A 72,089-nucleotide genomic window follows, 5' to 3' on the forward strand; every position below is an offset into this window, starting at 1 on the left:
TCCCTTGGAAAGAGAAGCACCAAACAGGCTTCCCACTTTCTTGATGTCACTCAATTCACCATCTCTACTCGGCTTGACTTTTGCATTTGATATTCTTTTTAATTTAGCTTTTTAGTCAGTGTGTCTCCACTCCTCTCTTCTATCAGCTATTTGCTAGATTATAATCAGTCTCAAAAGTACACTAAAAATACCATCAGAGGTTTTCGTTCCATGTTCAGGGCTGTGGTGTCGCCATCCATTTTCCCAGAGGTAATGTCATGTGAACACCCTCTGCTTCCGTTGGTTTCTTTGTTTCTGTTCTGAGTGACCTGCTGCAGGAATTGCACTGCCCTCGCTATGGAAAGTGCTAATCCCCCACTGCTTATGATTACTGAGGTTCTTTGAGGCAAGGCTCACAATCTCAGATAAACTGTGCCCCACAATTACAAGGGCTAGTTGAATATGATCCTTGCCTTACAAGTACCTTATTTTCCAATATGCAGTGTCTACATTCAATTATCAGGCATTATTGGAAACACAGGGGTCACTACTTACATCTCAAAAGCTCTCAAAGCAAACATGTTATTGCCTCCTGTACACTTTGTGCTTTAAAACCTTAGAATTTACTTCAGCAGACTATTACCATTGTCTCTCTTCTTTTTGAACACCATAGCATAATGGAAAATGCCCTGGTTCAGATACTGAACAAGCCAACAAAGCAATTCAAGAGGAAAATGCTGAGTTTAAAAAAATTGCAATACAAAATGATTGCTTTCATTCTCCATCTTCTCTGTCCCCACCCCTCACTCCAATGTCAAATGCCAGGACCTCTCTTCACAAGCATGAAAATTCGAGCACAGACTAAGAAGCCAGTCATTATTTTATCATTTAATATTAATTATGATGGTATTAGTCATGATGAACTAACGTTGCATTATGTAGCTTTCAAATGTATTCCCGAAGGACTTTGATTATAATTTGCCATTTTATTCATGTTCAATTATTTTAAAGTGTTGCTGAATTAACAAGATTCACTTAGCCTTAATCACTACTTACCTCATCAGTTTATAGCACTGACATGCCTGGCTTATAAAGATGATCTGTGACAGAATGAGACTGGAGCCATCACGGCCACAGCTGCCATCCACACTCGGTTCTGTGAGGCGACGGTTCTATCAGAGAAGGCATTGCTCCGTCATTCATGATTAAATGTGAGCCAGCACACAGGAGGAGGGAGTGGATAGAAGGATGTGGCTACTGAAAACCCTCTCAGTTGCTTAGTTCAATGCTTTGTCGACCTCTGGAAGTCTATCATAGAACATTCCACATGTTTTTCTTTCTGTTGCACACTAATAGTCCTGGCTCTATTTACCTATGTCTTGAGAAAATAGGTATGTTTAGTTTTTTGTTGTTGGCATTGCTTTTAATAGATATACTCTGCCAAACTGCCAAGTGGCTCTGGTTCACTCTGGATAACATTATGATATATTACGTCTATGAGGTCCTTTGTCTCTTATTCTCAAGTTTTGTTTTCTTTTCCACACTCTCCTTGGGCTCTCTTCCAGATCCTACTGATAATCTTCATTTCTTCGTTTGACATTTATAAGATCCCTTATAATTCATATCAAGTTTTCTCGTCTTATTTTATTGTCTTATATACTTGGTGCGAAGTCCGCCAAGTAATTAAAAATTATCCAAGACCCCTGGAGTGGCTGTTTACCTTGAGATCCTGACAATAGCAAGGTTTAGTGTCATGAGTGTATTAAATCCCTACTGTGTGTGTCTAACACCAATGTCAGATATTATTGTAGATCCAGAAAATTCACAGACACGGGGCCTGCCAGTTCAACTGAATAGGCTGTATAGTCACTGGGAAAGTAGTGATGTTCACAATATAATAGATGCTACCCAGCAAAACCCCTGGATTTTATCAAACATCACCTCGGAGAGTGACATAACATTAATCAGAATTCTAGTCACCAGTTTTGGGTGGCATCCATAAAGATTTCTACAGTTTCATGCAGGAATTCTATATGTGGGCCTTTTAACTGGTTGACATTATAACTAAGAGTTTCCCAACCATTCCACCTTCTACTTTCTGACTCAAGGGTTTAATTCAAAGGAAAAAGTGAGTTAAGATGGCCTGTGGCCATGTTCTCCCTTTTATCTGTCCTATCCATATTGTGCTATTTAAATTTACTATTCTCCTACCAAGACCTTGCTTAGCAACTGGGACTACGGCCTTTAATATTGCTCTGAAAACTGGTAATGAATGATTTGAGCAAGGGATTTTTAGTATTTTAGTAATCAAAAGAAAAAGATGGTATGTGCAATCATGACATGAAAATGCACATAGAAGTCCCACTCAAAGGAATGGTATTTTCAGAATAACAGAATAAGAGTTTCATGAGTAAACATTATATATTTTGTTGTATGTACGTGTATGTATATGTTTATATATACACACACACACACTAAGTGTGTTCATTACTGGTGATGATAGGAAATAGAATTGATGCTAAATCACATGGTTTAGATTGTAAGGTTGTTAATGACTAATAGATATTCAAGTGTTACTAAGAGCAGACTGTAGTTCCAAGCACTTTATTGGTACTAACTTATTTGGTTTTCACAATGACTAAATGATGCATATTATTATCCTCATTTTACATTTGAGTAACTGAAACAGCAAGTGGTTTAATTGGTTTAATGTCACACAACTAGAAATTGATGAGGCCAAGACTGGATTCTAACTACAGGGTGGCCCATGTTCTGAACCTCTGTACTATACTGTTCTGGATCTCCCTCCAAAAATTATAAGTTGAATTGGCTTTTATGTAACCACAGCCATGTGCTTTGTTTTGTTTTCTTTTCTCCTTTAGTCAGAACTTTCTTATAAAATACTTTATTAAAATTATTTTCCCAGAAACGCTAAAGGAAAAATATATTTCTATGATCTTTTTTTCATAGTTCTAAAGCTGGTAAAGGTGTTCCTTTGAAATATCCTGCTAATGAATTTGCAATGCATTTACTATGTGGGTTAAACTTACTGCCAAAGCTCATGATAAAATTTGCATTCAGGGGCCGGCCCAGTGGTGTAGCAGTTAAGTTTGCATCATCTGCTTCAGTGGCCCAGGTTCGCAGGTTTGGATCCCGGGCCCGGACCGATGCACAGCTTGTTAAGCCATGCCGTGGTGGCGTCCCATATAAAGTAGAGGAAGATGGGCACGGATGTTAGCCCAGGGCCAATATTCCTCAGCAAAAAGAGGAGGGTTGGCAATGCATGTTAGCTCAAGGCTGATCTTCCTCACAAAAATAAAAAAAAACAAAAACAAAAACTGTGCATTCCTCCAGAAGGAATTTGGAACTACTCTTCAAATAAAAAGAAATCACGAAATTGCTGGGCTCTGCTTGCACAACCTGTGTTGCTTTGACTTGGTGAGTTCTTCCTTATAAAAGTTACTGAATGGCAACTGGATACCTGCGTCTGCTCCCTGGCTACTCCTTCCATCATCTTGCTCCAAGATGTGGCAGCCGGGTTGATTTCCCTCTCTCACTTCCCTGACGACGCCTTTCCGCCTCCTTGAACCTCTTCATTGCCTGCCCTTTTTGATGACTTTCTTGTACCTTGAAACGTCTCCGCTGGTTCAAAAACCTCCATCAATTCCATTTCCCCTTGCTCTAACCAGACTGCCAGTTGGATTCTCTTTTTCCTTTCCCTCACGGTAGGGTCTTCTCTCTCACTGGCCTTCTCCTTGAACAGCATATGCCTCATAGCAAGTACGAAGCTCCTCACTTCATTAAAAAACAAAACCTAGGGGTGTGTTTTAAGGAGTGTTCTTGTGTCACTGTGATGAAGTAGCATGAATGGGATCCTAATTAATTTTACCTCTGAATGTGGTAGCCCTCTTAGTAGCGTTCATATTGATCCAACATGTCCTACCCACTTACCACAACAACTTGACCTTAGGAAAATTGCACTAAAAGTATTTTAAACAAGACTCTGACTGGGGTTATAATTACAATTTTATGAAAGACAAATGCCAATGGTAAAAAGATTACAAGCAGGAGGGAGAAAAGCCTAGTAAGGAAAGTCATCATATTTTCCCACATCAAGTCTGGTGCAGACATGAGTGGATGGGAGTCAGCCGCTGTAAGAGTATGTAGGCTTTTTTTTTTTGCTAACGAAGATTCGCCATGAGCTAACATCTGTTGCCAATCTTCCTCTTTTTGCTTGTGGAAGATTTGCCCTGAGCTAACATCTGTGGCAATCTTCCTCTATTTTGTATGTGGGTCACTGCCACAGCATTGCTGCCGATGAGTGGTGTGGGTCCGTGCCTGGGATCCAAACCAGGGCCGTGAAGTAGAGTGTGCTGAACTTAACCACTAGGCCATGGGGCCCGCATCCAGAGCACGTAGTCTTTTTTTTTTTTTTTTTTTTGGTGAGGAAGATCAGCCCTGAGCTAACATCCATGCCAATCCTCCTCTTTCTTTTTTGCTGAGGAAAACTGGCTCTGAGCTAACATCTATTGCCAATCCTCCTCCTTTTTTTCCTTTTTTCTCCCCAAAGCCCCAGTAGATACTTATATGTCTTAGTTGCACATCCTTCTAGTTGCTGTATGTGGGACACCGCCTCAGCAGGGCTGGACAAGCGATGCATTGGTGCGCGCCCAGGATCCAAACCCAGGCCGCCAGTAGCGGAGCATGAGCAATTAACTGTTAAGCCACGGGGCCAGCCTCAGAGAATGTAGCCTTTTAAATGAGCCATATGCTAACCAAATTAGTGAATCAACATCACTCATGGAAATATTATTATTATTACTCCTCAATATTATTATTATTATTCCTCAAACATCAAATTCCTAAGATTTCACGGGGTAAGAATCATAAAGGTTATCACTTGCAGTGATCAGGATTATTCTTTTTTGGCACTTAACATATTTAGTTTGTTTTCAGATCTTTGAAATTTAACTGACATTTTTTGATGACTGGAACAAAAGAAATTTTACAATGTTTCATTTAAAAATAAACTTTAAGAAATACATCTGTAGGGCCGGCCCTGTGGCTTAGCGGTTAAGTGCGTGCGCTCCGCTACTGGCGGCCCGGGTTCAGATCCCAGGCGCGCACTGACGCACCGCTTCTCCTGCCATGCTGAGGCCGCGTCCCACATACGGCAACTAGAAGGATGTGCAACTATGACATGCAATTATCTACTGGGGCTTTGGGGAAAAGAAAAAAAGGAGGAGGATTGGCAATAGATGTTAGCTCAGAGCCGGTCTTCCTCAGCAAAAAAAAAAGAAGAGGATTAGCATGGATGTTAGCTCAGGCTGATCTTCCTCACAAAAAAAATAAATAAATAAGAAATATATCTGTAATTTGGAAATCTCTAACGTAGCTCTTAAGCTATTTACATTTTCATCAGTGCAATTGCAAAAGGATTCCTGGACCCAATTCCAACGTGTGTGTGTGTGGAGGGTTCCCCACACCAACAAGCAATTCTCTGATGCCAGCAGGGTGTCTGAGAATTCAGCTCAATTCTGACGCTATCTACCCAGAGATAGAATCAGATTCCACAGGGAAAGGGCTGAGTCCCACAAGACTGCCCTCCACTTCAGGTGCCAGTTGTAAACCCAGGTTGTTACCTGTGCTTCTGACCAACTGGCTATAAATCAGAGGTTCTCATGACCGCTCCTCGGGTTTAATTAATATCCTAGAACAGCACACACAACTCAAGAAAACCTGACTACTCACTAGATTACCAATTTATTACAAACGATATTAAAGGATACTAGTCAACACCCAGACGAAGAGATACATAGGGTGAGGTCCTGAACAAAGCGGCTTCTGTCCTCCTGGAGCTGGGGGACTGGAAGGGTGGCATGTGGAAGCATGCCGGTTCCCCAATGTGGAAGCTCTCGAAGAAGAAGGATCCACGAGCTATCCTTTTGGGTTTTTATGGAGGCTTCACTACATAGTCATGATTGACTAAGTCATTGGCCATTGGCAATTGATTCAACCTCAAGCCCCCTCCCCTCCTCAGAAATCAGGGGGTGGGATTGAAAGTTCTCATCCTCTGATCACATGGCTGATTCTCTTGGCGACTAGCCCCCACCCTTGGGTGGGATATGGCCCTGAAGTGTTTTCAGGGACGGAGGACAAGAGACCAAATATTAATTCCAATGGTTTTGAAAGCTGTGAGCCAAGAACTGTGGATGAAGACCAAATATATCTGAGAAATATATTTGAGTCATCTGAATGACTAAATACATCAATTTCTTACAAATCCTAATATCACAGCAATGATATAGTCTTCCCTGTACAGTTTCAATGATAGGTACATCTGGCTCACTTCCCATATCAATACAATCTCTGAAGGGGCTAGTTTTGAAGATCATGTATTAAAAACATCATTTAACGATTTCAGATATGGAAATTTTTAAAGGTGCAATTATGTCATTAACAAATTATCCAGTTATCAAGTTGACTCATTGAGATAATAAGAAGGAAAACCTGATGCTGATTATTTTTTAGAGAAAGAAGCTAATATTATGTGAAGACTATTTTCATAATTTAAGTGAATCTTATAAATATAACCTTTGCAACTATAGTACTTTAGGTGCTGAATATAATTTGTATTTCTAATCCTGTAACGTAAATGAAAGAAAATGAGAAGCAGTGGAATTAATGTATAGGATTAAAATGATTCCGACACAAGTGGAGATTATACTTAAGAAAGCCTATATTGCATAGCCAGTGATGTAAACTTTTCAGATTATTAGCATTTTTAGTGAAAGCAATGTCATTGTCATGCTGTTAATATTAACTGTGGTTACTTTCAGGGCGATATACTTTATCCAGCTTTCTCTGCAAACCCTATTCCCCTACCATCTGGAATCTCTTAGCAAGGGATGATTTGCTGCTATATTAAGCTTCTCTGATCTTTCAGATTTAGAAATTTTTTGTTTTCTCTTGTTCTGGTATAAACACAAATAATAATTATCTGACTCAATGTGAAGATTTTGGACTCATTTGTACGCGGTTGAAAAATAAGGTTAATTTCTGCCTCTCCCGAAGTATAAAGTTTAGACTATAGGATAAAAGGACTCAGATGCTACCTGCTTTCCAATCCATATTTCAATATGACAAAAGAGCATATTCAAGTAAGAATCAGAAGTTAAATTTTACTTTTAACCCCAATGTCCTTCTGGCTTAGCAATCATCTTGTTTTCTTGTGTTTGCTGCTGACCTCAAGTTGAAGTCTTAATGAATTACTATAAAATGTTTCAAAGCATGCAAAATCATGCAATAAAAATTTAATATGGTACTCCTTTCTGGTCACAGTTTTCATAGGTGAAGACAATACACACACACATACACACGTGCACACACATACACACATTTTCATACTCTTGCATTAAATCTTCATAGCAATATGCATAGCGATCTGAGCTCCAAGATAAAGCTCCTTGAAGAAGCATGACATGCACACAGTGGCATAAACACGGAGCAAGGAATAAGGGACAACGAGTTCTCATCCTGATACCACTTATCAGCTCTGGATCTTAGGGTAATTCACTGAACCTCAATTTTTCATTCATAAAATGAGAGTCCCCTATCCTGCTTCCTACCTCAAAAGATGTCGCCAAGATTAAATACAATAATGCCTGAGAAAGCACTCTGTAAACTTAAAAATAGTATAGCAGAATAAAATATTATTCCTACATTTATTGTATTAGTCAGCTGAAAAACTTTTACAAGTGTAGGATTAACACAAAAATACATGCAAATCAAGTTCAGGCTGACATATTTTGTGGAGAATTTAATTTTGGTTAACATTCATATGGAGATACTGGTGATTTTCAGGTCTCATGCTTTTTTTTTTTTCTTTTTTTGGTGAGGAAGATTGGCCTTGAGCTAACATCTGTGCCAATCTTCCTCTGTTGTGTATGTGGGACGTTGCCACAGCATGGCTTGACAAGCGCTGTGTAGGTACATGCCCGGGATCTGAACCCACAAACCCCAGGCCACCAAAGCGGAGCATGCAAACTTAACCATTACACCACCAGGCCGGCCCCTCATGTTTATTTCTTATTGAACACAGAGCAATACATTAAAAACTTACTCTAAAAGTTATTTTAAAAATTATGTCTAAACTAAGTAGGCTTAAGGAAGGAAAGCTGTAATCACATTGAATAACTAAAGTGATAATAATATTGATCCACACTTCCTCTAATGGTAACGTCATCAAACATTTTGTAAAAATTAATTGTCTCACACTTTCCTTATTTGAAAGTGAATTAATAATTCATGGGATAATGAGACCTGCACAATCAACACCATTAGCTGGCTCTTAGGGTGAGTTTAATCCCTTAGCCTTTTAATTAAATCGCTAGAAAATTCTTTCATCTTTTATTGACGTGTATTTCAATTGTCCTCATTTCAATTTCTAATAAACACATCTTGCTTATTATTTAACAACTTATAAGCTTTAAAAATAATCTGACTGCTCTGAACCTATGAAATGAAAAGGGAGCTGTTTGTATAGAGAGTCTTTCATTCTACGAGAAATCACATAAGCAAGGAAAATTTATTTGATTTATTTTGAAGTGGAAAGAATTATTTCTAAAAACTTAAAAAAAAGTTAAAAATGCCTTTCAGAGGACATAAAATCAGAATGTAAAATCTTTAGTACTTTCATTAACACTTTCAGGTCCCATCTCTCACTATGTAAAACTCTAACTGGGTTAACCATTTCTGTTGGAAGATATGAAATGGATCTATGAATAGAAAGTTTTATTCCATGGCAGAATGGTAGAATGTGCTGTTACTTTTCTAGAAAGCTAGCAGATTCTTTTTGAATTAGCTAACAATGAAGATGAAGGTGGAAAAGATAATGAAAATATTACCTGTTTTCAGATTTCCATATTTCTTTATAAATAAAATACTCTTGCCAGGTTAATTTGCAATAGTTGCTTTTAATAAATAACCAGTTCCTAAACTCCCTGTATTACCTCTGAAGCCTCAACCAAAAATAATACTCAAATGAGCAATTCTTCTCAATGGGCAAAGCAGGAGACTGTCTGCCTCTTGTGATATTAGGGATAACAGGACAGTACTCCATCCTACAACACATCTTCTACTAACATCAAAGTATATCAATGTCACTATTATGAAGAGTGATAAGAATAATAATAACAATAATAATGGTCTCATTTATTAGTGTCTACTATGTATCAGGCAGTGTACTAAGCATTCGGTACATACATCATTGCTTTTAATTCCCATATCAACACCACCATACAATATCGTTGTTTTCATTGTACAGATGAGGGCATTGCGGTGTAGGGTGACTGAGCAACTTGTCAAAAGTCACACAGTTAGTAAGTGGCAGAATATTTTTTAAAAAACCAAGTCTGCTTAAATTCACATCTCTGAAAATGTATTTCTCAGGATTTTTGAAGGCTTCTTTATTCTATTACACCCCATCATACTGCAAATATCCTATCACCATGAAGTCACTGTTGGAAAAATAAAAGCAGCAGTTCATTTCTTAGTCATCTTCCTATCCAATGGTTATAGCTGGGAAAATTTAGTGCTTTTTGGAGAGTGGATCTTAGGATAGATTTGTTTTGTTTGCTTTGCTTTTGGGTGGTGGGTGAGGAGATAAATCCAGAGGATAAAATCTTGTCTGTATAATGCAGTCCTATAAGGCCTTTCCTTGGGACCTGAAAACATAGAGGCAAAGAGTGACTGAGGGAAGTAGAAGGATGAGAGCACGGCCAAAAAACTTCACCCACTTTACAGTTTTGCTCAGAGGGAACCCTGGTGGAAGGCCAATTCCCTTCTTATTTTCTGATCCAATATCATGACATTCAATGTGTATATACATTCTTCTGCTCATAGTCCCTTGGGCAAAGCAAATCACATGGGCATACCTAGCTCCAAAGAGACTGGAGGAGAGCACTCCTTCCAAGAGTCCAGAAATAAGACAACTAGAATATTGGCAAACACCTATGCTAACTACCATAGCCACAAATATGGAAAACTAAAATAAAGCTAGCCCCTTCCCTCAAATACAAAAATATATTCCAGATGAATTAAAAACAGGAACATGAAAAATTAGATTTTAAAACATTTATAAAATATAGCAGAATGTCTTTATGGCATTGGGTAAGTGATGACTTCCTTAAAAAGGGAGAAATAACACACACCTGTCAAAAACAATGTTAGTAAACATTATTATCTTAAAATAAAATACTTTCACAAGACAAAAGTGTATTTTGAAAAAGTGAAAAATGTAAGCCACACACTGGGACAAAAACAACCCACCTGGCCAACAATAAATTTATTTACAGAGTCCGTCGACACTCCTGAAAATCAATAAGAAAAAGACAACCCAATGCACAAACAGATAATAAATATGAACAGATGATCCATGAGAGAGAAATGAAGAGTGGCCCATACTCAATATAAGATGTTCAACCTCATGTGTAATCAGGAAAATGCAAATACAAATAAAGTACCATTACATATCCATCCTGAGGGAAAAGTTAAGAAGTTTGACAAGACCAGTGTAGTGAGACTATGGATAGGGGAGAGCTGCTTGTAGCCACTTGTGGATGTATAAAGTTAGCATAACATAACAATTTGAATCTACGTAACAATTTGGATGATGTAGTAAAAGTGAAGCAGTGCTCAAAATTGAAGGCGTGTAAAATGGATATTCCACCTCTTTTCTTTCTCCTCTCAAACAGATACGCAAGAAGTAATGTCTAAGGTTGTTCATTGTGGCACTGTTTGTGACAATGAAAACCTGAAAACATCTCTAAAAGAAAGGATGCATCCATTGGAACCTCTTCCCTAGGAAGTAAGCTTCACGATAGCAGCCGTTGTGTCTGTTCAGTTGACTGCTGTGTCCTTATCACCAAGATGGCTGCCTGGAATGCAGTAGATGCTCAATAAATACTTGATTAACCAAATAAATGAATAATGAATGTTTGGGATACTATAAAGAATCTAAAATGAATGAGCCAGAATTAAATAGATCGATATTGACAATCGCAAATTGAACATTGAATGAAAAAAGCAAGTTGCAAGACATGTAACTGAAATTATAAAACACGTAAAATACTGTATATTGTTTATGGAGAATACAAAAATATATTCAAGTACCAAAATATGGATAAGAAGGACAAGTGAATTCAGAAAAGCAGTTACCCCTTGAGGAGAGGGATGAAGTAACCAGAGAACACTGGGCAACTATCATTGCATCTGTATTGTTTTATTAAAAAAAAAGCAAATATGGCAAAATGTTAGTATTTTTAAAACCTGGATATTGCACTTTAACCTGAGTTTTTGAAATATCAATTTCTGTGCTCTCTTTGTATGAAATATTTTCTGATGAAATTATTTAATGAACTACTCAACATACCTATATTAAATTCATGGAGCAACTCAGTAGGCAAATTTGTTTCAAAAGTATGATAATTTATTATACTTTGATTTTCAATTGCTTAGTACCATATTTTAATAATTTAGTAATTTATCTATACCATTCAAATTCTACCAATTTAAATTAATAGTTTAATTTTGTGGTTAAAGAGCACTGAACTATATGTAGAAGTTCACTGCTGTCCTCTAGAATCTCATACCGGTTGTCACATTTACATCAGGCAGTAATTAATGAGCACCCGTAGGACAATGACACTGTACTGGCTACAGAACAAAACTCGTCTAGTCCTGTCCCTGCCTTTTAGGAGCTTATTGTTTAAAGAGTCTTTAAATGTAGAAAAGCCTTTGTAATAGACCAAAGGAAAGAGCTACATTAGCTCAAGACATTATTTCTCACGGTTACTATGGTTTAATATGTGTTTTTTGTTCTGTTGCGTTTACAGCTCAATTCATCTGGGCAAAGATGGAAGCTTCTTCATTATTTTCTGCCCTCCCAAGCATACTGTTCACACTTCATAAATAATAAAAAATAATGACGATATTTAACCTTTCATTATAGTTGCTCTTAGCTATTACATTCATCTCTTTATGTTTTGCCTCTAATTCATCTTAATATCTTTAATGATGATTTTAATTAAATAAAACAATTCTGCATGGCTATGGTTATGGATTATGCTAAGTGGAATATACGTATATAACAAAATTGCACATATTTGTGACTTTAAGACAATCAAGGCTGTTTAATCCTTATCAGTGTCATCAGTGCAGACCCAATTAGCACAGTTTGCAGCCACTTCATAATTCAAAAGAATGTGCTCATTCAGCTGGAAGCACATTTGACAGAAACTCCATAGTCATGAAGGTAAAAGCTTGCAAGATCACCCACTAGGATGGAGAAGCTGTCATTCTTTCATCAGTGCTGTTGAATACTGATGTCAAGGTCAGAATGGTGTAATTTTAGGCTGCCAAAATATTGCTGAAATTGATATACCGGAAGATGTTTAAGAAAGTAAAGAAATAGAACTTTGGAAAACTTTTGTAAGGTATAGTCTGATGACTCTTTACTGCCTGGAGACAATTCTCCATTTTATTATTGCTTCACAATAAATCTGCTAGTTCTCCTGCATAATGATTCAAATATTCTTCCTCTCTTTTGTCCCCTATATTATTAAATTTATATCTTGGCTAAGAATTCTAACTATTGTAAAAATCTATTCCTTTGAGATTCTAATTTTAAAAGAAAGCCTGCTTTTGTTAAGCTTAACATTCACCCCCTTCTGCTACAAGTGGAGGGAGTATATAAGATACATGTAACTCTAGCACAATTTTCAAAAAATGTCATTTCAGACACATATTTCTCTTCTCCTCAGAGTATAGAGAATAAGAATATAATAGAGAAAACAAGTTCAAGTTATATTGAATTTCCAAGACAATAGCTTGTTCTAATTAAATAATGATAATTGTTACTAAATAACATTCTTCTATGAAATTTTTTTAAAAGTACTTTTATGTGTGCTATTTATGATATTTGATCTTTATAACCATTCTGGGGAGCAGAGAGCTGTATTTGTTGCTATTGTTTTAGAAGAGTGAGGTTCTAGCAGCTTTTGACTTCTGAAAGTTCACAGCACGTAGGGCGAGAATCTGGCCCTGGAACCCAGCTTCCCGAATATGTATCCATATCCTTATATTGTAACACATCAGCCACTTATTCCAGTCTTTCTGAACATGATACCCTAAATTATTCTCCAGATTTCTCTCATTTTTTTTGTTTTAATTTTAAGGGCAAAATAATAGGCAAAATGCGTTACATATTTCTTTTACTTTTGTTTTTACTAAAAATTTCCAGACTCCACTCCCTTGAACAAGGGCAAAACAAAAACAGTCCTCGTAGTTGCCCTGATCTGATTGATTTTACACACATAAATATGTCAATGAGCTATGCCAAACAATAGCTCGGTAGGATTGCTTTCCATATTCCAGATATATTTTGAAAGATGTCTAAAATGACATGTTTGCAGTAAAATATACATGACCAGGTGAACTTTCCTAGTCTTATCTTGCTCCTCAATAACTCTAAAGAAAAAGTGAAATCTCTTCTTCTACATCAGAGATATTTTTAAAATATTTAAATATTGCTTTCAAATATTCCTTAGCCTTTGTAAGCATACAACTTACTTTTAACAATTTCTGACGTTAACTTACTACTAAGGGCAGCTACTCAGGGCTTAGGGACAGAAAGCAATCACCTTTTTAAGTGTTTCATGGTGGATGTTTTAACTAAATCGATTGTGTCTACATTAGACCTTGCCTATGCTTAGCTTTAAAAACAATTTATCACCTTCCTATGGTGCTTTAAATCTTCTGAGATGATTATATAAACAGCACTACATGCTTGCTCAAAGTTAGGCAATCTTTTTATGATTTGGGTGGAAAATAAAAATTGATGCCAGACTTCAAATGACTAAGAACTCTGCCTTCAAATCATGGAATAAAGGCCACACTGAGCCGTGCTAACCATTGGAATACCCAATGTCAAAGTGTCAAGGACAGATATAACTCAAAGGTCACCCTCTCACAGTCAGAGTTTCAGGAGTAGGAAGAAGCATCAGAGAGGTGGGGAGGAAGGTAAGTGGAAGGTTCAACCTAAGGTGTGAACCAGGATGTATGAAGAAAGAGTATTTTTTCCAGCATATCTTGTCTCTTACTCTAATAGCTATTCGCTGTGTGTCTTTTCGTCTAGTATTTGGGATAAACCTGAATAGTGTTAATTAGATAATCCAACAAACGTTTAGAGGAGTCAACCAGGCCCTGTGAAGAATCCTGGGGATTCATCAATAAATAAAATAAGTTCCTGCCCTCAAGACACTCAAAGTCCAAGGAGAGCAGTTAAGCCAAATAGCCAAGGACACTGTGATAAATTTATATTCCATAATTCTCTTCACCTTCCACTTACCAGTCTCATTTTCCTTAAAGGAAAATAAAGTCATCTTAAATGTTTAGATGGATACAAAAATAACAATATTAAAATAAACACAGCAAATGGACGCAAAGGAAAAGGAGATGACAATTACATCATGTACAAGAATCAACATGGTGGGGCCGGCCGCGTGGGGTAGTGGTTAAGTTCAGCATGTTCTGCTTCAATGGCTGGGTTCGCGGTTCGGATCCCGGGCTCGGACCTACACCACTCATCAGCCATGCTGTGGCAGCAACCCACATACAAAATAGAGGAAGACTGGCACAGATGTTAGCTCAGGGCTAATCTTCCTCAAGCAATAAAAAAAAAAAAAAAAGGAATCAATATGGTAATATGGTACTCACCCTCTCTTGTGCTTGGAAAATTGAGCTAATTACCAAAGCTGTGCAAACCAATGGATTGGTTCTTGCACAATCAGTTGCTGTATGGTGTACAGCTACCCCCTCCCAAGAATGCTGTGCCCCACTGGGCAAAAGTGGTTTCTACATTAAAAGGTTCATCTTCTCCTTGTTGCTCCTCCCCAATGTAGGGTCTTGTGGAACCAGCTGTGCTTCTTGTCTTCTAGCAAGGTCCATGGCTCACCTGTTTCCACAGGTGTTGGGCAATGGCAGCACGGGTCTGCCGGGCATGTGAACTCGGGGATTTGAACACGGGGTTCCAATGATTGGACAAGTCACTTGCAGGCAATATTGACTTGCCAGAATTATTTAACCTTGGCAAGCTTCAATTTTCTCATTTTTAACATGTACCCTTAAAGGTTACAGTGAGAATTAAGAGAAATAAAGCCTGGGTCCTCCCACCTGGTAGGCAAGTCGCTAAATTATTTTTTCTTCATTCTTTTTTCTCCACTTACTTACCTCCTCCTTTTATTTCTGCTTTGTCTCCTCCTTAGCCATCTCATTTTCAAGTTGCAGCCCAGTGGGAACCAGATTTACATGAAGTAGAGAAAAGAATACAAGTGACCAGGGTCTCCCAGTAAGTCACAATGAATTAAAATAATCTATGATTACACGACCATAGGGTTGGTGTGAAGATTAGATGAGATAATGCAAGTAAGGCACTTAGCACATAGTAAGTTCTCAATAAATATCAGCTGCTGATAGCTGTAGTACAGCCTAGTTTCTCTGTGGAAGTGGACTGGAATTGCTAATTGTGCAAGGATTGGATGAAATAATACAAACAAAGCACTTAGCGTACAGTAAGTGCTCAATTAGTATTAGCTGCGATTAGCTGCTCCTAGCTGAGTTTTTACTGTGTGAATGGGAAGGAATTGGCAACATGATCTTAAAGTGAGGCTTCTGCTGTTATTCCACACCCTGCAGACAGCCGTTGATGGTGGCTGAGGAAATTGCTTTATCTTGTACTTTCGATGAAGCTGGCTACTGGCATGATCATAATACGGGCCGAGAACTGGGGGCTGGAAGAGGAAAAAGGATGAACTGCTCCTTTTCTCTTAGCTAACAGAGTGATTATTGCATTCACCAGAACCAGAGAGAGAACATAAGGCAGAACAGTATTTGAATTTTATACTGGATCTGAATCTTAACGACCATGATTTCACCCTGAATGTTCTTCTAATCCACTGGTTTAGCCAGAGGTTCACAAGATCGCATTAACGAACATTAAAAGTAATATTTGAAAACTTCCTAGTGCATTCCAAAATATTTTTGCGCATATCATCTTAGTTTTACAGTAAGTAGACGTTTATTTGGTATGTAACTTATGTCACATTATAGCTTTAAAAAACTGTATAAGAAATTACAAGGAAAATGTCAAATATAATGGGATGCTGATGGCTTTATTTAAAATATTTGCTACCAGGGCTGTGACTTAAATTCTAAAGGCCAAGGTTCATATCAAGTGTTCAGGAAACACATAAAAATTGTCACTGTGAATAACAATAAACTAAACATCACTTTGAGTTTTGGCTTTTGTATTCAACTTGAAACCCCAAGCACACATTTCAAGGTTGCTTATGTATGTTAAAATATTCCATAGAAAATTTGCAGAAAGCTGGTGTGTGAGCCTAAACGTCCTGGTTATCTTCTTAACAAAGAAATTCAGTTGAACAGCTCAGCACAAAAGCAAGCTTTTCCAAAGCCACAAAAAACGGCTAAGTCCAAAAAAAAGTCTTTAATACTACATAATTTGATTTGGGGTCCAAATACGTTAAGAACAAGGCCCTCTTTCGTTAAAGCAGTGACCCATTTTATGGCAGCGGATTGTAGCTTGTTCCCCTCTTCATTCGAATGTGACTTATGCTAACGAATGGAGTCGAGCCTCCACCATTTTTAATGGGGACACCAGAGTGGCAGTTGGGAAACCGAGCTGGTTTTTTCCATTCAAGCCTGATGTTTCCTCCTTGAATCATAAAACTTGAGAAATACATGTTGACGTTCTGTATTCGCACTGTGGGCATTGGCTGGGCATCACCATAATTGTCAGTGACAGACATTCTTTTACAAAGATAAGTTCTCACCTAATTTGTGTGAAGCAGTCCCCAAAGAATGTCACGGTAACAGCCAGCACATGTGCAATATTGCTTTCAGATAGCACTCGTGTGCCAAATGCCAAAGTGGAAATTTGTGGAAATGACATCCGCAATTGAAAAAAATACGCCTCATCAAAACCGTGGGGGATTCTGCTTCTCTGGGAGTTGTTTTGGTCAATGCTCTTTTAATTTAAAATGACTACTTTATCGCTTTTCTTGTGAGGTGCATGCACACTTGAGCGGTGAGGCAGGAGAAAGGCTGGGTCATACTGGGGGCACCACCCAAAGCAGCAAATTCACTGCTACAATTACCATCCCGTGCAAAGGGTGGATGCAGAAACTCTTGGTGTCTCAAAACTTCCCACACCTAATTTGATTCCCTTATTTTATGCCGAGCAAGGTTTAGCAAATTCACTGACAGGCTTCTATTAAGGAATAATGGCAACAGCTACCCCTTTTAAGGTGCTTGGGTGCTAGGCACTGTTCTAAGTGCTTTACGTATATTAACTCATTTAATCCTCACGAGAACCCTATGAGGTGTGTATAATTGTTATTCCCATTGTACAGATGCGGAAGTTGAGGCGTGGAGATTACGTAATGTTGGAGCTAGAATCAGAACACAACAAACTGGTTGCAGAATCTGTGTGCTTGACCAGTATATTATACAGCAAAATAATATTTATTTAATTCATATATATATTCAATTTGACATAGTGAGCACTCAAGCAATGAAATCTATTATTATTGTTCTTGTTGCTATTATCGTTATCAATATTTGCACTGTGGACTCTGCAGTCAATGCTCTCATAAAGCAATTATCTGGATATTTTGATCAGTGTGCACAGCAGCTTTGGTAATCAGAGCACCCCACCCGAAATCACTCTCCTCAGTTGCAAGCGATTCAGAGATAAATTATACAGATAATTTCTTTCATAACCAACTTATCTTTCCCCAGGCATATTATTATTCAGTAAAAATATTTGTAATTGTGTAATTGTATTAATGACACACAGAGTTGTTTATTGTGAAGCTTCCACACAAAAACACTGCCTCCCTTTTCCCACTATGCTTAATTCATTCTGACAGCTTTACTGAAAATGTGAAACTTACAAGTGCCCCCTTTTCCGACTTTGCCCTTCAGGGAATCGGAGGTGTTGAGGCTGCCTCCGACACTCCGCGAAACTCCCCTTGACCTGTCTCTGCATCTGTGCATGTGATGAAAATTCATGAGCTGCCTCTTTCTGTGAAAGTGAGCAGGATCTTCCACCTCCTTTATGTGAATAACAGTGAGAGGAAGCCTTCCGCGAGTCTAGGGGCAAAAGGCAGAATGCAAGGAGAGACGAGGGCTCTGCTCGCATGAGGGGCAGCAGCTGACTGCCGCAGACCCTGCTCAGGCCCTCTTCTGGGTACTGATCACACTGTCTACCCAAGGCGATCTCCATGAGAGGGACCACAAATGTCCATTGGCTCTACCTTATTCGGCTACCTCTCAGTGGGACCTGAAATGGTTCTTTTCTTCAATCTCACACTTTAAGCAACAATATTTTCATTGAGGAAAGCTGTGCCTAGACTTTGAAATTCCCTGATTATTGTCACTTTCAGAGAAATATATTCAGGAAACATAATAACATACAGGAAGAATGGTAGACTTACTGTAACGCTGATGAAAACATTCTTCAAAATCGATCGATGATACTGTAAGGCATAGGTTATTTTTTTTGAAATAATTTATTGAGATGAAATTCACATAACGTAACATTAGCCATTTTGAAATGAACAACTGAGTGTCATTTAATACAGTCACAATGCTGTTCAACCACCATGCCTATCTAGTTCCAAAATGTTTCCATCACTCTAAGTAAAACCCGTTACCTGTTAAGCGGTTTATCTCTGTTCCTGGAATGAAGCCCTTAGCAACCACCAATTTGCATTATTTTCCTATGGATTTATCAATTTTTGAATTTTTTATGTAAGAGGAATCATACAATATATAACTTTTTGTGTCTGGCTTATTTCACTTAGTGTTATGTTTTTAAGGTCCAGCCATGTTGTAGCATGCATCGGTACTTTATTTCTTCCTACAGCTAAATAATATTTCATTGTATGTGTATGGAATGTGCCACATGTTTATACCCTGATTTGTTTATCCACTCATCCATTCGTGGACATTTGGGTTGTTTCCACTTTTTGGCTGTTGTGAATAATGCTGCTATGAACACACATGTCCTTGTACTTGTTTGGGCACCTGTTTTCAGTTTTGGGAGATATATACCTAAGAATGGAATTGTGGGGTCACTCAATTATCTTTTTATTTAATTACACAGATTCTATATCTTCCTAGGGTCAACTAGTCTGATCCTTGCTGGTCCACATCCCATGCATACATGATTTTTCATGTGCTATTTCAGCGGCAGAACTGTCTTCTTTCCTCTCTCCTCCTACTCATTCTTTCAAATTCAGCTCAGGCATCATTGTTTAAGCCTCAGAATGTTTTGGATATGCTTCTCTACTCTCATATTCTCTTTTGATGCCAATCTGCTGAGCAAAGAGAGACAGGATGGATTTCAACATGAAACATTGCATTAAAAATGCGGTATTAATTCATTCATTCCACAAACATTACTAAGTCCCTTTGACCTAACTGTATTAAGGACTGGGAATACAGAGGTACTTGAAATAGACCTAGTCTTTGCCCTCATAGAGTTTTTAATCTTAAAAGCAAATAAGGGGAGTGAATTTTTATTATCTAGATTATAATTTGATTTCCAAAACCTATAAATTGTAACATTTTTCAAATGTGATTTGTTTATGTTTACTTTTGGATCAGGATCACATTTCTTCTTGTTCAATCTTGTTTCTTCTCTGATTAGTTCTAACTTTTCAGTTGTGGCTCTGTAGTAACCAGAGGAGCCCTTTGAGATGACTCAGGGTTGCACAACTGTTCTATGATGATCTGGCAAACCAAATGTCAAAAACACCCTCTTGAAAAGCTAAATTTCATTCATACAATGGAACTATAAGTGTACTTCTAGCATGTCCATATTTTCTCCAAACCACCTAGCCAAGAGTGCATTTCAACTTTAAAACAATAGAGCATTCATTTGTATTCGAGGTGCAGAAATCTCTAAAAAATACAACAAATTTAACAATTTATATAAGTGCTTCAAAATTAATTCCCGATCAAAGGGATCATTTCATAAATTATAAAATAAAGAGTGAGATTTTTGAAGTTGGGAAACACTAGAAAGAGTTAAATGGATGATGATGATACAGAGGCAGGTACTAGGTTATAGACTGAGCAGATTCCAAAAGAGTGATTTAAACAAGATAAGAGTTCATCTGTCTCTCATATAACAACCAAGGGCCAACAGGAAGACAGGATTTTTGCCTCTGGGTTCAACATGGCTGTCACAGCTCCAGACAAGACATCTGCATCCCAGCCAGTAGGAATGAGCCACTTCAGGGCAAGCTCATTCTGTGCAGGAGTGCAAACTCTGAGTGGTACACATTACTTCCACTCATACCCTGTTAACCACAACTTTGTTATGTGTCCACATTTTCAAGGCACGTTTAGAAATGTGGCCATGTAGTCTAAAACTCGGGAGCTCTAATAGAAAGAAAAAAGAAAGAATATGTATGAACAGGAGCAGTAAGCTCTGTCATGGGGTGAATTCCAAATTCTAGAATGAATTCTTAACTATTTTTTTAATAATGGAGTCAGTACGATTTAGAGTAGCAGTCTAGAAATAAGAATTTAGTACCCATATTTTTATTCAGTACCTGTTTATTTATTGGCTTTGGTTGCATTTCAACAATGTGAAAAATAATAGCAAAGTTTGGGTAAAACTCAACATCTCTTCAATAATAAGCTCTTCTTTTTTTACTTTATGGATTATTGTAGATAGAAAATGCCACATATATATGTACATCTATTCATTTTTGTTTGTGTATATAAATAAATTATTTTAAAAATTTTGATTCAACAGACATGTAATTTAATATGAAAGGACAGAATCCGTTTCTTTGAGAAATCTGCCATAAAGATACGTTTTACACTTGAAGTTAAACTTTTCAATAATTTATTCCCTCTCTAGGCTGCCTGGAATTCTAAATTGCTCCAATTAGTGCTGGGGCGCACCAGTGAACTTGTACCAGGGCACACCTGATGGCAATTGTTTATATATAGAACACAATCCTGATCAATCTCTGACACTTACCACTGACTTCCTGCTGCTCAAAAATGTGTACTCTAATAGCATTTGTATGTTTTCTTTTTCCCTCAAGGCCTCAGATTCTTTCTCTACAAGAACATGGAAAATTAGAATGAACATCACAGACACTGTAATAGAAGTAGCCCAAGCAATTTGATTGCATTCTAAGATACTATATGGTATTTACTGAATAAAAATGTCTTATCTATATATATAAAGATATGTCTATACAGATAGAGGTGTATAGAAAGACTTATGCATCTATCTTTTGCAGATTTCAAACTTACAAGAATTCTAATCATTATTAACCCCCAGTACGCAACATGTCTTCAAGATTTCAACTTAGAATAACTTTAAAAAAAGTTTCAAATGCATAACTCAAAACAAATTACTAAAAATTGACAGAACTGTTATTTAAAAACTATAACTAACCCTTTAGAGAATGACTTCCCCAGACATCTGGTATTTCCATAAATAACAACTCTAATATTATTAATTTCAAGGTGTTCAAATCATTGTATTAATCAGCAGTTAAATGTAGGCCAAACTGTTTTTCAATTTTTTATAAAAAGGAAATAGATAATGAAACGAGATAGTTTTAAACCTGGATCTTGTTTAAACAAATAGCTTTTAGAAAGGATTTGTGTCATGGGAGTGAGAATTATTTAGTTTGTTTTTCTTTTTGATTTTTTTTTTTTTTTTTTAAGGCTAGGAAGAGTCTCTTCTGTCCCTGAGGCAAAAGATAGCAAAACACCCTATGAGGAACCACTGAGCCTAGTAGTTTCACTGCTATGTCACCGAGGGGTTAAAACGTAGATAGAGATTCTTGAGAAGATACACAAGTGCTTAAAATAAAAACTTTTGAGGGCCAGCCCAGCAGCCGAGTGGTGAAGTTTGGCGTGCTCCAGGCGTGGAACCACACCACTTGTCTGCAAATAGCCATGCTGTGGTGGCGGCTCACACAGAAGAACTAGAAGGACTTACAGCTAAAATATGCTATGTACTGGGGCTTTGGGAAGGAGGAAAAAGAAAGAGAGGAAGATTGGCAACAGATGTTAGCTCAGGGCGAATCTTTCCCATCAAAAAAAAAAAAAGCGAGATTTTCTTGGAGGGCCTACATCTCCATGCCTGATCATGGTAACCATGGCAGAGAAACTCCAGCTAAGAACCCCTATGAGTTGTATGCAATCAGCCACAATTATGCCCTCTTCTTACCCCTAAATGCTCATACTTTGAGACATGACAGAGTAGTAAAACTGTAGCCAAGTCTTCAAACATTTATTCATTTGCCCATACAGTCATTCATTCAAAAATATTTATTGGAGCTGAATGTGTGCCAGAGATTGAGCCTTGAACTTTTATGAACCCTTGTTCACGCTGCTCCTTCTACTTGTTATATACTTTTCCTCTTTTCCTTCTGTCTCTTCAATATCCTTAAGTCCCTGGTGAAGTCCTACTCTTCTTTCAAGGCCCAGCTGAAATGTGACCTCTTATCTGAAGCTTCCCTGAACTCCTTCAGGCTGAATTAATTGCTCCTTTATCTGTGCTCCCAAAGGAGTTAGTTCATACATTTGTAAAAGCACTTATCACATTGCATTGTAACTATTTGCATATCTGTGTCCTTTCTGGAATTTTTTCTTTGTGGCAGGGACCATATCTTACTCACACTTAAATCCCTTACTCTCATCTCATACTTACATCCCTGGCTCTTGTCACAGTGCTTGCTGCATGACAGGCACGATTTAAAATATTAGTTGTTGCTTAAATGCCTAGGGTTCCTCAAACATCCATGGACACTGCCTTGAATGGTGAGATGGAAACAGTCATAGGATATATATTATGATCTTTTCTGGATGATTTGTTAAATAAATCCTCATGGCATTGTTGCTTTATAAGGGAAACTTCTACTAGAGCCAAAATTCCCAATGCATAAAAAAGACTAGAACAATAGAAAAATACAAACTTTGCAAAAATCAGGGCAATAAGAAATCTGAAAAGCAAGTGGGAATGCAACTATCCTTGGAAATTAGGCTAGGTCACCGAGGAAAGATCCAAAAAAATAGCACAAGAGTGTAGGGACATATTTATGGGCACAAAATACAAAAGAAACAGAAATATGTTATTGTAGAAAGGCAACGTAAAAATATTCTTAAATGATAAATATCAAGTTGATGTTTTTCCACAAAAAATAAAACAGGAGTCTGTGAAGGCAATGTTTAAGAGGAAGGATTTGGACCCCACCCCCAACCTCACTGTGTCATTGTGCCTCCCTTGAGGTGAGTCACATTACCTCTGAGGTTCATTTAGATTCATGGCTTGCGCATACCTGAGGGATATTTAAGAATAGACAGGTTTAAGTGTACTAAACCTGTCTTAGGGGAACATTGCAATTATCTAGCTTGATCTGAGACCCCTAAATGATAAGAAGCCTGTATGTAACTCTCAGATTCAGACAACCTGCTGAACTCCTGGAAAAATTAAGCCAACCTGACCTGGAACCATCTACACGTCTCAAATCAGTTGTCGGGGGAAGAGGGAGAATCTCCCTCTGCCCTTTCCCTTAAGGTTCTTCTGGCTGGCCAAATAATCAACAAGACAGGTTAGCAGGAGAAAATAATACCAAGTTTAATAACATGTATACATGGGAGAAAGCAGGGACACTGCGTTTCTCAACACAATAGCAGAAATTCTCGTCTTAAATACCATGTTCAGCTAATGACAAAGGAGGATATTGGGGGGGGGGAGTCAGTTACAGGAGATTACCACTAAAGCACTGTAAACAAGGGTAAGGTTATTATGCAGATTTAAGACCTCACCTTCCACATTGATAAGTTTCTAGAAATGAGGTCATCCCCCCTCTTCCCAAGACAGAGAGGGAGATACTTTTACAAATGGAGATTTCCCTTATAAATGTAAATGTTTGTCTGGCAACTCCTCGCAGGGCCATCCAGAGAATGTGGCCAGAGAGACAGAATTTCTGATAAGATGGGCTTGTTGGTGCCTTTCCTATTGTAACATCTATTTTACATTATATTACAGCCATCAGATGGAAGATCTGTTCCAGGAAGGAGCCACCATGTCAAATTCTTTAGGCAGTTAGTGGGGGAGGTCAAATGTCCTTCAGAGAAAACAATCAAGGTAAAGAGATATATTTCAGGGTGGCCAAATTTTGATCTCCCACACAGTTTTGGACTGGATCATGATTACTGGTTTTGAGTTATGCAACGGAGGCAGCTTTGATTGCCCTCTGCAGACCCCATGATGTTTCTGTCTCAGGACAGTCCTTGGCATACATGCATGCTGCTGGTGTCTGGGGTTGCCTGAAATGTCCCCATACCTTGGCTTTGTAATTAAGGGCAGTAGTTTGTTGATAGTTGGTTGTTGATGATCTGAAAGGATGATCCTAGGCTGACCACATCCTGCTCCCCATTCTCCCTGTTACTTCCGCTTTTGATTGACTTTACATACTCCTCACCCAGACTGGAGAATGTTGACTCTTTGGGTAAAAAACAAATAAAAATAAATTGCATCCAATCCATATGGCCTGATGGAAGGTTTAGAACTCAAAGTAGGCCACTGAAGGAGGTGGTTACTTTGTAAATAGTGTATGCAAATCAGCAGGACCTGATGATGGAAATCCTTGTTGATTTAAAGAGGCAGCAGATTGTATTTCAATGCTATTTGTAATTACAGTATTCAGTTCTTGTGAATGATGAAAAGATATTTGAACTCTAAACAAGAGAAAATATTGTATTCATTTTTAAAGAGAAAGAAAAGAATGAACCTTTTGAGTAGATCGGCTAGTTGAACCTTAGTCTTTAGCTAGTTAGGGAAATATGATATTAATCTGTGAATATCTCCAAGAGAGTAGCAGATGCTGGTTTTGAACACAATGCACAAGGACTGGGAATATCAGAGCAGTGTTCTCATGTGGCAGGTTGTATATTTAATGAGGAAGCAATGAATGAAAGACTTTTGACTCTGTTTTGTACAGGGATCTCTGCCTGAACTCCATTCTCCCTCCTTCCCTAGTATATTCACTACCTCTCTGGAAATCTCCTACTCATCCTGCAAGACTCTACCAACATCATCTCATGTGAAATCTTCTCAGGTCACCTTAATTTCCTTTGATACTGTGGTCAGCCGAATAATGCCTCAGCCCCAAAGATGTCTACATCCTAGTCCCCAGAACTTGTGACTATGTTACCTTATATGGCAAAAGGAACTTTGCAGGTGGGATTAAATTAAGGATCTTGCGATGGGGAGATTATCTTGGATTATCTGCTTGGGCCAAGTGCAATCACAAGGTTCTTTATAAGGGAAAGAGGGAGGCAGGGATGTCTCAGTCGGAGGGATATGATATGAGAGAGACTCTAATAGCTGTGGCTGGCTTTGATGGTGGAAGGGGACCACAAATCAAGGAACCTGAGCAGCCTCTATAAACTGGAAAAAGCATGGGAAAGGATTTATCTTAGAGCTTTTAGAAGGAATACAGCCCTGTCAACACCTTGATTGTAGCACAGTAAGACCCATCTCTGACTTCTAACCTCCTGAACTGTAAGATAATAAATTTGTGTTGTTTTAAGCTCCTAAATTGGTAATTTGTTACAGCAGCAATAAGAAACTAATATAGACCCCTTGGCACAATTTTTCCCTCCTGTTCTATGTATCCATATTATTGTATATACATCTACTAGCACTTATACCTCAGTGGATTACAATCATTTGTTTGTAGATTATCTGCCCACATGTTCTGCCTCAGTCACTAAACAATAATCAGTGTCTTCCCTAGTGGCCCACTCAAAGCTCTTAAATGGATCCATTGCCCCACCACCCTGCCCCAGGAACATGAACATGATTTACCACGGGTTCATTTGTCTTAAAGATTTGCTCAGATAGCCTTCTATTCCCTGTTAGAAGCCACTCTTCCACTGACTTTCAACCCCTTGTTTCCTGACTCAGTATCCCAATTCCGCTTGGAGTCTTACCGACTTTGCTGAACCATGTAGACACAGTCTCTGGCTCTGAGCTTGGACACTGTCTCGCCCTTCCAAGCCCACACCCTTCCCCTGAGATCCATATCGGTAGGGACAGCTTCCTTGCTCTCCCAGTCACCCCCCTATTTCTCAATTTCCTGGGAGTAAATCAGGCACTTGACAAAAGTAAATACTAAGCAATTTTTTTTTAAATAGGCAAATGCATATTATTATAAAAATGACTTCTTTTATTAGGGGAAAGGGTAAATAATCAAAGGGATCAAAATATTTCCATTACCTGTGAGGCCACGCTATATAAAGCACAGCTCCAGGGTTGTCTCTGGTTCCTTACCCTGAACGACTTTGTAGATGATGTGGGTAAGGTTTAGTGCTCAGCAAGCTTGTAGATGATGTTAATTTACTAAAATCTGTAAGAAATTATGCATGGTGATTACAATACTATATTCCTTCTGGCTTTCATTAAATGCTAACGGTAAAGATCCATTTTCTTTTTGGTCACTTTCAAATATGTGAGAGAAATGGCTTTGATTGCATCAGGAAAAACTCTAACAGAGGGCACACACATCTACCCTGACATATGGAGAGAATATTTGCTTAATGGAAGTGCAATTTCATCAACAAATTATCCAATGATAATAAAATTATATACTGCATTTATTTGAAATGTTACCATAAATGGGGGTATAAGATAGCAGAAGAAACATTACCTGTTTTTTCAAAAAGTCTTTATGGTATTCTCAGTTCTGTCAATAACTTTAGGAACGTCATTTAGTGCCTTTAAGCCTCAGTTTCCTCATCTCACCATGAAATATTTGGAATTTACTCCCAACTCCAACATTCTTGGATCGTTAGAAACATGCAGGAAATAGTATGCCACAATTAGGAAAATTCTTTCCGCTATTGTTCATGTCACTCCAGGGGCTGAGTTTATGTTCATGTGCAAAAACGATTTGAAAACCTTGAAAAAGCCCAGAAAACTAATACTCTAAAAAACTAAATTTTGGAAAATAGGCTTCATAAAAAGACTAAAAAAAATCAATGTTACTTTGTTATTGGAATATGTCTAGACTAGACTTAATCTCAAACTTCAATTCCATGAATTAAGAACTCAAGGAAGAAGATGGGAGGAAGACCCTCATACATATGAAAAAGTAAGAGCAAAGTTAGGAATCCACTGACTTTGGCTGTCTTTATAAGGTCTAATCTTGAACGTAGTTCTTTTCTACTTTTATTTTTCTCACAGTACCTACTACAAGGCTGGGTAAACCTGAGCAGCAAACGATGTGATCTTTTTATCCTCATTCTTCTGCTTATTTGGCAAAGTGTGTGTGTGTAGGAAATGTGTCACAGGGAGACATCTCTTTCTGAAACCTGGAAATTCTCCTTGCAGAGTCAGAGATGACTTCTCTATATGAGTTAGAAAAAGGATCCTAAGGTTGTACTGCTGCTGGGAGCGTCACCTGTCCCAAATACCCAAATCCATATAGATTTTGGTTACTTTTTACCTTTAGATAATCTGAAAAAATATGGTTTGCCCGTGAGATCTCCACAAAATCTTGCATAGGTACTTGTTTTGTACTTCTGGTAAACTGTGAGTATATCTCAGTACCTGTTTGGGGAGAGCTGGGAGTAAGAGTAGTGTGGAAGGCCTAAACTGATATTCAACAAGATTTGGGAGGAGATTGTGATCCTTATATACGAATGGAAATATTGAATAAAATTAACATCTCTTCTGTATTATTTTAAGATTTTTTTCTCCCCAGTAAATGCTTTTATTGTTCTCTTCTAGCTAGTAATTTAAATTAAACACTAAGACTAAACCCAAGTGCCCATCTACTGATGAATGGATGAAGAAGATGTGGTATGCATATACAATGGAATACTACTCAGCCATGTAAAAGGACAAAATCGTCCCATTTGCAACAACATGGATGGAACTTGAGGGTATTATATTAAGTGAGATAAGCCAGACACAGAAAGACAAACACCATGTGATATCCTCATCTGTGGAAGATGAACAAACACATGGACAAAGAGAGCAGATTAGTGGTTACCAGAGGGGAAGGGGGTTAGGGGTGGGCACAAGGGGTAAAGGGGCACATATCTATGGTGACTGACAAATAATAATGTACAATTGAAATTTCACAATGTTATAAACTATTATGACACCAACAAAAATAAATAAATAAATATGTTCAACAAAATATAAGTAAATCATGTAAAGTAATATATGAAAAATAATAATGTAATGTGACCAAGTAGAGATTTTCCTTGAATTAAAGTTTTATTTTACGTTCAAACATCAATTATTGAATGCCACTTTCCACCTGGGAGTAGGGAGCAAAAGAATGTTGTTTCCATCCTTATAAAAATAAAAACAAAAATCTGGGGAAAAGAAACAAAAACAAAACTAAGACTATATTTTAAAGTCTAGGTCAAATGGGAGCCCATGTAGAAGGCTAGCACACAAGTTTGTTGTTTCTGCAAGCTATAATGGAGTGACTTTCACATTTGAGCATGAGATAGATCTGTTTTCTTTTGTAATAGGCCTCGTAGCTGTAATATTTTACTCATTTTCAGCTGTAATAAGCTTTTGAGTATCTGAAGCTACAAGATTTGTGTTTTTCATCCAATTTGTTTTAGTCCAAGGGCACTCTGATGGGGTAGGGTGTAAAACAGTTCACAGGAGACTTTCAATGTTAGTTCCTCACACCTGCAATTTCTGAAAAATAATCTTTTTTTTTCTAAAAATAAAAGTGAAATGTTTACAAGGACCTAAGGAGCTGATTTTTTCCCCTACCTCAACCAATTTATAGGATTGAGCTGAATACTTTGGATGCAGGGGGTAAAGCAAAAACTTACTTTGGGAGATTTAACAAGCATTGCCACTGGAAACATATTTTTGCACATCTTCCCTGTCTTGAAGGGTTTATTGAAAAGCCCATTGGCTTGAGTACATAGTGCTTATAATGAATCATTTTTCTTTGCTATTTACATTGTATTACTCCAAGCTTGGCCATGCCGTTTAACTCTTTCTCCGGCTCTATGCTTGCTTAAGATTTAGTCCTATATCATTATCTTCACATCTGGTGAAAGTGGACATAACTGGCCAAAGGGATGTCACTTGGCCTTTACTTACTCTCCCTTCATTTAGAGGCTGTACCTCAGGTCTTCTTTAACCTCAGCGTCTACAATCTGAATAAATTCCAGAGCATTATCAGCCTAGGACTTGTAGTATCCATCCTGTGGTCTATTTTGTGATCCCTTGAAAAATCTGCCGTGGTACCCTGGAAATTCTGGGGATCCAAAGGACCAAATGCGGGCCAGACCCGTGGCTTAGCGGTTAAGTGTGTGCGCTCCGCTACTGGCGGCCCGGGTTCGGATCCTGGGCGTGCACCGACACACCGCTTCTCCAGCCATGCTGAGGCTGTGTCCCACATACAGCAACTAGAAGGATGTGCAACTATGACCTACAACTATCTACTAGGGCTTTGGAGAAAAAAAAAGGAGGAGGATTGGCAATAGGTGTTAGCTCAGAGCTGGTCTTCCTCAGAAAAAGAGGAGGATTAGCATGGATGTTAGCTCAGGGCTGATCTTCCTCACAAAAAAAATAAATAAATAAAATAAAATTAAAATTAAAATTAAAAAAAAAAAAGGACCAAATACTACCCAGTTCCCTAACCCTATTTGTGTTCCTGTAGATCAATATTTGTGTTAGGATTATTGACATGCTGTTTATTTGTCAGAGATTTCTTGGGACTACAAGATGAAGTTGACTTATGTCTCAGTGCATGATCAGTCTAAAAATCCCTGTGTTTACTTCATCCTACAGTGAAGCAGAGGCAAAACATTCTAGAGCTCCCTCAGTAATATTCATTCCTGACTACCTATCTGCTGTCCTTTAAAAAGTATGATTTTGTTATTTTTCTGTGTATATTTCCAATTGGCTTAGAAATAACATTGACATGAAATTACTAGTGTCATTAGGAAGCATGAAGTGGGTAGCTATCATATGTGATGCTCAGTGCATAGATGTTGAGAAGATGGGACAGAAGAGAGCATTAACCAGTTCCTGAAAAATTCACAGTCTAATTTCGAAGATTTAAAAAAAGCATAAGCAAAAAGCATCAAATAGCATTTCTTAACTTTCTACTCTCTTGATTTGGTCAATTCCTTTATTACATTACTGAACCAATTTAAATTTACCTTAGTGTAAGAGAGCAAGAGCCATGCATTTTTTACGACCTACATATTATATTTCAATAATTGATTTTCAAGATAACCACAGGAAATGTGTCGTGTATTTGCTATTAGAAGAAAACCATGCAGGTGCATTTTACATTATTTTGGGAAATGAGGACTTAAAAAATTCCCCAAATATTAGTGTAATGAAGTACTGTGAACTGTATATTTTGTTGTGATTTATGGCAAAAAATGAAAAGCACATGTTCTAAAACTCTACCCTACATCAATAATTATGACCAATTACTGATACTTAGTAACAAGATAAATTGCAAATAGCCAAACACAGGTAATTATACAAATATTATTTTGATGTTCTTGAGTTTATGGCCTTAAAGGATTTCTAATATGGTTTTTATGTCAGTGACTGAAAGGAAAAAGGAAGAAAAGAGAAAAAGTTTACAAATAATTACAGAAAGCAAAGAGAGAGAAGAAAAGTACAAATGTCTCATGGCTTGAAACCTGTAAGGGTGAGAAATTGTTCCATGTGGAGTGTTAAGTAGTTAGGAATCTGCTCCCCTAGTACTGATCCTTTTACAGTTAGGATTTATCCACTATTAAGTGGAATATTTCGTTGAAAGTTGGATTGCCCTACTTTAACCAATGTTTCCCATGGACACAAAGTTATTGTCATCATAACCCTTGAGCTCCTCTGTTTTGGCATTTCTAACAGGACTGTTTTCTAAGTTGGGGGCCCTTGGGAGGCAAATTCAGCTGAAATGTCCAAGTACAATTTTACACGTGATGCAGAGCCGCTGAATTCCTCCTGGATTTGCCTATTGTTGCAGAGAGAGACTTTGTAATTACCAAGGGATTATAGCAGAATATGAAAGGGCCTGAAAGCAGCTTTCTTGCAAATCGAGAATGTATTCAGCACAAACTTAAGAAGAATCAGCTGGGAAGTGAGGCAGAAGTGTCTGAAAATGTTAAGAGTTCAAGCAGAAGGTCCTGCCTGAAACTCCTAATTAAAGAAGTAAAAACCACTTTTAAAGAATGTCAAGGACTGTCATTTGCATTCTCCACCAAGAAAAGAGTCTTCTGAGGATTGTAAATGAGGTGATGGCACTGCCCAAATACCCCGGATTTGTCCTTTTTTTATACTCCAAAAGTAATGAAAGCGGAGCTTAATGGTACATAAATAAAAATAATTAAATAGAAAATAGTGGTAGTGGTGCATTACCTGAATTAAAATACAAGATTAAGAGGCCAATAACCCAGAAACAACTTCGTTATTTTGGTGTTTCATATAAATTAGACAACTCTCTCAGAGTAGAATAAAACATAGCTTTCACTCTACCATTTTGATTTCAAATTAAAAACAAAACATTTCTTACAGATTATGTTTCTGGTGTTCTCCCTGACATATGGTTTCAGCACATGTTCTTATTGAAATAAGCCAGATGATCAGTTACACCTCTTCTGGGTATGTCTTTTTTAATTTAAGTTTAAAAATTGATTGATTTTTCTTATTGATTTCATAACCAAAACGAGAATCAGTGATTAATTTACATGTGTTAATTTTTATATCCTTGGGTTAACTCCCTACTTGCAGAAATTTTTGACATATGCATGGAGCAATGAGCCATACAATATTGGAAGCCCATAATGATTTGCAAAGCTGTTTGAGATGGGGTGATTTTGTCGAAATAAAGGGGAAAATTGAATTCAGAAGAGAGAAATCGGCAGCGAGAACTTCATTTGTGACTAACAAATGTTATTTCTTTTAAGGAATAAAAAGCATATGTCAAATGGCTTCCTAAAATGTTGCCAACATTTGATGAGATTTTAGGAGAAAATCAGAAAAAATGCCTCATTTCTTATCAGTAATTATTCTTTCTGTACTCATAGAGAAGTCAGGTTTTTCATTGTCCTTCTCCCACCCTTGAATCTTTTCTCTTCTTTCCTTAGCTGGGCACTGGCAGTCATACCATCCTCTCTCTTTTCCCATCCAAAGGCCCACTTGCAACACTTAACGTCCGATTTTCCCAAATTATTGTGAACCACACTGATTTTTCCCTTCTTTGAGCTCATTTGGAGACACTATTTTCTTTTACCAATCATTTGTCACTTTAGATATATCTGCCCACTGCTAACTGTTTCACATACACAAACCTCATCTCATCTTCTAGCAAGGACAAAATCCGTGTGTTCGATATCTCTAGTATTCTCCAGAGCAACATCGTCCTATAGAAATATACTGTAAGCCACATGTATAATTTTCAGTTTTTTAGTAGCCACTTTGTCAAATGTAAAAAGAAACAAGTGAAATTAATTTTAGTAATACGTATTACTTAATACATATAAAATATTATTTCAGTATGTAACCAATATAGAAATTATTAATGAGATATTTTACATTCTTCTTTTGTATGAACCGTTCAAAATCTGGTGTGTGTTTTACCTTCACAGCCCGTCTCTATTCAGACTAGCCACATTTCAAGTGCTCAATAGCTCCATGTGGTGACTGACCACCATCCTAGATAATGCAGCTCTAAAGCATCGTTCTCTAAATTAACGCATGTAGATCATTCAGATACAAATATCTTATTGATATATCCAGCTATCCTACACAAAATAAGAATGCACTTGCTTAACCCATCTGAATCTTTGTTGCAGTTAGAAGTTCACTTGTGTAGAACTATGCTGAGAATAATCTTGTTGCTCAGGCCTTAATAAGACGTTTGTTTCATTAATAATTTCAGAGATATGCACTTATGTATTTAGAAAATATTCTTACTATTTCAGAGTTTTTAAAAAGAAGTTTGACGTTTTGCATCTTTGGACAATTTAATTTCTATGTGTTCTGATATTGGGATTTGAGGCCATTTTTAAATGAATTATAAGATCAAAGCTGTGGTCTACAGGGCACAGCAGAGCTCCAACACAGGTACCTTTCTTATACAGAAATGTTAGGAAAAACAGACACAAAGCCACAATGGACAACAGTAAGGAGGGGACACAGAGCAGTGAGAAGACGAGTCAGATGATTTACAACCCAGTTCGAACTCAACCACCAGTTTACTATCTGTGGCCAAATTACTTAAACTCTTTGAGTCTCAGTATCCTCCTTTGCAAACTGAGGATAAGAATTCCAAAGCTGTTGTGAAGATCAAGTGTGATAATATATGCAGAAGCAGCGTATAAACAGAAAGCTTGAGATACGTGGATACTATTCCACATTTAGGTCCTAATAGTTCAAAACATGAGAATCAGGTCATTGGGGCCTGGGTGATATCAGGCCCTTCTCATCTGTCCATTTTTGAAGGGCACATTTTTGAACTTTCCCAGGATTAAAGGGAAAGTGATTCAGTTTAAATGAACTGTTATATTCAGACTTATGCTACCACATCACCAAGTGGTATTCATTAACATGAAGAATAGTAAAGATAAAAAATATAGGCAAACTATAAAAACATGTTAATTAGCAAATTATGATGTACTTGTGGAAATTTTAAAAAGGAAACATCGGGGCCAGCCCGGTGGCACAAGCGGTTAAGTGCGCGCGCTCCGCTGCGGCGGCCCGGGGTTCGCTGGTTCGGATCCCGGGCGCGCACCCACGCACTGCTTGGTAAGCCATGCTGTGGCGGCGTCCCATATAAAGTGGAGGAAGATGGGCACGGATGTTAGCCCAGGGCCAGTCTTCCTCAGCAAAAAAAGAGGAGGATTGGCAGATGTTAGCACAGGGCTGATCTCCTCCCAAAAAAAAAAAAAGAAAAGGAAACATCATCTGGGTTCTTAGTAAAAACTGTCTATAAAGGTCTTTGGAAAGCTCTGTTCAGACCTTAGCAATCACATTTTCTGGTTTTTCAAAAAACAAATTTGTCAAAATTTATTTGGAAGATTTACAGCATTATTAATAACTTTACTGTTTGGCAGGAAGGCATCATGATTAAAAATAATTTCTAAGTGGTATAAAAGTCTATGATTCCCAACAAAAGGCTGGTCCTGAACTAAGTACACTTCCAAGTCAGAAAGTGGCGCTGGGCTTTGTGGGACTTCATACTGTTGCTCAGGTTGAGCAACTTGCTCTCCCTTGGGAGATGTCCAGAAGCCGCCACCAGGGCAGCGTGGAGGGTGGTTTGGCTACTGCGGGGATTGAGCTGCGGGGAGCGCATTCCATCAGTGCTTCACAGTCAGTACCGCCTGCCTATCTGCTTCTGAGTGCAATAGTCTATGGTCTATAAAGCACTAAATGGTTGGACCTTCACCACTTAGAGATCGGTCTTCCTCCCTGGGCAGCTTCTGGGCAATTGAGATCAGCTGGAGGGCTGCTGCTTTTATTTCCCAAATTCCATCCAGAGAATCAGAGGCAGGGAATTTTCCAAGGAAGGCCTCACTTATGGACCGCGTTGCCTTTCACTAGCCAACCAAGAACTAATCTGGAGATCTTTAGGGCATGGCAGAAAGCTCATCTTTTAATCAGAGTTGAAAAGCAGAAATTTCTACTCTTTAGAAAGAGCAATGCATTCAGTGAGAACAATCTCAGATTCCTTAAACCTTTCCATTAAAATCACACAAACAGTGCAGTTTCTCCTTTCTTGCCTTCAGTCTTCAGCATTCACTGGTTTACTAATCTAGTTCCTTGTTTGACCTTTTTCTCACCTTTTTCCCATTTGGAGGGTAAAAGATGGAATGAGAAAGAGATTTTAATGCTAGATTTTGTTTTTGAAGTTTTCAACCAGAGATTTGACATAATATTTACATCCTTATATGTATCCATTTCTTTATATATTCCTCCAACAAATAGGAATTGGATGCCTACTGTATGCCAACACTTATTTAAATGCTTCAGATACAGTAGAAAGAGAAGCTCTTATGTTGATGGAGTTTGTGGCCTATTTAGAAGGACAGAAAATAAACAAATATGTATAATATTACATATTGGTCTTGGGTGCTGAGAAGGAGTCAGATTCAGGATATATTTTAGAGGAATACTCAACTAGATTTGCTGATGTATTGGATGTGGGATTTGAGGGAAAGGCAAAAGTAAAGGATGACCGCAAACATATTGTCAGGAAATTAGTTAATACACATTCTTTGCAGAGCTATTAGGCACTACTTGTTATATAGAGGTAATGAAGGTCAGTAATTTCAGCCTATAACAATGCTTACAAATGAGAAATTTGGGGTGGGGAGAATTACTTACCATTATTCAATTTGCAGTAGGAATCACCATATGGTTCCTTTAAATAGCAAGATTCTTCAGTGCAGGTAATGTGAGATTCAATTATTATAAAATCCATTTAGAAAGAATTATTCAGGAACATAAGTAAAATCCACTTTCATTAAGCACTGGGGAGAGCAGCACAAGGCATGCTCTCCCTTGCCATTTAAGGGCATGTAATTAGGGTAACCGCACATAACTGTGGGACCTGGGACAAGATGCCTACAGCCTTGGCACAGCAGATGCTCATACTCCTTTGCACTCTTAAAAGTGTCTTATTTTGGACAGTAAATTACGTGCCCACTCTACAACATAATCTTCATGTGGAAAATTTTACACAGTCAACAGACTGAAGAGGCACCCTATGGAATGGGAGAAAATATTTGCAAACCATATATCAAAGAGTTAACATCCAAAATGTATAAGGAACTCGTACAACTCAATAGCAAACACCCAAATAATCTAATTAAAAAATGGGCAGAAGGCTTGAATAGGCATTTTTCCAAAGACGACACACAGATGGCCACCAGGTGCGTGAAAAGGTGCCCAATGTCACTCATCATCAGAGAATTGCAAATCTAAACCACAAGGAGATGCCACCTCATACTGACCAGAATGGCTGTTATCAAATAGACAAGTGATAACAAGTGTTGCTGAGGATGTGGAGAAAAGGGAAGCCTTGTGCACTGTTGTTGGAATGTAAATTGGTGCAGCCACTATGGAAGACAGCATGGAGGTTCCTCAAAAAACTAAAAATAGAACTACCATGTGATTCAGCAATTCCGCTTCTGGATATATATCTTAAGGAAATGAAATCACGATCTCAAAGAGATATCTGCACTCCCGTGTTCATTGCAGCATTGTTCACAATAGCCAAGACATGGAAACAATCTAAGTGCAATGGATTCAGCCACAAAAAAAGAAGGAAATCCTGCCATTTGCAACAACATGGATGGAGCTTGCGGGCATATGCTAAGTGACATAAGTCAGACAGAGAAAGATAAATATTGTGTGATCTCACTTATATGTGGAATCTAAAAACATCAAACTCCTAGAAACAGAAAGTAGATTGGTGATTGCTGGGGGCTAGGGGATGGGAAATTGGACGATGTGGGTCAAAGGGTATAAATTTCCAATTATAAGATGAGTAAGTTCTGGACATCTAGTGTACAGTGTGCTGATTGTAGTTAACAATACTGTATTACATCCTTGAAAGTTGCTAAGAGAGTAGATCTTAAATATTCTCACCACACACACACACAAATTGTAATTATGCGAGGTGATGGATGGGTTAACTAACCTTATTGTAATCATTTTGCAATATACATGTGTATCAAATCGACATGTTTTACAAGTTAAACTTACACAATGTTATATGTCAATTATATCTCAATAAAGCTGGAAAAAATATAAATAAATAGAACTAAACACAGTGGCTTAAATTATTTATCATGCAAAAAGATAGAATACCTGGATCCATTAATCTAAGCAGAAATTAGTGGTAAAACATCCCTCCCTGCATGGCCTGATCCCACCAACAGAAGACAGAGGTGGCAAAGGATGACATCACTTGTGCACATGTATTGATTGCTGCATGTGCCATACACTACACTAGGTGCTGGATATTAAGACATGAACCAGTATCACTGAGGATTTCAGAACACTCCCCCAAAATACCCCAGTCACATCAGGACACGTAACTCTATTTTCAACTGGATGCCACTGGATCTCAAACAAATAAAGTAATTCTATTCAGTAATAAGAATAGACTGTATTAGCAAGGCCAGGAAACTTAAACCTCCTGGAGATTACACCTAAAGGGCAGGATCATCAAGATATGCCTACCGCACCTCGAGTTGTTAAAAAAAATAGTAAATAAATAAACTAAATCAATCATTGTCCTGGGTTTGTAAGGGTTCTGACCTCTGCCAAAGTACTCTGGGACTTTTTTATTTTTTTATTTTGGTGAGGAAGATTGTCCCTGAGCCAGCATCCGTGCCAATCTTCCTCTATTTTTTGTATGTGGGTCGCTTCCACGGTATGGTCTGATGAGTGGTGTGTAGGTCCACGCCCGGGAGGCAGGGCCTATCTTAGCCACTACGCCACAGGGCCGGACTGACTCTATGACTTTTCAACTCCTAGTCTTACTGTCTGTGTTGCTGTTTCAGATCCCGGCTTCTTTGAATGTAGCCAAGTTTATTGCTAACTTTTTCTTGATTCTGAACTGTGCCCTGAGCCCTGTCAGTAAACTGTGAATGACACCTTCTTGCTTAATAATTCCCAGAAAGAGGAGTGGTGTCTAACATGATCTAGATAATTAGAGTGTTATTATTTTCGCTGTCACTATCACTATTAATAGTACTATCAATGTCATCAACAGCAACAATTTTAAGAGCTATATGCTGTGGAAGAAGAAAAAAGGAATGACTCAGTTCTTGGCCCTAAAGAACGTATAATGTGCAAATAGTCATTACTCATTATATTTGATTGATTCACATTCCTTAATGTAAGGGAATTTGAAATTATAATTAAGGCTTACAAAAGGTCTCATTTTTAGACAAGTAGTATTACATGACATTTTCTCTTTCAGCTAGGGATTTCAGGGAAGTTTATAAATATTACCTTGATAAACTTCACAAAACCCCTCTCAGGTTGTATGTATAAAACTAATTTGCAGATAGTTAATAAAGAAAAAAAGCATGCAGCAAGATCAAGTGATCTGTCCCAAGTTAAAAATAGCTCTCATACTGTTCTTTCCAACTGGGTATAGCAGCAAAACCCACCACCACAACAGAATAGTCCATGAAATTTTTTCCTAAGTGTTATAGTATTTCACTCAATGTGAACCAGTAAAGCAATTAGAGCATGTTCTAATAACCTCAACTTTCAGTGAGGCTTACAAAATTTAAAGTACTTCCTGCTAGTTTTTCAGCTATTTTTATCACCAAGTACAGTGTTCTTTCCACTTTTGGAGGAATAAGAAACAGTGAAGTATATGAGACAATTCAACAAAACTATGTTTGAGCATAAAGATTTTCTACAAATCTTAGACTAACAAGAAACTAATATCTTATCACTTATTTTCAGTAACAAAGAGTATCTGAAAGGCAGCACATACATTTTATTTGTGACCATTGAATTTTATTCTGAATAGGCTTTGGGAATCTTAATAAACAAAAGCACCTGAAGTTAATCCATTTTGTATAACGTGGGATTCTTTTAATAAGGCAAACAACAGTTCCCAAGTTTATCGATTTCAAGAGTAGATTTTTATATACCCAATTATCCACAAAATAGGGCACATTTGTCCACCTGTAAATTATTTATTTTGATACTATTTTCACTCATTCAAAATAAATCGCTTTGCAGTTGATTATCGACTCTCTCATTTTCCCTTTTGACATTTTCCTTGTTCTCCCCCACATCCCTGCCTCTCCCCACTCCCATCTCCTAGATGTGATTTGCTTCCTCTTGTCAGATCTTTTCTATGTGGCGCCCCTTCTAGGTCTGCTCATGCTCCAGACCTTTCTTCTCCCTTTCCCTGCTGCCTAACCACAGGCCAGTATCTGTCTTTGGAAGCAATGAGGAAATACATCCCTTCTAATTTGTTGGCGTCTCTTGGATGCTCAGAGCGTGACCCCGTCTCAAGATAGTTGTGGTTTCATGAAGAATTCCCAAAGACCTAAAATTAGCTCAAAAGAGTTGATCTCCAGTTGGCTTCATGTACATGTCTGCTTCCATGAGCATCTAGGTTTCTAGAGCATCCCTGACTCACCACTTAGCAAGCACTCATCTTGTATTAGATACCACCCTAACCATTTTATGTAGATTACCTCATTCGTACTCATGGCAATCCAGAAGTGGTACTATTACTATTTCATCAGTGAGGGTTGGATAAGTAACTTGCCCAAAGCCACCTAGGTAGTAAGTGGTGGAGCTGAGGTTTGAACCCTAGTCTATCTGACTCTGTACTTCTAACCACTGTCTGGCCTATAATTTTTATCCACTTTGCTATATTCTATCACATAAAAATAGCAGCCTACTTCATCCACTTCTAAAAAGTGATTTTGAAAGCAATTGTATTCACAAGATAGGTTGGAAATCACTAGGTTTTCGCAGGGAAAGTGAACATTTTCTTTCTGATTATTGTACTGTAACTACGAGTGTACGTGTGTGAATAGTGCTTTGCAGGGCGTACAGCTCTTCTGTGTTTATTATCCTGTTCAACCTTCACATGCCCATGAAGTAGGTTATATTGACTCCAGTTTACAGGTGAGGAACTGAGGCTAAGAGAGATAGGTTGACTTGAAAAAGGACCCCCGGCTAGTGTTTTGCAGAATCAGGATTCAAACTCTCATCTTCTAAAATATCGCCAATATGCTTTCCAGTAGATTGTAATTATCTTACATGAAGCTATCTAAACACAAAAATTACAAGACATGAGATTTATACTCTGGAAATCTCTCCCAAATGGGAGGATTTTTTTTAAAAGATTGCTTAGGGGGAAATGAGAATTTCTAATTTGACACCAGCTAATCAGTGAATATTTTCTGTACATTTTCATTTGATACTTGCCATAACCAAATATGCAAGCATTGAAGGAACGTAGTTGGTCAAATGCTTTGCTATTTTTGTAACTGTATGTGACAATTCACATAACGATATAGCAGATATAGGACAAGCAGATCATAAATGCCTTGTGGCCAACTTCTTTCCCATGTCATAACCCTAGAATAAGTAATAGCAGCTTCTAGCAATGCTGACTTGTGAGGAAAGCTGACACTGTCCGTTAGGATGAAGATACCTGAACCGAGTTTTTAAGAGGCATGTAATCCACATGTGTTGGGACCACTTTAGGAACCTGCCCACATCTTCTTTGCTCCACCTGCTGGTCCCACTCCTCAGACGGGACCACTTGCTCCACTTCCAGGCTAGAATTACTCCAGAGCAGGCTTATGTCACTCCTAGCCACTGCTGCTGTTACCTCAGTTCCTAACTCTTTTCATTTTCAGCTTCCCCCAGATGCGAGGGCCAGGCTTGGGCACAGTCTCTGACATGCCCACTGAGACAGCAGGTGTGGCAGTTCCTGGACCCAGATTAACCTGGTAACATAACCCCAATCCCTGGCCTGTACTCCTATGGATTGATCATCCTTCTCAGGAAAGACTCTTCCCTCTTTAGTGAAAAAGTACAACGGCATTCCAGAAACACAAAAGCATCAAAGAAGAGTGCCTATCTACAGGAATTTCACAAATGACATTGGGTAGGTGGAGAGAAATTTTAGTCTACAGAAAATAATGTGCAATTCACACCCCAAAAGGTGTCTTTCTAATGATTTTAGAGAAACAAGGGAACGTAATTGACTAAATGCAAGAGGTGAGCCTTGTTGGGTTGAATGAAGCAAGGTGGAGAGAAGAAACAAAATATCAGTGTCCAATTATATAATGTTTGCTGTGTGTAGGCAGTGTTTTGAGTTTATACATGCATACATTGTCACTTAATTGTCGTTCCTTGCCAGAGTGGTTACTATTTATCATATCTATTTTGAAGATGAGGAAATGAAGGCAGAGAAGTTAAATAACACCCCTCGGAAGTGGCAAAGCCTGGGTCAAACCTGGCAGTCTGGCGCCTGGGCGTGGTCTCACCTCCAATCTATGAGGCCTTTGCAGGAAGAGCAGGAGAAAGAGCCGAGGGTGGTGAATCACTTTGTCATTTTGGGGGCGCAAAGAGATGGAAAAGACTGGAACAGGTGGTGATGCAGGAAAGGAGGCTTTAAAGGCACAATGAGGTGCTTCAAAGGCAGACGGAGGAGTTGGAGCTTGATTTTGAAAGATACTGGGGACTCATTTTGAGTGCGTAGAGTAGTAATCTGATCCAAAGGATCTTTGCAGACGTTAGCTGTTCATAGGACACATTGGAGGAGAGACAGGAGGAGGGTAATACTAATTTTTGACCTTTTTTCAACTTCAGGAGGTAAATAAGGTCTTGCATTTCTGCATCATTGGCACAGCATTTAAATGCCAATGATCTTAAGAATGCTGAAACCTGCTGTAGAGGTTCATCCTCCTGCTTCCCTCCACTCTCTACACTTTTTTTCTTACAATCCACTGAGAGCCTAAAGAGATGAATCTGTTTCTCTGGTTTTAACTACTTTCTGAAGTAGCTAAGGATAATTTTCTGTTACCAGCGGGTATGCACGAAATACTGTCATTCAGATATTCCCCATCGCGTCCCCCTGGCTTTCAGTGGTTGTCACTTAACTAGCCTGGCTCCTCCTTCAGAACTTAATCCTCCTCCTTCCTCACTCTTCTCCCATTTGCACAGATACAAACCTCTGATATATCCTACATCCAAACATGAAGTCATTTCAACATTTCTTCCACAATATAGCTCATTTCCTTCCTATAGCCACTTCTCTCAGCACCATATCACTCTGTGCTGGATTATTGGTTATCCTTCTACCAGATCTTTCCATCTCTACTGTCTATCTTCCTTCCATTCTACACACTGGACCAGAAGATTCTTTATTAAAACAGTTTTTGTTATTTTATATTAATTAGAATTCCTATGGCTAAAAGTGACAGAATTCTAACTTAAATTGGCTTAAGCAAAAGAATAAAGTGGGAGGACAGTAGTTTTATTTTGGGCTTACAGAATAAGAAGTTCAGGTAGAGATTTGGCTTACAATGCATCTGGATGCAGGTGTTCAAGTGATACCACCAAAAATCTGACTTCTTTATTCTCTAGCTTCCTTGTGGGCTTGACTGTCAAGCCACTTATCTGCCTTGTGATAATGAGATGACTATTAAAATCCTAGGTTTTAGTTCTTACCAGTTCAGCAACTCCAAGGGAAAGGGAACTTCTGTTTCCAATAATTTTGCCAAAATCCTGAACTGGGTCTTCTTGTCCTGGTTTGATTCATGTGCACATTCCTTATAGAATTGTAGCAAGAGAAATGAAAATGCAGAATGGTCAATATGGGTCACATGCTCTCCTCTAGAGCTGAGGGGTACCGTTATTCCCTTCTGAATACATTTACTCAGAGTAGAAGAGGAGTGGTTCCCCAACAGAAAATGAGGATGATTTCACCAGAATGAGAAGGAATGGGTGCTGGGACTATTTTTTCAGACAAAACCCAACAAACATCAATTATAATACACACACTATACCACTCAAAAAACTACAATAGTTTCCTATTGCCGTAGAGTAAATTAAGTAACATCATAGAATTGCAAAGCTGAAAATGACTTTACAATTCATCTTATCTAGTCAACTTCAGAGAAATGAAGTGAAAACTAGTAACAGAGCCAGGTTGAGGACTCACATATTTTGCTTCTTAAAGCATTCTTTTAAGAGTTTCCACATTGGAAATTCAAGCTGATCTTCAAGTACTCTCCATAAATTACCTAATTTTTACCTATCTTCCCTACTTTTCACTGCTCCGCGACGAGAATTCTGGACCAGGTGAACCTACCTTCTCCATGTTCCCTGGATGTCTTTTGCCTGTTTCTATCTTTGTACCTTTACTTCTATTTTCCAGTTGTAATGAACTCATCTCTTTTCCATTTATTCTAACCCAAAGCATATCCAAGGTCTGACTCAAATTTTATTTTGCCATTAGCCATAATTGAACTTTTTTTCTATTTTACCGAGAAAACTCAAGTAGTTGGAAGAGAATTTACACAAGCGCCCATCACTTCATCTTTTCACCTACCTTCATCTGCTCCCTTGTTTGCTCTTTTCTTCTCCCTATATCTGTGGATCTAAGCTCCCAGTTGAAGGAAAACACTCCACTTATACAGAAAATTCCTTCCTCTCAACTACTCAAGGATGTATCTTAGCAATTCTCCTCGTTCTTTACCATCAGTGTTTCCATCTCTTCTGGATCATCACCATCAATATCAAAAGTGTTCTCATTTCTTCCATCTTGTAATACCTACTTAGACTTTATTGTCCTCTTCTTTGTTTCTATATACAGAAAAGCTACCTGACAATTATCTATACGGGCTGACTCTAATTTCTCTTCTACCATTTTACCTTTTGCCAATCTCAATAAGATTTTTGCCCCTATCACACCAGCAAAAATGGTCTTATCAAGGTCGTTATCAGGTAAACATCAGGTCGAGTAAGGTAGGCTGCAGTGAGAAGAGACTATTCTCGGTACTCATTTTACTTGGCCTATCAGCAGCATTTGACATTTTTGATCACTCTTATCTCTCTAAAACACTTCCTTCGTTTGGCTTGCAGGACACCACCACACTGCATAGTGTTACTCTTGCTTCTTCAAATGCTCTTTCTCAGACCCCTTTGATTGTTCCTCCTCATCTTTCTCACTTTTGGTTGTTGAAATGCTCACTGTGCTCAATCTCTGGATCTCTGTTCCTTTCAGTCTACATTCCCTCTCTTGTTGATTTTGCCCAGGATCATGAGTTCTTAATGCTAATGGCTCCTAAATTTATGTTTCAAGCTTAGGCCTCTTCTCATAACCACTTGTATGTCCAGCTACCTACTTAACATCTTCACTTAAATATCTAGTTAACAAACTTAACATAGGCAAAACTGAAATTTGAAAATCCTCACCCCTGTTTCACCCAACCTGCTCTTCATTCAGTCTTCTCCAACACAGTTAAAGATATCTCCACCTTTCTGGTTTTCTAATTGCTTAGGCCAAAAATTTTGACTTCATCCTTAATACCTCTTTTTCTTTCATCCTACGTCAAATCAGCCAGCAAATATTTAGGTTCTACCTTCCAAATGCTTCCAAAATCTGAAAACTTCTCATCACTCCATGGCTACCACCCTATTCCAAGCCACTATTAGCTTTTTCCTGGACTAACAGAATAGCCCCGTGATTAGTCTTCTAGATTCTGTCCTCCCTTCCCCTACATCAGGTTATTCTCAAAATACCACCCAGAGTAATCCTGTCAGATCATGTCATTTTTCTGCTTAAAATTCTCCAAAGATATCTGGTTTTGAGTAAAAGCCAACGTTCTTCCCATGACCTACAAGCCCCTTTATGATCTTGGACACAATACTCTCCAACCTTATCTTCTACTAGCTTCTGCTTGTTCACTTATTGGTCTCCTAGATTTCTTTGTTTCATACTCCAGACACGCCCCATCTCAAGGTCTTTTTGTGCTCTTACCTCAGATATTCACATGAATAACTCTCTTACTTTGTATAGTCTTTATTCAAATCTTATCTTCTCAATGAGAATTTTCCTAGTCATTTCATCTAAAATTGAAAACTTCTCCCCAGCTATTTTTATTTTCTTTACCTGCATTACTTTTTCCCTGGGCATTTATCGCTACCTAACACTATACATGTCTCCCTCCAGCTGAAAGCTATATGTGGTTTTTGTTTTGTTTTTAGCTTCAGTATTCCCAGCTTCTGGAACAGTGTCGGATATAGTTTCTATTGATTGAATAAATGAATTACTCTAAATCTCAATGATCTCTACTTTCTCTTAACTTCTAAAGCTCACTATCATTCATTTGGAATGTAATCATAGTCTGCCCTTTTTTAACTTTCCACGAGAAAACATCCTGGAATTCATAATTTGATTATAAACTCATTATATAGATGGAAAGTAAGACTATGTCTTTTTACCAACCCCCCATGCCTAACGCAGAGGTGCACACAAAGATGAATGAATAAATGAATGAATGAATGGGAAATTCATCAGATAGGTGCAGTAGAGTTGGTGAGTGATGGGCTGTGCAGGCCAAGAGTGCTAAGGAATAGCATAGAAGACTGGAATCTAAGAAAGATAACTTAAATTGAAGATTAAGGCAAAGGAGTCAAGCTGCATTACGCCATCTGAATGAAACATAGTTGCCCCTGATGAATTCAGTACTCCACCCACATGCCAGCTTCTTGTACTCAAGTCTTTCTGTTTGTCAGAGCTATATTTGGCAGATGCCAGACACTGCTCTGTTAATTTTAAAAAATGGAAACAATCTAAGCAATTGAGACAAATAACAGACCCCAGATAGATTGTGCTCTTTTCTCTATTACACAAATGTTCTCACTGAATCAATTCTTATATGCCAAGGGTTAGGCAATATAATTCTGAAACAAAATATAAACTTAGATAGGCTAATTTGCAAGTGCCTCATTCTAGAATGATAAAATTTAACGTGCAATCCTGGAATATTTTAGATTCAAAGAATATATATATATACACATATATATATTTACAGTATTGGATGAGAATGATTTATTTAAATTGAACCACCACACACAGGATATTTCATCTCTCTTCTGCTATATGATTTAGCAAAGTTATCAGAGGAGAAGAGGCGTCTGTATAGATGGGTATGTGGTGGAGGGGGTTGGTTAGAGGGTTTGAGTCAGTGAGAAGGTGGACAAATGAACAAAATCAGGAAACAGTACTTACCTTCTTAGCATGCAAAAGCATTGAATACACTGAGAAGAAGTAAGGTTTATTCTGAAGCAATTGGTCAGCCCAATTGTGCAGACAGGCTGGTAGAAACCTCTGTAGAATGAGTGGAACAAAGGAAGCCGGAAAAGGAAGAGGGATGGCGAGGCAGTGTGGTGGGAAATTAGAAACAAACTTTGTGAAAATAGGAAACTCAAAGACAAATTACGGAGGGCTGATGCTGTGTTGCAGCATGTAAAGCTGAGAGATCTGTGGCTGTTCACACCTATCTGACCTCCTGTCAGTCACCGGGACCGCGGGGACCATCCTTAGCATGCATAGCACTGTGCCAGTCACCTATGTCATATGCTGGTGTGCTATTTAAGATCACTGTTATGTTTGACTGTGAAGGCAAAGATTTTGGTATCAAAAATGATTCCACTGAGACTTATTAACTTTCTGCTTAATGTTTGTTAAAACATATGCTGTCACTAAATCGGCACCATGTCCTTATTTTTGTAATAGCTTCAAATTGTCTCCACTTTCAAGTTCTTTTATTTATCCTCTCTCTCTCAGGGACTTTTTAATTGACATCTTTGCAAAATAAAGAGCTACGTCAAACTGCCTTCCGCCAAAGATAGGTGATCATGTTATCTTCACATGCTAAGATTACTATTGAGTCTGATGTGTGGCTTGTTTCCATTGCTTTCAGTGTTCTCCTGAAATTCTATCACTTTCCTGTAGCCCTCAGACTTCTAAGTTCACTTCTTGCCTTGATTTTACTACTCAACCCAGCTTCTGAAACTGTGTCATGTAGACGATTCTCATTAGGATAAGGAGTAGCTCTATTTCTGAGGAAATTATGGTGTGTGTCACTCTCTGCGTTATTGGCCCCACCTTCAGATCAGCATTTCAAGAATCAGGCTTATTACTGAATGCGCTGTTCAACACCATGATTATGCCCCTATTCTTTCCAAATCAATTCCTCTTCAGCTTCTGTTAACTGTAGAGGGTTCTTATGTCTCCCTTCTCAGATGACTCTCCTCCTCCTCACAGATCTCATCTGAAAACACGAATTTTCTATCTTTTCTTTGCCTCTTAATGCCTCTCCCTTCTGTTATTTAACTTTCCAATTATTACTTAACTCTGTCAAGTAGCTTCACATACAGCTTGCACAAAAGCTGTTATCCATTTTAAAACTCATTGTGGGAGATTCCTCTTAGATTAAAGATCTGTGGTTCTGCTTGTGTATCAGCCCATTCGCAGTAACTTCCATGGGTAAAGGAGACAAGAAATTCAACAAAACCCACTGTTAAATCTTCTGCTAATACATGTAGGTCAATCTAAGGATGTTAACATTATATATATAAGCACAGATACATTAAAATGCCTAAGAGACAACATCCTACGGAATATTGTCTGCTGTGAAAATTCAAATCCTTCCATAGAATTTTTATCTTTTATCATAAAATTGTTGTAGACTGAGCCCTTATGGTATAAGAAAGAAAAGACAATGAGAGCAAATGAGAGAGAAACACCTGAATTCATGTGTGTTCTATTTTGCCCTCAACCATATGAGTGTCCAGTCAAGACCACCACGCTGTTTTCATACCAGTTCTAGGATTGCAAATCAGAGCAGGTGACACTGGTTCACGGCAACTCCAATCCTGCCTTAACCGTATCTCTTTTTACCCATGCTTTGAGGCCCTCAGACTCAGCTCTGAGTTCACTGAAGCAAAATTGGAGCATCTGGGTAGAGTGTCAAAACAGCAGAGCTCACATCAGTGTGACACCCCAGTGACTTACTGCATCCCAGACTGTAAATGCTGCATCAGTGGTTGTGGAGAGGCTGTGGAGAGGCTGTAGATGGTCATGCATTCATATCCAGATACAAAGACTTGTAAAGACTTACTGGAAAACCACAATGATGTAGCCAGTCATTTTTCCTGTGATCTTGGTTGAGTTTCTGAATAAGTGTTGATGCTAGTTTGGAATATAATTCCACTGTTTTATTCTTAGTTATTGTGTTAATCTTCTGGTTGTTTTCCTAAGCATGCATGTAAACTAATCAACAGCTTGAACGGCTTCGTATGTGGAAGAACAGTGTTATAAAAAAAAAGGGTAAATTATGGTATGCCCCAGTTTAATCTTTGGATAGAAAGATTATAATATTACTATTATTTACCATCATCATAAATCATACACTTATGGTTTTTCTGTCTTGTGCAATTAAGTGATCTGAGTTAAATAGCATTATCTTAGGTTTTGCTGCTGCTGTTAGTTTGCAGGCTGGTGATGGAATTTCATTCTTTTGACTTCTAGATTCCTTTTAAGTAAATATATGACCTTTCCCTAAAATTCAGAGTTGCTAAAATGTTCCATTTGTTTATTTTTACTTTTACTTTTTTACATAGAGCATAAAAATAGTGAAAGAGGAATATTTTTTTTTCCAAACAATTCTTTATATTTGCTGAAACTTTCGTGGTGATTACAGATTTGCTTTGTAGCAAACACTGAACATCAGTGTCAAGAAAGTAACCCTCTAAAAGCTTTATGACAAACTCCTAAAAATCTTTCAGTAAATAATATAGTTTATTATGAATGCTATTATTATAAAATAAATACTAGATGAATTCAGGTTAGAAAACTTCAAATTTTCATCTTTCATCTGCATGCCAATTATTAATTCACTTGGCATTCAGTGAAATTATACTGATCATAAGGAATTTCTTTGATATTTATGTGGACAATATGTGTCCTTTTAGGAACACTATTATAATTTGGTAATAATTAATGTATGTATTAAGTTAACTATTTAGAACCCAATTAGAACGATATTTTTTTAAAAAACAAAAAGCATAGTATGTTCAGGTGAATCACTGCGGTTGTTGTTTTGTCAACACATCCGCCAATTAAAACTCAATACTTGAAATATTACACAAACTCCTGTAAGGTTTAAAGTTGACGGCCATGTATTAATATGATGTGGGTGTAATCAGTTGGGTATTTATGTTGTGCAAATTGTTGGTGTGGCTGCTGCTCTGTGCTGTCCATGAAGAGGCACTAGCGGAAATGATCTGGGACTATACCAGCGACCTCTTTCTTTGGGAAGAAGCAAATCATTACAACTTCATGGCTTCCCATCCTTTCCTTTGGCTATGTTCTGCTTCCCAATGGTGATCCCGGAAGAAGGTAAAAAATGGTGTCTTAAATTCTATAAAAATTAGAAGTCTGCTAAGAGGCGATTGTCTTTCCTAAACTTGATGGGAATGACTAAATTGAATATACTAATTGTATTTATGCTAGTCTTCTGATATCCTTAGCATTCAGGATACTCTGCTCTGCTCTGCTTTAGATTGACCTTATTCATTGCTTGTGTGCCTGGACCAACTTGAATCTGTATCTCATTGACTATATTTGCTACTTTAAATTAAATTGAAAAGTGCTGGGGAGGTCAAGCCCTTCTGGAAAGTATGAATGGTTGTGGAGGGAGATCCCAGGACCTCAGTGGTGGAAACCCTCTGTGGTAATAACATTTAGTTATTTCACTGCTTATGTGCTTTTTAATTTTCTAAAATAAATGTCCAAGGGAATAGCACAACTTTCCTCTATTTGGTATATTAATAAAATAAATTTTTCTGGCAAAACAGCCCATGATGAAGCATAAATGTGTAGATTTTTATATATATTTTAAAAAAGGGTTGAGATTGGGTAATGTCAACACATTGTAATTGGATAGACTCTGTATTGGTTTCCTAAAACACACTAGAGCATTCCTATTGTATAATAATCCGCAATCACATCTATAGACATTTTTGAACAATAAAGAAGACAAGGCAGGTTAGAAATAAGTCAGCATACACTCAAAATGATACAACCATTGGGAGAGAGGATCAGTGGAAATTCAACACCCTTTAAAACAAGTAGGTTCTGGGCCGGCCCGGTGGCTTAGCGGTTAGGTGCGCACGCTCCGCTGCTGGCAGCCTGGGTTCGGATCCCGGGCATGCACCAACACACCGCTTCTCCGGCCATGCTGAGGCCGCGTCCCACATACAGCAACTAGAAGGATGTGCAGCTATGACATACAACTATCTACTGGGGCTTTGCGGGAAAAAAATAAATAAATAAATAAATTATAAAACAAGTAGGTTCTTTTTTAGAAGGAAAAAAGAAACATATAATTGGACACGATACTATCGTAAATTAATTTTCTAGTCATTATAGGTGTACTGTAACAGTTCTGATTGTGATAAATTTGTTTGGAACCCATGTAGTTCAAACACTTATTTTTAGAAGTGTTTGTCACTTTAAACTAATAAGCAATTTCCTGATTTTAATGAATTTATTTCTTGAAAGCACTGACTGTAAATTTGCATGACCAATCGAATGAAGCTGCCCCCATGTGGGGTAGAGCTAACTATCCCCGTGAGAATTTCATGTTATGAGTTTGTGTTTTTAATGCCTGCCTTCCTTCAGTGAGTGGGATGTTATTTTGAATGCTTTGCTTGAATATCAAGGCATGTTCTATCTTCAATGAAATTGTCTCTTGTCAATGTAATGTTTTAAGGCACAACTCCAAAATATCTCAACTGTTTTTCTATTAGCCAATCTAGTCCCCCTCTCCAAATTTAAAGTGTGTCATTACATTATGATTAGTGAATTTTCTTCCAATTACCAATTATGGTAGCTCCAAAGTGAATCATATGCAGAAATACTCCAAGTATGATAATTCATTGTGTTTCTCCCTTGGTCCCAGATTGATATTCCCGATATGACCATATCTCCATCATTTTTTCTACCTTCTTTTGAGCCTATTTCCAAGAAGCCTACTCTCCTACCTCATTAGACTACTGGTAGGGTTTAAACATGGTAAACGGTGTCATACTAATCTATCTTTAATATGCTGTTTCCTCTTTCTGGAATACCATTCACCTACCTTCTGCCTCTGTTCAGCTCATACTCATCCTTCAAGCCTTCAGCAAACAGCATACTCTTCAGTGAAGCATGACCTGATGCTCCTCCTCAGAATTAATATAGCCTTCCTTTCTTTCTCACATATGAGAACATTCTTAAGACGTTTATCGTATCACTTATAGTCTGCCTTTTATTAAGCTTTATTCATTCCTTGTTTTTTCATCCAATTATATTTTCAGTACTGTGAGAAAAATCTAACGTGGTGTGTTTCACACGGTAGGTGCTCAGTAAATATTTATTTACGTTAGTATTTCAGTTGTTGCTCTAACCATAGTTTTGGAACATCTCATACTTAATAGCGTAAATTCCGAAAGATTTAGAGAAGCCTGTGTGTTCATTTTAAGTACTCATAGGTTGTTTCTACATTCTGATTCGGGATTTGTGTGTTTAATCTTATGTTCCTTTTTGATACTTTAATTTATCACAGTGCTTCAGAAAAATGTCATACTTAATTGCGACCGTGATAAAATGACCTACGTTAAAGCTTTCACACATTCATTCATTCTGGAAATACTGATATAAATCTGACCTAGAGCTTACATTCTCCTGGAGAAGACCTGTGGTGTGGTATAGTCTATGACAACAATGTGAAATCATGTATCTTAAGGCCCCAGAGAAGGAAAGAGTTCCTCTTTCAGGGATAGTTGCAGCAAGCTTTATTCAGATGTTGCTTGTTTGTTTGGTGTCAAAAGAGATGTAACAGTTTTTCAGATAAAAATAGAATATGATATGATATATGATTATAATATAATATTTATCCATCACTTACTGAATGTCAGATACAGTTGTAAGCACTTTATACATGTTAACTCATTTAATATTCATATCTACTATTAATATTCTATTCCACTGATGAGAATAGGCACAGAGTAGGTACATTATTTGCCTATTACATCACTACATAGCAAGACAGTAGCAGAGTCAGGATTCAAACCTACATGATCTAGTTCAAAAACTCAAACCCGTGATCACTTTTTAAAGCTGATGACTGTGATGATTTTGTTGAGGGGGTTATACTGGGGAGCAGCAAGAAGAGGAGAAAAGAAAGCTCTTGCAATTTCCCCGGTGAACCGTGGTTAGGGCATAATTAAGGATGTGGCAGCAGCGATGAAGAAGAGTAGTCATCTTGAGAGACGTTTTTGGGATTGGAGCAGGGGTGCTGATAGGATTTGAGGACTGGTTGTTTGTGTGTGAGAGAGAGAAGTTGAGAAGGTATATTCAAATCTTCTGGCTTAGAAGAATGTAGATGTTCTGTTATTAATCAGATCAAAAATACAGGAATAGGAGCTAACTACTGGTTCCAATTGTAGACATGTTACCTTGAAGTTTTTATCACAGTAGAAATATTCAGAGAATAGTTGAGATGATGGGTCTGGAGCATGGGAGGGAGGGGAAGCTGGAGATGTACAGGTCTGGGACTCGTAAGAGGAGGGCGGTGTAGAGGTCAGGGAGGAAATGGAGAGCACACAGGAAGATGCCTCAGGCATCGGAGAGAAAGACCAAGAGGGGACCTCAACGACAGCAAGGCAAGCCAAAGAGGAAGAGTCAGAAGTTGCTGAAGACATTAGAGAAGGCAGAGAAAATGCAGGAAAGAATAGGGATTGGGAATTGAAGGGAGAAGAAAATTTCAAGAATTAAAGTGGTCAGAGGAGGCATTACAGGCTTGACTAGGACTGAAAGGAGCCACTGAGTTTTGTAGTTAATGAGTCTTTGAATAAAGTTGTAGGGTGGAAGCGAAGAAATGAATAAAATTTAAGTAAAGACTGAGTATGCACCACTTCTCAAAGTGTTTACAGGGTGATAGTTTGTGTCAAATGAAGAGTTTTCTTTTTGTTTGTATTGTGTTTTGTTATTTTAGTGTGAAAAAGCCTTCAGTGTTTTGTGTACGTAGAAGAAAGACACTGCAGAGGGGAGAGATGAAAGATATCAGGGAAGAAAAAATAATGGAGAGAATTAGGACTTGGACAAGAGAGGAAGATAGAGATCAGTGTAGAAATTAAGTCTCAATTTCATTTGGAGAGGAACAGATATAAGCTTTCCTCTGGAGCTGGAGGTAAGACAGTTAGAATAGGGTCCCTGCAGGTAGGTTTGGAGGTAGAAGACATCCCTCTAATGGATTTTATTTTCTTTAGAGGTGTCTGAATAACGACGGAAGAAAACACGGCCAGGCAGCACCAAAGGCTCTGCTGAGGTTGGAAACCATACATTGGTCACAGAACCACTTTGCTTGATTACATGATTTGCTTTGGCAATTGTTAGGCTCTTTTAGGACAGAATTAGAGCCATGCTCAGTTTATCATGAAGTCCACAATAAAACTGAAAGTCGTTCAGAATTACGCAGAATACCATAAATCACAAGCAATATTTTGTCACCACCTAGCACCAAGCACCAATCCTTGGCATCCAAATCTGTTTTTATTATGCTCTTTTTCTCTGCTACGGACATATCCAAATGAATTGGCTTCCCTATTGACTTATAACATTATAACAGCTCTGTGTGTCAGAGTCCCCAAGACCACCCCCACTTTCAGTGTTTCAACGGGACTCACAAGACTCAGCCTATAGTCATACTCACAGCCGTGATTTATTACTGCAAAAGGATGCAAAGCAAAATCAGCAAAGAAAAAGGTGCATGGGGTAAAGTCCGAAGGACACGAGACACAAGCTCCCAGGGTCCTCGCCCAGTGCAGTCACACGGGACACGCTTGATTCTCCCAGCAATGAGTTGCAACACATGTGAAATCTTGTCTGCCAGGGAAGCTCATAGAGACCTAGCTCCACAGCTTTTATTGGGAGATGCTCACATAGGCAACCTCTGCCTGGCACACACCAAGATTCCAGACTCCCAGAAGGAATGCAGGTGTTCAGCATAAACCATATTGTTTGCAGAAACAGTTTAGGCAGAGTGAGCCACTCTTTGAGTTTGGGTGTGAGGAGCCCTCTCGAAACCCAAGTTCCCAGTTGCCAGCCAAGGGCTAAACTTGTGAGCATGCCTTGCGACGGATTGCAGTCAAGCCTACTAGATTAATTCTTTTCTGCACACTCTGCTTCTGTTACTCCTCTTACTTCACTCTTGCCTTTCTCTCTACCTCATGATTTCTGCTTATTTAGATATTCTGCCCCATCCTCACTTCCGCTGTCCCCGTTCTCTCTTTTCTGGCTTCTCTGCTGCCCATTATCTTTAAGTCTCCTAATGAAACCACTTGAAGAGAGAACCTAATTGGTCCATCTGGTCCCTCCTGATGGCCCCTGTGAGGCACAGCTCTAACTGCTGGCCACTTAGAGGTCTTTGGCAAGCCAATGAATTGGCCATTCTTGGTCCAATCCACTGTGACTAGAAAGAAGGAATCAAGTGATGAATTTTGTTCAAAATGTTCATAGAGCAAGTCCAGCTCTCAGCTAATAATAGACTCCTTTCCAAAGCAACAGTATTCTTTACGCAGGGACCAGGAACAGAGAGAGACCATAGTTGGTTTACCAGGATTGGGGAATGATTAGGATGTGACAAAATGACACAGAATTATTAAGAGTTTTCAATCCCAGAGCACAGACTTGAGAACAGAAATGTCATATTCACCATGCTAATTTGTCTTTCTAAAAATCTTCTCTGAGCACAGGCTTTATTGGTTTTTGGTTACCTACTAAATATAACCCAAATTTGTTATCCTTTCTTTATCCCTGCCTGCATTGTCATCAACCTAACTTTTGGTCTTCTTTTCTGATACAACTCTTCCCAAATAGTCATATAGAACTATTCCTTATTCCCCAGAGAACATTTTGGAGTTCTTGATTTTATGCAATTCCATTTGACTAGAATGCCATTTACTGGAATCATTACTCATCTCTCATGGTCTAGTTCAAATGGCACCTCTTCCAGGAAGACTTCCCTCTTATGTTATCTTTCCCTTTTCAATGGACAAACGTGTGGTATGAAACAGAACATTAAGCATATATTCCTCTGACACTTTTCTAGTTCCTTAGACTGTAACAAAAGCTCTTTTTGAGTGTAAATAAAGCATTATACCCTGTTTTATCTTCCTTAGCAGCTAACTCTATTTTGCACAGAGCAGATAGTCAGTAAAGTTATTTAAGGAGTGAATAAATGAATCTGTCAATATGCGATGAACCAGCGTTATTAGGCTGTTACGTCTTTCTTTCAATTGTAGTGGCTCCATTGGACCAATTATGCTTTTTTTTTTAATCACTTGAAACTGGGTGTCAAATAATCTTCGCAAGTTAAACACTAATAAGAGGGAAACATTTACAGTGGAAACATTAGCTCCCTACTCTCATCCCCATAGCACCTACTATGTATTCAAGTTTCATTGTCATCCTGGGTGTTTTTGACAGCAGCCATTACTTTTATAAGTACCATCAAAATGTGTTATTCTTGATCCAGTTCTGGCATTTGAAGGTCACATTAACAGAGGGATGAGAAATGCCCAGCACAGAGCTGCTAGAGTTCTTGGCAAACATTCATGCTTCTGCTTGACTTGCAAAATGGAAAAATGCCTTTCTGCCCCATAGGTTTTGTTTTAGTAGATGATCATATTTCAGAGGTGAAATATGAAACAAAAATTGGGGCATTTGACTGTAAAAAGCCCAATTTTATCGTGCTTTACTCTCAAGGAGTGACATGTGCAAATCAAAAAGCCCTATAGAATGGAACTTATTGATTATACTACTAAAATATTTGTATGCCATCATATTTAGAAAAACTTTCAACATCATCCCTATAGAGGTGGTATGGTCTTGCCTGACTTAATTACTTTAATGATTGGTGTGTATGTGTGTGTGAACAGGAGGCAGAGGAGAGGGGAATTATCCTGATGTCATGGTAGTGAGAATAATGAAATGTGACATGTGCTTTGAAAGATCAGTATGCTTCAGTTTCCCACTTCCTCTTTTAATATTGAATAGAATTTTAGTATAATAGGAAAAATTTTAACTTTTTAACGAAAGTACAGTTCTTTCTTCTTTAAAAAAAATGAAATCTATTGTCTGTGAATGAAGTGCATGTCTAAAATATGTCATTAGAGCAACAAATACTTTTTTATTTCTTTACAGTTCATGTTAGTACCTGATGTAGTGCATGCTCAGTGAGTGTTGGTCTCCTGATTGTATATCTACTGCTCATCTCAGTTGAACTAAGTGGAAATATGGTAAAATAAATGTATAATCTGCTCCAGTTAGCCTTCTTCTTCTCTAGAAATTAAATATTGAATTGAATTTCACTAGTGAAAATCATTTAAGAGTTTCTCCTTCCTTGCAGATCAAAGTAAAACTTAAAAATCCATGGATTGAGAGCTTAAAGTTATTTGAGATCATCCATCCACTGGTTCTCAACCCTATTAAACTCAAAGCTCCCTTTTACACCAAAGAGTTTATTCTAAAAACTCTGTGAAATAAAATTCACAAAAAATATAAACTGGGTATAATCATCATTTCAAAAAATTAATATAATGCAGCAATGTAAAGGAGAAATGGAATTTGTAATAGAAGAATACGTATATCGATATGCAAATACTCATATGCCACTACAATGGAAGACACTGTGAACTCATTTCATCTTGCCCATATACCTAGGGGTACAGTGAATGCACAGCTATAAATGCAATCATCTAAGTGTATTGACAGCTCAAATACCACGAGCAACATTACCATTGGTGATATGATTTTCAAAAATGGTGAACAATTTTTAGTAAAATTCTAAACAAAACAGTGCAGTCTTTCATTATAGGGTTGTTGTACTCCTGCAAATGTTTATGTATATTAAAACTTAGCCAAAAATATTTGCATTCATAATTAAATGGAGTTAAGTTACAGGCTTGGATAATTACAAACAGGATTTCCCTGTTGAAAATTTACACGAAAAAGTCCTACACAATGTGAGACTTCTCTTCCCTCCATCCCCATGTCCTGTGCATTGCCAGGTTTAGCATTCATGGCTTTCACCAACTGGATGATTATAGTCATCCAGTTACATTGTTACACCGAAAATTGCAGAACCACAAATTTGCAAAAGCCCCTAGTGGCGTTACTGCTTCTGTTAAGAACCTCTGTCTCATTCAACACCTTCATTTTTTGGATGAGGAGACTGAAGCCTGGACAATTTAAGTAACTTACCTGAAGTCACACAGCTAGTACAGAACATGGCTAAACTAAGTTATAAACTCGGGTTTTGGACTATAGTGAATCTGATCTTATGCCAACACAGAAGCTCTGATACAGGCAGTGTCTAGTGGAACAGCGCTCCCGGGAACAATGGCTGTAACCTAGCCAAGGATTCCGTATGCATATGGTAAAGTAGCCCAGAAAGACGTCCCAATGGATCAATTTGTTTCCTGAATGCGTATAAACCAAACCTGCACCCCCAGTTCTCGCTGATCTCGTCCATCGTCGTTGTCTGCTTCTACAATCTTCCCTCCCATTCTTGGAAATAGATGTCTTCCAAGCCTTTCCAAATGCTTCAGATAAATTCCCCCTTCTATCTGACAAACAAATCATTTCCTCTCTGTATAGCTTCCAAGCCTCTTCTTCATCAGTTTTTCCATGAATACTTCCCATTGTTCATGGTGCTTACAGAATTTCATGTTCACCTCCCCTATAATTGCACTTCTCTATATGTATTAGTTTTGCCTATATGTCTGTAAAGATGTTATTTTCACGGGATTTATCTATCCTACTAATTGATAAATCCTGAAGGGGCAACTGCTAATTCCAAGCATCGAATGCCATGTTAAACACCCTGTGGCTGCTCCACAAATAGTTGACTGATTTATATCAAACTAAGGACTGGAATAGCCATAACTCTACTGGTAACTTAATACATGCTGTAAAGGATGATTAGATTATATAAAATGTACACATTTCCAGATTCTTCAAATATTAGCGATAAATAACAAGCTCTACTTTGGACTACATTTCATGACATTTGATTATTGAAGTTCCTGGACTAGTGACTATTTTGTCCTGGTTGCTACGAGCCATCTCCAGGGAGAATTCCTGTAGCACTCGTCACAGTGGAAACTGATAAGTAGAAGGGTCATCCAATTAGGTCTCATGGCTCCAGGCGGAACTATACTTAAACTGTCATCAATTCTTGACAATCTTCAGAGAAAGAGATCCTACAACACCCAACAGTAACCAGACCCTTATGTCAAGAATTCATCCTCCCTCTCAAAAACACACTTCCATTTAAAATTATTTATTTTCCCTTTAACATTATTGGAGAACAGCAACCTTGAGTCAAGATTATTAATATGAAACAACCGATAAACGTGAAGATGTTAAGCCATCCCTGTTTGCTTTCATTGTAGTAAAGAAAATAGCAATGACTTTTCTCTTTCTAATTTCACTCCTGCCTCTACAAATTAAACCAACTGTGCACTGAGTTATTGTGGTTTTTAATCTGTGCAATTGCCCTCCCTTCTACCTATTGCCATTTATTCAACAAACATTTAGTCAGCGCTCCCTGTGAAATAAATTCAGTGCTAATCTCTGGGAAATTCGAGATACTAAAACTTCACTCTTACCCTCAAGGGCCAGGTGTAGAGGTAAAGTTCAAATATGTTTAAGAATTTATTATCAAATTAAACCCAAAGTACTCAATAATATTTATCAAAAATACTCAATAATATTTAATATACACATTAAATAGCACAGAACTCTATCAGCATCTAGCAATCAACATCAATCTACCCCTGTCAATTCATCCATTCATTCATTCATCCAACAAATACATATTTCCATTTTGCACCAGGTTTAGGCACTGGGGTCACAATAGTAAACAAAATATTTACAGCCTCTCTATTCACAGAGTCTACATTAACGTTAATCAAAAATATCAGATACAGGGAGGCTGCCCGGTGGTGCAGCAGTTAAGTGCGCGCACTCCACCTCAGTGGCCTGGGGTTCGCAGGTTCGGATCCCAGGCACGCACCTACACACCGCTTGTCAAGCCATGCTGTGGTGGCATCCCATGTAAAGTAGAAGAAGATGGGCACGGATGTTAGACCAAGGCCAATCTTCCTCAGCAAAAAGAGGAGGATTGGCATCGGATGTTAGCTCAGGGCTAATCCTCCTCGCCAAAAAAAAAAAAAAAAAAAATCAGATACATATACCACTGCATACCGAAAAGTGGCATGGAATAATCAAGAATATCTCACCTAGCTTGGAGAGTGGGGTAAAAAGAAGTAGAATAAGTTTCAAATAACATTATTATACCTAAACTTAACAATCGTGGAAACAGAAGGTGGAAAACAGAAATAATCCAGATGAGGAAATGATATGTGCGAAGTCCAGAGAACAAAAAAGAGAATGAACAATTAGAGGGCCAAAGGCCAATTTTCTGGCGTGTGGACAGCAAGATGGAAAGGATTCTATCTGAGTTTGGAATGGGAGTCAGATAATTTAGTGCCTCAGGGGCTGTGTTAAAAATATGTTTCTCTATATTAAGAAAAATTGGGAGCCAACGAAGACTAGCTTTGCCTTTTGACAATATCTATTTATTTGCATTGTGAAGAATGAACTGAAAAAAGCCAGAGTGAATGCATGTAGACTTCATAATATGACTACATTAGGCATAGAATATCATGAATGTAAGTAGGATTTGGGATTATTGGTGACAGTGGAAAGAGGGAGGATGGATTTGAGAGGCATTTAGAAGAGGAAATTAACAGTTATTTTTGATGGGTTGGATTTGGGGACGTATGTTGACTCCTACTTTTCCAGCATATGAGTAGAAAGAGCAGATTCACTGAGACTGGTATCTGAAGGACCGGTGTCAGGGAGAAAATCATCAAGACCATTTTGAACATGCTGGGTTTGAGGTTTGTTTTTAATATGAAGGTGAAGGTGTCAAATAGGCAGGTATATACATACATCTGGAACTCAGAGTAAAGTCTGTGCCTGCAATTTAAGTTTGGAGTCATCTGGGTACAGTTGGCAATTTAAGCCATAAGTAGGTATATAGTTACCCAAAGAGAACACAGAGTAAAATGAGCCAACAAATGAGATTGGGAAACAAAGATGAGAAAAGAAGAAGAAACCAAAATTCCAGACAAAGGAATCCAAGAGAGAGTGATCAACACTGTCAAAGTGCTCAGAGTCTAAATAAGATGAAGACTGAGAAACGACCATTGATTTTAGTGAAAGGAGCTGTTTGGGATCAGTTTGTAAGAGCCACTACAATGTGGTGATAAAAGCAGAAGCCAGATTGGAGTAGACTGGATAATAGAGTGGAAGGTGAAAAAAATAGAACTAATAAGTATAAACAACTTTCTAGACAAGTATGGCCATGAATGGGGAGAAGAAAAATAGAATAATAGCTAGAGTTGGAGGAGAGTCAGGTTCAGGGAGAGATGAATATTTTTATATGTTGATGGAAACATCAAACTTAACTAGATTTTACACAGGGTGAAGGTATAACAAAGGGTGAAGATACAGGGACAGAGCAAATACTGAATAGTAAAAGATTCCTGGGAAGGTGAGGTAGAATGGAGTCAGAGTGGACTTGACTTTAACCTGAAGGATGTACAACTTCTTTATTGTTATTGGAGAAAATGAATGAAAAATGGTTACAAATACGAGTATATTTTTGATACTGGGAAGTTGAGTGAGTTCCCATCTGATGGCTTCTATTCTCTCCAAGAATTTGGTGGCCTGGTCATCTCCTGAAGAGTGATGAGAAAAGAAGATGAATTAATCAGAGCTTTGGGAGAGTCAAAAAGATCTGAAATAGGAGTTGAGGAAAGAAATACAATAGGATTCTTAAGCAGTGGTGAGAATCTAGTTAAGTTTGGTTATCCTGACTTCATTTTAATATCAATCCAGGTGATTTTGGTTATCCTGAACTATTAATAAGTTATTAATAATTCATTTTTGTTTGATTTTCCCCAGTTGAACCCAGCTGCCTGGAGGCAGGCATGGAGAAAAAGGGTTTCACCCAAATTTGAAGAATCTCTAGACAGAGATATGAGGAGCAAGAAAGTTTAGGTCATTGGCGAAAGACTTACTAAATAGACCATACAATGTGACCTGTAAAGAGACAACGGTGAAGTCAGGAGGGCAACAAACACACAAGGTGAAGGTAGTGATTTTTGCGTACTGGAGTCTTGAAAAAGTTGAAGAATGGTAATGGAGGGAGTAGTTGAATAACTAAACTGTAAAGTCTAGGAAATTGTGATCAGAAAATGGGATCCTTGACTTACTGATTTTATTGATGGAGCAATTTCAGCAAAGACAAGATTCTGGCTATATCCGTTCAAGAGCGTAAAGAGTAGAGGTTAAAAATTCTTTGAACATGTGCGTCTGCCTTAATTTACTCCTGAATTATAATATGATTGAGAACAAGAATCATATCCCTTACTCTACATTTGGCACAAAGAATAGGTTAAATAAGATATACATATTGAATCAATTTAACTCTTTACTTTGGTTTTATAAACATTATCAATTACTACAGCATTATCATTTTATTATGTATGTTCTTTCTGATTATCACAAAACTCTAATATTATTCAGAACATAGATATTTGCTCTTTTCTACATCATAAAAAAATAGAGAAAAGCCAATTATGACTTCTAATTGATTCTTTTTAACCTGCAGAAATAATTGCATTAACTTAGCATTGTATTCAGAACAACAATAACAACAAGAATGACAACAAAAAAGCAAAACTTCTTTGCCCAGTTGTACATTTATAATAGGTAAAAATAAAAAATCTTTTTGAGAAAGAAAAATGCTTTCTATATGTGACTGACAATAATTGCAATGAGGCAGTAATGGCATTACTGAGCAATCATCATACCTGCTGTAGTAATATACTGAGCAAAAGGGTAACTTTTATTATATTTTGAAATGTCTTCCAGCATCTCTACTACTATTCTATTCTTGTGGGAGAAAAAGTCTTAGCAAAATTCTAGCAAAAAGTTCTTATGTTCTATTCTATACCTTCCAAATTCACACACACAAAATAATATACAAGGCAAACAGCATATAATGTAGTTCTACTATGACCATGACTAAAATAACCACTGCATTGCTAACATTTTAGCTAGGTAAACAAATTCTTTCCTTGATTTTCCAATCAAGAAATCTTTGGCACGTAAAGATTTATTGAATAGTGAAAATTCTAAATATGGCCTTATTTAATTTTCACAGTCATTGTCACACCTAGAAGCCAGCACTTTTAAGCAAATCCATCCTTTGACCAAGAAAGGTTTGAATTGATAATTATATTGAGGTAAGAGACATCTGAAGAAGTCAGTGGGCATATATCAAAGTAGTCAAAATGAGGAGCTTTCTGATGTTTCTGCCTCATGATTTCATGTAATTGTGTTTTTCTGGTAGCCAATAGGACATTGGTCCTTGTTTCTCATAAATCTAATTTCACGTTAATAAGAGACACTAAAGATTGTTGTTGGTGGTTGAAATGAGGTTAACTGCTTGGTTTGAGCTGTAATTGTCAATGTAGTTTTCCTCAATTTTATGCCAAAGCACTTATACTTACTCATGGTTTGTATATATAGTAATATCAATCACATTTACCTATACCCCCCCAGTGTGAATCATATGCACATTAGAAAATAAAAACTCTGAAAGATTCGTTGAAGACAAGGAAGAATGACTTAGCAGCTATAGAACATTTATACCAGCTCTCTAACTCAAAATTAGATGGTTATTTTAAACGATCGCTTGTCTTGGGCAGAACTGGAGATATTTGAGATAGATTTATGAAGAAGTTTTAATGTACTGCCATTGTCTCATGTGAATATGGAACTTATACTCTGTGATAGTAAGCAGAAAAGGTTTTCTTTCCAGTGTCAACTAATGTAGAATTTAGTCATGAAACAATGAACCCTGAACAGACCTGTTTAAGGTAAATACAAATAATCTGTTCTCATTGCTTTCCTCGTTATGCCTTTCAAACTTTATGCGAAAATTTTTATAGGCCTCTTTCTATGTTACAAATATGAAAACCATCAGCACAGGGTAAATAATCTATGCAACAGCTTATAGCTTTCAAGACAATTCATTGTGGTTAGTAGTCAAATGTGTGTGTGTGTATAATTATGGCCTTTTCTTCAAATTCTTTAGTCCATATATTTAATTCAATTCCTCATTTTACACAACAAAACAATAGAAGAAGATCATCAACAATATCGAGGGATGGGGCTGGCCCGGTGGCATAGTGGTTAAGTTCATATGCTCCGCTTCGGTGGCCCAGAGTTCGAAGGTTCTAATCCTGAGTGCGGACCTACGCACCGCTCATCAAAGCCATGCTCTGGTGGAGTCCCGTATACAAAATAGAAGAAGATAGGCACAGATGTTAGCTCACGGCTCATCTTCCTCAACAAAAAGAGAAAGATTGGCAACAGATGTTAGCTCAGGGCCAATCTTCTTCACCAAAAAAAAAAAAAAAAACAATATAGAGGGAAATGCTAAGGAAATATTTTCTCTAGCCATGTGAAAGAACCATTCAGCTAATGATGCTCAACTTGTCTTTAAATATACTGTGGGGCCCTAAGTGTCCATTTCAAAGTCAGCAAAATATGCTGGCCCAGTTAGAGCGTGTTCAGGAAGCAGAAAGTGGATGCCACATAATCACGTAGGCGGCAGAGACTTCTGCCATCACTACTTCTTTTTTAAGCAAAACAAAACTCGTGATTAAATGTACAAAAGTTCCTTCCTGAAGAGCTTTTTTTCAAAGAGATACCTGGGGGAGGAAATACCAGTCCTCAGCCAATGTTTAAAACCTCCTGGAAATGGTATTTGTAGCAAAATCAAAAGTATCAGCCTCACCCCTCTGGAACTGGTGAGGACAGCTCTGGCAAGAATCACGGGACCGACACGGTTTTAAGTGAAGACATTTTAATTTTTGTGATATGATGACAGCCTGAGCCTTTTGACATCCTAATATTCTGATCATTTTTCCTGTCTGGAATATCATTACGTCTGGGCAGGCTAGGGGTTATGAACTGTACAAATTAGAAAGTTATTTCATCCACTCGGCACAGATATTGGTCTCCATCTTACTGTGTTGAGTGCATTTATGAATAGTCCATAAAAAACAACCTGTCCATCAGATTTAGCCTAAGAATGGTGTAGATAATTGTGTAGCCTTTTTTTTTTTTTTTGTGAGGAAGATTAGCCCTGAGCTAACATCCACGCCAATCCTCCTCTTTTTGCCGAGGAAGACGGCCCTGAGCTAACATCTATTGCCAATCCTCCTCCTTTTTTTTTTCCCTTTTTCTCCCCAAAGCCCCAGTAGATAGTTGTATGTCATAGTTGCACATCCTTCTAGTTGCTGTATGTGGGACGCGGCCTCAGCATGGCCGAACAAGCAGTACATCGGTGCGTGCCTGGGGTCTGAACCTAGGCCGCCAGCAGCGGAACGTGTGCACTTAACCGCTAAGCCATGGGGTCAGCCCTGATAATTGTGTAGCCTTTTTAATTGGTTAAATAATCAGACAAGTCATTTTAAATATTTTTCTGCCTGACCTCAGTTAGCCGAAGTTGTTCATTCCAGCTTGTAGAGAATTAAGTTCCACAATAAATGTGTGTTGATTGACTAATAAATATTACAGAGGCAGGGAAAAAGCCAGCTCAATGGAATCTGGGGAAGGCGGCATAATTAAGATATTTCCTCTTTCTCCATATTCCTTTCCAGGTACACATTCCTGAGAAGTTTTTTAAACTTAAAATCATTTAAAAAGTTACTTCTCAAATTGACTTTAGAAATACTTGAAATTTTCAAGAGGTTGGGTTTTTTTAGTGTTCCTTTTTTACCATGCTTGCTAACACATTTTAAATTGCTAGCTAAATAGTTATTTCTTGGCATTATATTACATATCACAATTAATATATTTTTATTTTTTAAAGATATGTTGCAAGAAAGCCCATAGACACGCCTAGTTAGTAATGTTCTAGGAATGATTTGTCCTTAACTATATGATGCCCCAGAAATGCACAGTTGTTTTAAACCTTCAATGAATTCATTCCCTTCCAGTCCCTTGGAAAATAAATGAAGTTACGTATATTTTAATATTGCTCTCTTTGAATTATTTCATACTAAAATGTTCTAAGAAATTATAAATTACTTCACAATAATAGAAGATGCCACTTATGCTAAAATATAGGACCATTAAACTACCGTTACCTTTTTTTTTGATTCATGCACCTATCAGACAATAACTGGAGGGCTGGTGCCATTAATGTACCTTTATTAAAAAACAGTAAAATAAAGGATTATGTACAAAAAAGCCATTAATGTACTTATGCTCCCATCTCAAAATTTTGTGATTAAGTGCATGAACCAAAAAATAACTATCCTCCTTATCATTAATATCTCTGCCTAATGAAGTGCATCTAAAGTATTTCTTTACTTTTCAGTCTCCGGTTTATTTATTTTAGGGACCAAAACACACAAGCCCGTGTTTTTAAACACACATTTCTAGTGGTAGTGATTCATACTGACCCCTTGGTTACCAATTCTGTATCCTATTTAGCAGTTGATATCAAACATGTTGATTTTTAATAGGTGAGCTGGGTAGCCCATGTACAACTACCAATGGTAATACCTCACTGTTTTGGAAACTAAGGGGGATGAATGATAGAGAAGAGGAGACTGGTGGGTATTCGAAGGCTGGTGAGCTCTTAGAATGTTCTGAATGAAGCAGGAGGTGTAACATGTACCTTGATACTCCATAACCAACAAAGTACACTTCAGTCTTCACTCTGAAAATTCTTTAATCCTTCTCTGATGCTCCTAGCATGATCTCTTTAAAATGAGTTTGTATAACATGAAATGCACACATAACTTTGTCGCTAGTGTGTTTATATGTGCTCTAATCCTTATAGAATCGAATCTAAAGTCCTTTGTAAGATATACATGAATTGGCCCTGTTTACTTCTCCAGCTGTGGCCCTAACACTAGCTATACCCCACATCATGCTTTAGTGGCAATAAGGCACACAGCACACTTTCCTTCCCTCTCTGAGCCCATGCTTTTGCTGCTTAGTCTGTTGGCAAGACCGTTGTTCTCTTTGCATACTCAGTCTGAAAGGCTCAGCTCAAGTGTCACAGAACCAGGCTCGTTTTGCCCACCACACAGTATGCCAATCACTGAAATGACAAGTTTTGCGGCAGAGAAAAGGTTTATTCACAAGGCAGCTAAGTGAGGAGACAAATCTCAAATCTGCCTCCTTGAAAATGAGCATTAAGGATATTTATGGGATAAAGGGGCAGGGTGGTCTATGTGGGGATAGATTGAGTGGAGGTGAGGAAAAATTAGATAATCGATGATCTGCACAAGAGTAGTCAAGCTTCATGGTTCTTCATAGGACGCACGTTCACAAAATGGTGGCTTTAGCGTGATCTGAGGGTGGAGTTTTTGGCCCCCTGACATCAAACAGCAACCAATAGGATATTTATGCAGGCCCAGTTGAAGGGTTGGTGCTCTCAACCAGCCTGAACTGGACAAGGGGTTGACTCTGAGTTCCTGAAAAATAACTTAAGCACCCATTACTATGGTGACCCAAGCATGAGATGTTATCTATAAAGAACCTAGTGGGAGTCTGATAATATATAACTTATCTACATGACTTTTATGAATAATCATTAATGGCTATCTGGCCAGTTTCACAGGCATATATCCCCAGGGTCAGGCTGGAGGTTTCCCGCATGCCTCCGCATAAACCCATGCAGATTCTATCATATCTATTTCCATAATTTATGAAAATGGTTTGTTGAAGTATTTGTCTCTGCCACTAGACTAGAAGGTCCTCAATGTCAGAGACTGTATCTTGTCCATCTTTCTGTTCCCTAGACCTTGGGTAGTATATAGGTTAGACCAGTGCCTGGTTCCCAGTAGGTATTCAATTAATGTTTGTTGCATTAAACCACTACTCAGCCTCAAAGAGAATAAGGCACATTTATATTTCACTCCCCCTACCTAATATTGTCCTCTCAAACTCTACCGTCATTGAATTGTTCCTTTATCATCACACACATCTCGTTTGATTTGTTCAATACTTCCATGTGGTAGATCAGATCATTATTACAGATGGGAAAATGGAAACAAAGAGAAAGGAAGTGACTTGCTTGGATCACCAGTTAGCACAGAGCTACCACCAGATGATGTCCGCCTCTCTTTTCTCCTCTGTCATCTCTCCCCATTCTTCTCTCTTCCTCCTTGATCTTCTCTTCCCCCCTCCCTTCTTTCCCCTCTCCCCATATCATGAAGCAGAAGGGATCATGAAGTTGCTCAGATCTGTCCAGGACCCTGTTAACTCTCCTTTAGAGGGATGATGGAGGCTGCCTTCCAGACATTCACCCACCCCCTTCCCTCCACACACGCAGACTCACACCCCTCCCGACACGCCAAGTATCACACTTCCTGGCAGTTGCTGTTTGGAAACGACGCCTACCTAGAAACATTTTGAAATGCCAAGTTGTTTTAAACTTGTATGATTAATTCAAATAATAACCTTTTACTAATACCATCAGCTCTTGATTGTTCACAAGCCATTATGAAAGGTGTGAGCTCTCTGCTTGTCATCCCTTCCCCCACCCCTCCTCTAGGCTCCTTGGCGGCTCTGCCAGAGGGAGGGCCCTGGGAAACAAAGAGCCGGGACTTAAAATCAATCCATTGTTCCACATGTTATCATCTCTGAAAAAGATTTTGCAGAGAAAAATGTTGCAACTCCCGTCTGAAATATGGTGTGGGAATTACAGTGGAATTTATCTATACTCTCCCTATGGCTGACTCCCATACGCAGTCAAGAGATGAATACAAAGGTAATGTTAACAAACAAACATCTTGTCAATAGCATTAACAGCTCTGTAATTGTTTTAACATTTTATCTATCTTTATTTCTAAGCAATTTGTAGAAGTCTCTTTTAAAATTTTATTTTCTAAAGAGGGCACACTACGGTGGCCCAGAATCTTCTGACTTTTGAAGCCCCGTACTGATAGGTACAAAGTTTCTTGAATTATTGATCCCTTATCTAGGAGAAAAATCAAGTGTTAAAACAAAAGACCTCAGACTTTATTTAGACCCTTCCTCTTTCTCTTAAAATAAATAAACTGAGACCCAGAGAGATGATGAGACCTGCTGTAGATCATACTTTCTCTCCTTGATACTAAATCATACTGGGTGGGCAGAGTCATTACTGGTACAGCTGGAATGGGAATCAGGGTGTCCTCTTCTGTACTGTTTGAATTTTGCAGAATCAGCTATGTTTTAGTATTCTGACCAATACTGAAACCGGCAAACAGCCATTGATGATTAAGCAGCTAGTAACTATGGGGTACTAGAATTTGCCAACTCAAAATATGTCTCTGCCTGAATGACATTTTGACCCCCACCTCCACTAACTGATCAAAGGAGTTTGGGATAGGAGGCCTGCCCCCAGAAAAGGCTATTACCATAGACATCTGCAGGTACCTGGGTGGGTCGTGCTAAGCCCATTCTTAGTTCTAGTTACCCTTTATATGAGACATTTACATTTGTAAAGAAAATCTCCATTTGTAAAGGTATCTTCTTCCCTGAACCAGGAAGAAGTGGGGGATGGCCTTACCTAGAAACTTATCAGAATGAAAGGTGAGGACTTAAATCTGCATGATAAACTTACTCATTGTTAACTGTGCTGTTTGTGCCATATGCTATCTGACTCCCACTAGGTTCCTATAGATGACATCTCCCTGGAGCCTGAGTTACCATGGTAATGGGTGTTTGAGCTATTTTTTTCAGGAACTGAACCCCTTGTCTACTTCAGGCTGGATGGAGACCACCAATCCATCAACTGGGCCCTTTTGACGGCAACAGTTGGAAGTCCACCCTCAGGGCATGCTAATGTCGCCATTCTGTGAACATGTGTCCCATGAAGATGCATGAAAGCTAACTACGCTTGCGCAGATCATCAATCACCTCATCTCTCCTCACCTCCAATCATTTCAGACCACCTTGCCCCCTTCCCCATAAATACCCCTGAGTCCCTATTTTCGGGGAGGCGGATTTGAGACTTGTTCTCCTGTTTTCCTCACTTGGCTGCCTTGTGATTAAACCCTCTCTCTCTGCAATCTCGTCGTCTTGGTGATTGGCTTTCCGGGTGGTGGGCAAAAATGGACCTGGTGCGGTAACAATACATTGAAGTTAAGCAATATTATATTATCCATAATTGTCTCTCACTTCTTACCAACATCTTTGAAAAACACTATCTTTCCTTGGGAAACTATTGCATATTTATTCAGGTCTATTACACAGAAGGAAATTGTACAGGTGCAGTTTTGGCAATTATTGTGACTCTTTTCTTCAACTCTTTTCTGCTTAACTCATCATGCTCACTAGGAAACAGTCCTTCCTTTTTTGCTGTTTCCTTTATACCCGGGCTTACATATATTATCTTGGAAATGTAAATAGGTTCTAAGGCTCCCCATATGTCCAACTCATCAGGTGTTAGAGCAAATGTTAATGTTAGTATCCTTGTGCTTTTGGAGAAATGATGATGTGCCGAAATGCTAGCAAGTTGAAAGTGCTTAGATATGCAGAACTAAATATTTTTTTTGCAAGGATAGCTCCTCTTTAAATCTTATCCATAGCACTTTTATTTCCTATGTCTATCTGGCAGTAATTTTCCAGGAGAAATATAAATCCTAAAATGAATTCATTTGTTACACTGGTTGTTGTAAAACAAAAATCAAGACCTAATGGAAACAGAAATTGTATGGAAAGCTATGTTTCACTTTGTGAAGGAGTTTTTGCCCAAATCATTGTTAGCATGGAATAGTCCACCGTTAAGTAATTGCTATTGAGTAATTAGGCTTTTTTTTTTTCTTTTATACCATTCCTGCAGTTATTTCAGTGGACAAAATACAATTTACCTCCATTTTTTTCCTCCCAGATATTTTGAAAGATGGTAAAGATGATCCTTAAATTAATATAGATTATAGTTGGAATTATTCTCAATTTTAGTAGCAAAATTCTCTCTCTCTCAAGTTAAGCTAATGGTAGCTATGGTAGAAAGTTTTTCCTCTATAAGTTGCCAAATTCTTGCCCACCAATGTCAACGTAAGGTGCTGGCCCTCCTGTTTTCAATATTGTGTTTAATCCTGGGTCTGTCCCTACACCAAGCACAATAGAAATAAAGAATCTACAATATTCTGTGGGCAGGATTTGCCCTGGTGGATGAATATTGCTAGAGAAATATCAAAAAATATACTTCTTTGGTTCTCAGTTGTAAAGAAATCATGGTCAATTGGAGTGTCCAAACATTTCTATTGACTCAATTGACGGCAACACGTCTAGAAACAAGTTCTTCTGCAATAGACTGACTTACAGAAGAGTAAAAATACTGACCCCATCATTCAAAACTTGGCACCAGGAGAGTGGATGACCACTATTTAAGCTCTTTACTTGTGTGTGTGTGTGTGTGTGTGTGTGTGTGTGTGTGTGTGTGTGTGTGTGTGAGTGAGGAAGATCAGCCCTGAGCTAACATCCGATCCCAATCCTCCTCTTTTTTTTGCTCAGGAAGATTGGCCCTGAGCTAACATCCATGCCCATTTTCCTCTGCTTTATATGGGATGCTGCCATAGCGTGGTTTGACAAGCGGTGCATCAGTGTGCGCCCAAGATCCAAACCTGCGAACCCTGGGCCGCCGAAGTGGAGCATGCGTACTTAACCACTTGCGCCACCAGCCAGCCCCTAAGCTCTTTACTTTTAAGTGATTGTAATTGCAGTTTATAAACAAGACCCAAAATTCTATCTTCAAAAAGTATAATCTAATATATCAGATGAGGTTAGTAATTTTTTTACTCACTAAAAATTTATATTTATATAGTAAGTATTTATTACAATGATTTCAATGTTTACATATGTGGTGGTTAAAAGAATCATTGTCTTTGTGTTTAGATTACTACTGGAATATTCAAGCCAAGCATTTTCAAGTGACACTGTGTTGCTGGCCCCTACTGCTTTCCTCTTCTAAATGAGACAAGAGGGCCATTAAAGATGAGGCAAGAATGTGATTGGTCCATGGAGAGCCAATCAGAAGGCTTTGTCAGGAAAACTCCAGTCAGCATGTCAAACTCTATGGCAGGCTAGTAAATATCATAAAATCACCTTTACTTCCCAATTTCATTTTTTAGCAAGATGATAAAAAGCAGAATGTAGGGAAAAATCTAACTTGATCTTACATGATGGAACTTCAGGGAAATATTTTCCCCCATCCATTTTGGAGGATGAATGCAGAAAACCGTTAGTGACAATGGGCTTAGAAAAATACCCTAGTTCTCACCTCTAAATACAGTCTATAGCTAAGACTTATTTGTATGAATTTCCAAAGAATGAACAAAATGCATTCTTTTTAATGTTTCCCTCCTGCTCCTGAAAATAAATGACTCTGCCAAGATTCGCAATGGTGCTATCCATACACCGATGATAGGTGCTTTGTCGAACTGCCTCACTTGCTGGCATAATTTCCAGAAGTTAGGCTTCTAAGCATAAAATATTCTATGTTTGTCCTGAATATTTTGCAATGTGAGACAAGCTGGGTACAATTTCTGCTTCCGTGTGTCCTACAGCAACTGAGATGTCATATTGCACAATGCTGAAGTAAATCTACAGTAATTTATTGTCTACCTTGAGAGCGGGATACTTTTACCTTTAATGTTGTTAAATGGCTCCGTTGCCTCTGAGGGATTATTTGCATATATTTAATAGAATGCAGACCTGGCCACATTTGTTTCTAATGTCTAATTAGATGTGAAGGAATCTTGACTTTAATATTATGCTTTAAATTTAACTCTGGTGAACTGTGACTGAAAATGATATTACAGTCTATTAGGTATGATCTGGAAAAATAAGCATGTAATTTGTAGTATTATTATTACAACCCCTTTTACTGCATATGTTTCAAACACTATTATGAAATGAATGTCACAACCATTACAATTTTGACATTTTAAATGAAACTGGATGAGGAGTCATCAAATTTAAATAAAAGAATATTCCATACTATTAAAGTTAAGGCCTATTCATTTCCCCATAAACTTGAACGTCCGTATTTAATCTGTTTAGCTAGTTAACTAATCAGTTTTTGTTAATGCATAGTGGATAATATTTCATGGTATATGAAGCACTTCTTATTTAGTGAATATCAACCATTAAACTTTAATTGGCATCGACAATTTAACAGTAATATGCACAAGAGACTTG

This window comes from Diceros bicornis, chromosome 29 (assembly GCF_020826845.1).
Source record: "Diceros bicornis minor isolate mBicDic1 chromosome 29, mDicBic1.mat.cur, whole genome shotgun sequence".
Lineage (NCBI taxonomy): Eukaryota > Metazoa > Chordata > Mammalia > Perissodactyla > Rhinocerotidae > Diceros > Diceros bicornis.